At 45.0% G+C, this 72089-nt stretch overlaps 1 protein-coding gene across 1 annotated transcript; it reads right to left on the bottom strand.

The window, feature by feature from the left end:
- Nucleotides 1-30054: 30054 nt before the first annotated feature.
- On the bottom strand, nucleotides 30055-69175 carry LOC132710555 (uncharacterized). The gene is made up of 8 exons (XM_087873476.1): nucleotides 68926-69175; nucleotides 64443-64510; nucleotides 59740-59911; nucleotides 56757-56824; nucleotides 52640-53002; nucleotides 51586-51652; nucleotides 35812-36030; nucleotides 30055-32191 (listed from the first exon to the last, which is right to left on the bottom strand). Exons 1-5 carry the CDS (start codon nucleotides 69173-69175, stop codon nucleotides 52745-52747), a joined length of 816 nt encoding a protein of 271 aa, XP_087729602.1. The 3' UTR covers nucleotides 30055-32191; nucleotides 35812-36030; nucleotides 51586-51652; nucleotides 52640-52744.
- Between the last annotated feature and the right edge of the window lie 2914 nt (nucleotides 69176-72089).

The following is a 72089-nucleotide window of genomic DNA, read 5'->3' as shown; positions in this document are numbered from 1 at the left end:
CTTTGAAATTTTGGGGCAATCTCTTCTATTGTGTTCCCTGGATCCACAATTGTAACATTTGTATGTTTCATTATATTTTTCTTGGAAAGCTACTTTCCTAAAAGGTTTGTGTTCTGTGTGATTGCTAGAACGATTTTTTCTTGAATTGTCTTCTGCTATCAGTTTGTTAGATAGACTTTCTATGGATAAATATCCTAGATTGATAGTGTCTAAATGTGACATAAAACTATCCCATGATGAATCAAGTGAGTTGATAATAACACTTTTCATTGTTTGGTCTGAAATCACCTCCCCCCTCAAGTGCAGCTCAGCTCTTATTTTGTTTAAAGATATTAAATGCTCACTTATGGAAACCCCTGGTTTTACCCTAGATGAAAAGAAATCCTTAGACATTCTTGTGGTGGTAGCTACACTGTCGCTGTGAAACAAATTAAACATGCATTGAATAATTTCTGAAACAGTCTGATTTGGTTTGATGCTATGATACATTGCAGGAGACACACTAGATATTATTAAGAAAAAAGCTCTATGGTGTAAACAATCTATTTTTAAAGTCCAAGGTCTTTTTGGGGGACTAGTGATAAAGAATAGTAAGTTTTCCTTCATAAAGACCACCTGGAGCTGTTGATACCATTCTTGCAAATTAACGCCATCAACCCTTAGTTTTGGGAAGTCACTGGGTAAATTTCCCACATTATTTTGTCCATTACTTACAACCTGAGGTAGTCCGTGGTCTCGCAAGTGTAGAAAATTGCAAAACGGCATGGGGATGCTCGCAACGAGTCTGCGTGGTTCTCTCACCAGTTCATGTCTTCCCGGACCGTCTGTGTAGTTTCGCGCATGCGCGTTGTCCATTTCTTCTTTGGCGTCGTCGTGGAAGGTTCTCTCCATCGCGGCTCGCTCGCTCTGCTCCTCTTCAGACGAGTCGGTCTCTGGATCGGCCTTGGGAGTTCTGGCGACGGCGGCTGCTCTTCTTTTTCTTTTGGGGGCGTAGTCACTTGCTTCAGTCTTTGGTGTAGAGCGGAATCGACAAGGCTCTCTAGGTTCAGGCGTCGTCGCTCTCGAAGTCAGGATGGGAGCGGGCAGGTCTTGAGGTATCGGCTTGCTCGCTCTCTTCTTCGGTGGCTTTTTGGTAATTTTTAGTTTTGGCCCAAATGCAGCAAAAAGCGTTTTCATCGCTGACTTTACTTGGGATTTCGTTGAGTCATCTTCACTTTCTGATTCTGACTCTTCTGAGGAGTTTGAATCCTCTTTTTCATTTTCGTTGTCTGATAGCGTTTTTCGCGCCAGAAATTTTGAACTGAGCATTTTGATTGGCTCTGCTTCGCTCACCTTGGAGGCCTGTTGAAACCAAGATGGCTGCCATTCAAAATTTCGCGCGGGATCACATTTTTTCTTCTTCGTAATGACTTTCTCTGTAGTCATATCACTCACTATTTTTGGTTCTTTAGGCTTCTCATTAGTGATGTTTTTCTCTCTCGCTGCTCCGCTGTTCTTCAGCATTTCTTGGAGGTTCGCGATGAGGCTTTCATCATTCTTCTGGCTTTTTAATAGTTTTAATATCTCTGACCTGAGTTCGTTATTCTCTATTTCGATTTCCTCCTGGTCATCATTTTCATCTATTATTTCTTCGTCTTCAGTGGTGTATTCTTCGGATTCTCTTGAAATTGCGTTTGTGGATTCGTTGATTATTTCTTGTTCTGTTTCCATTTCTTTGCTGTAGGCCCTGGTGTTGGGCCTATCCTTCTTAGACATTTTTAAGTTTTTATTGAGTCAATTAACCATCCTCTGCTACCAGCTTGTTGCAATATTTTCTGGATCAGACTCAATAATAATAGTAAGAATTAAAGGTTTAAATATACTTCCTTTTATTTACAATAGGCATTCTATATTCACTGAATATTCACAGATAGAAGCAAGGAAAAGGGTGAAGGTGGCTCCTTATATATACAATGGGTGGAGCTATAAGTGGGAGTGGTGAATCATGAATACATTAAGGATTGAAGAATAAGTTAACCCCTGATATCCCATTCATATACTATTTACACATTAGAGAATAAGGCATTTACATCTGACATAATCGTTGTGCATTATTCCACATGAGTATTAACTTTTGCATTTAATTTCTAACCACCTATACCACAGATCCCAGATCGCATAGAATTCTGAATCCTCCTTTCCGTTTAACACATACGTTAATCTGCACATTTCTGCGCAGTCAAGTATCTTATTGACTATCTGTTCCTCGGTTGGTCCTTTTTTCTCTTTCCAATATCTGGCATAGGAGAGTCCAGCAGCTGTGACAATATGAATAATCAGATATTTCTTGTCCTTTCCAAATGTTCGTTTTAGCACACCCAGGAGATAAATTTCCGGGAGGAAGTTAATGTCCTCCTTTAATATTTCTTGGATCCATTTTTGTATTTTTTTCCAAAACTTCCTCGCTTCCGGACACGTCCACCACATGTGATAGAAGGTACCTTGGTGGTGACCACATTTCCAACATTTGGGGCTTGCATTTGGGTAGATCTTAGCAATTCTAGATGGTGCTAAGTACCATCTATATAGCATCTTATACTGATTCTCCTTATAGCTTATTGCTCTCGTCAGTTTAAGATTGCTATTCCATATTTCTTCCCAATCATCAAGATTTATCTTTGATTCGATGTTTTTCCCCCAAGTAATCATTTGGTCTTTTAATATTTCTTCTTCTCTGTCATATTCGAGAAGGTAGGAGTATAATTTAGCTAATAGTTTGTTCTCACTACCTAGCCATACCTTATCCAAACTGTTTGTCCCCATCTCTATTCCCTTTTCTTGTTTATCCTTACTAAAGCGGGATTTAATTTGTAAATAGGGCCACCAATCTATGTGGATCCCTTGCTCTTTTAGTATCTCATTAGGTATAAGGTTACCACTATTATCCAGAATATCTTGGTAGGTGACCATTTTCTCCCTGCCTAACGTATTTGGATGGACTAGAGCCTCCATTGTGGATATCCATTTTGGGTATTTCAAATAATGTTTATGCCTGATTTCTTTCCATGTCTTCATTAATGTATCTCTAATTTTATGTTGGTGGAAGTATATCCCTGTCCCTTTTCCTTTGTCCCAGAGGTAGGCATGCCAGCCTCTCAATAGGTCGTGCCCTTCCAGTTGTAAAATTCTCTTATCTCTTAATAAGGCCCACTCACGTAGCCATACTAAATTGGCCGCTCTATGATATAATTCCCAGACTGGGAGACCGAATCCGCCCCTATTCCTTTTTTCATCATCAGTGCTAGAAGGGAGTGAGGTTCGTGGAGAGGAGGAGGAATAAAACCGGTAGTAAAAAATGTAAAAAAAAAAGTTCCAAACATCAGGGGAGCGACGTGCGATCATGAGAACTTTTTTAAAAACGTTTTTTGCATTTTTTACTACCGGTTCTAAAAAGTAAGAAAAAAAGTTCTGAAGATCACGTGTTGCTCACCTCATTGTCGGAACTTTTTTTTTTTTTTTTACATTTTAGGCATTTTTTTACTACCGGTAGTAAAATGCTTTAAAAAGTTTTTAAAAAAGGCTCGGACGATCACAGCTGTGGTGCGTGATCGTCAGAGCCTTTTTTAACTTTTTAAAAGCCTTTTTTACAACCTATTCAGCCAAATAGGTTGTAAAAAAATGCTTTTAAAAGTAAAAAAAAAAAGGCTCCGAAAATTGCGCACCACGGCTGATCACCCACCCCCCGCGCTGTTCTACTTACCCCATGCCTCCTTTGGGCATGCTCACTGCACGCATGCAACACGTATTTGGTGCACAGGTGCAGCCAGCAAACCGCTAGTAAACCGATTCAGAGTTCACCACTGATGTCCTCCCTAGTCCTTCTTTTCCCTAGAGTGGCCATACCCAATTCCTGCAACCGTTCTTTATATGTTTTTATCTCCAGGCCTTTAACCATCTTAGTTGCTCTTCTTTCCAATTTTTCCAAAGTCTCAACATCTTTTTTGCAATGTGGTGCAGTATTCCGGGTGTGGCCTTACTGAGGCTTTATAAAGTGATACTAATACTTCATGTGATTTTGATTCTATGCCTCTGATTATACAACCAAGAATCGTATTGGTTTTGTTGGTGGCTGCTACACGCTGCTAGCTCATATTTAATTGATCGTTCACTAGGACTCCAAGGTCCCTCTCAGAGAAGAGGGCAGACCCAGCTCTCAAACATGTTGGAAGTGGGATTCACAATTTCTGAACTGCACCTGGGATGACAGTAGATTTATATATAGATTTAGTTTTGTGGAGAGTTTGATCCTGTTAGAAGAAAGTTCTGGGGGGAGAGACGTTGGCGATCTCTGAGCCTGCTTGTTTTCTAGCAGATGTTTCATTACCCCAGGGATGGGATTCAGCCAATTCGGACCAGTTCTGGCAAACCGGATATTAATTTTAATCTGGTTCGCTGAACCGGTTGTTCCAAGGATCGTCTGACCCCAACCACCCCTCCCCTCCCCTCCCAGGTGTCTCCATGCGGCCCGTTTTGGATGCATGGCGGCTCTGGGAAGGGCAAAAAACGGGCCTACCAGAAGTACCGGAAGTCTGGAAATGGGCCCATTTCTGGCCTCTGGAGGGCCTCCAGAACCCGGAGGAGGCTGTTTTCACCCTCTTGGAGGCCCAAGAACACACAGGGCAAGTCACTTGGAAAAGAGGCATCATTTATTTGAGAGCATAAGTACAGATTGCAATGAAAGCTACAGTAGTCAAGGGTTTACCTTTCAATTTTTTTTACTACCGGTTCTGTGGACTTGGCTTGGGGGGCGTGGTATGGCTTGGTGGGTGTGGCTTGGTGGGCATGGCAGGGGAAGGATACTGCAAAATCTCCATTTCCACCCCACTCCTGGTGGAAGGATATTGCAAAATCTCCATTCCCACCCCACACTGGGGTCAGCCAGAGGCGGTATTTGCTGGATCTGTGAACTACTCAAAATTTCTGCTACCGGTTCTCCAGAACCTGTCAGAACCTGCTGGATTTCACCCTTGCTTCATGTTTTCATCTTTTGGAAAATTTATAACATTCTAAACATGCCTCAAATATAAATGCTGTCTATGTTTGCATTACTTAGAAGTTCTTGTTTCGTATTATATTTCCTCTACAATTCAGCTCAGGTCTCAGTAGGATAATGTAGCATTTGGGAAAAAAGATACAAGCCAAGAGAGCAGCTCCAGAGGCCAAAATGGAGAAGATCTCCACAGCCACCATGGACTTCCCTTTGGTGCTCAGGTAGGTGGGGAGGAAGGTGATCCAAACACTGCAAAAGACCAGCATGCTAAAAGTAATGAACTTGGCTTCGTTAAAACTATCAGGCAATTTCCTAGCCAGAAAGGCCACTGTGAAACTGATGAGGGCCAAAAATCCCAGATAGGCAAGGACAATGTAAAACATTGAAGTTGAGCCTTCATTACATTCCAAGATGGCCTCTCCAATCAGTGACTGAAAATCCAAGTTAGGAAATGGGGGAGACGTTATCAGCCAGATGGCACAAAGAAGTGCTTGGATCAGGGGACCGGCTATGACAATGAAGTTGGTCAGTGGTTTTCCTAAGAGTTTCCTTGTCTTGTTCCCTGGCTTGGTGGCCATGAAGGCCAGAACCACCATGACAGTTTTTGCCAACACAGAGGAAACTGCAAGAGAAAAGAGAATGGCAAAGGCAGATTGTCGGAAGAGACAGGTGATCTTCCCTGGTCGACCAATGAAGAGGAAGGAGCAGAGGAAGCAAAACAGCAGGGAGACTAGAAGGATGTAAGTGAGATCTCGGTTGTTGGCCTTGACGATCGGTGTGTCATGATGTTTAAGGAAAATAACCAGGACTGCAGAAGTGATCAGAGAGAGAAAAAGAGTGAGAGAAACTAAAGTGTATCCCAGGCTGTCTTGGTAAGCAAGGAAGTGGATCTTCTTGGCAATGCATTGGTCCTTGTCCTTGTTGGGATATTGGTCTTCTGGGCAGGGTTCACAGTGAGCTGCATCTGAAATCAAAAGTCTTTGTCTAAGGATTTCAAGAGTATCTGCATGAACATTATTCCTCCCTCAGGGGTGACATGACTTCCCTTTCTGCTGTGGCCAACCAACAACAGGAGTGATGAAATGACCCACTGTGCAATTTTTGGAACTCAAAAAAGGGCTAATCATCCTTTGTTCATGATGATCCTTGGGATAGGGAGGTGTTGTGGCCTGTCGACCGTTGGCCCCTCCAGCAGCTGAATCAGAGGAGGAGGAGGCATGGGAGTCAGGGTCAGCATCAAGACAACGTGGAGCTCCGAGGGAGAAGAGGGAATGGAGCTGGCAGAGAGAGAGACAGAGGCGGAGTCTGGGCCTTCTGTCAGCTCTCTGAGGGAGAGTCAACAGCCCCCAGGGCTGGAGGTGGCTGATGAGGAAGAGGAGGAACAGCTGGGTCCAGTGCCTGACACGCGGATGAGCAGAAGACAGAGGAGAGGAGAGCAGTGGAAATCTATGGGCCAGTCCTTGGGACAGAAGAACCGCCTCTGCTAGTGAAGCCCCACCCTAGCTCTGGGGATAAAAGGCAGGGGGCAGAGATGAATAGATGGGGCATCTTCTGGCCGGATGGACTTGATAGCCTGTGTTGAGAGAGAAACTTTTAGCCGGGGCTGCTGGCGCTCCTAATAAAGGAATCTTTGAATTAACTTCAGAGGGTTGGTCCTGTTTGGGGAGCTTGGTCAGAATAGTAGGGCTAGAGACAAGGATTCGTTCAGTTCCAGCTTCCTGGTCAGTTTGCTTGGGGGAAAAGTCCCTCTCCAATCATTGGGAACTTCCACGATTGCCGTGGCTTTTAATCTGAGACTACCAATTATTTTCCCCCTTACATTATACTGGAACCAGCAGAAGACTCCTAGATGTATTAATCAGGAATGTTGCAGTTTTGGTTATCACTGCTTTAAGCGCTCTGCTTTGTACAGGTAGTCCTCGACTTACGACCACAATTGAGCCCAAAATTTCTGTTGCTATTTCTGAAGTGAATTTTGCTCCATTTTACAACCTTTCTTACCATGGTCTTTAAATGAATCAGTGCAGTTGTTAAGATAGTAAGATGGTTGCTAATTGAATCTAGCTTCCGCATTGGCTTTGCTTGTCAGAAGTTCGCAAAAGGGAATCGCATGATCCCAGGACAGTGCAACTGTCATAAGTATGAATCAGTTGCTAAGCATCTGTGAATGCATGTCAATCTTACCAAAAATGACAACAATAACAAAAACAATATATTTTGATCTACTGAATGCTTCCTTGATCCTGGAATATCTATGTTTGTTGTCTGCTCTACCTGTCTGATTAGAAATGGTCCCTTCTGGACAAGCGTCACACTGGTAGCAGCAAACCTGCTTTCCCTCTGGAACTCTTCTCCTCTCTCCTGCATGGCACCTCTTCCTTCCACACCTGGCAAAGGGCACCTTCTAAAAAAGAAAAGATAAAGACTTGGGAGGGCCTAAGCGATGGACATCATTCGTTAATTCATTTCATACTGCTATTTCCATTCCTCATTCCTATTTCTGTTTGAGTGGTGCAGTGGCCTAGAGGTGGAGCTCTCGCCTCACAATCAGGAGGCTGTGAGTTTGATCCTCGGTAGAGGCAGATATTTCTCTCTCTGGGCACGATGAGAATATATCTGCTGAATATAACTCGGCATTGGCGACAGGAAGGGCATCCAGCCAGGAATTACTCAGCTCCATTCAGTTGCCCAGAATGCCCGTGAGGGATTATGGGTAGTGGTGAAATGTAAAATTTGTTACTACCAGTTTTGTGGGTGTGGCTTGGTGGGGGCGGGTAATGTGACTGGGTGGGCGTAGCCAATCTATTTTTATTTTATTTTTTTACTTTTCAAAGCATTTTTTCATCCAAAGAGGTTGCAGAAAAAAATGCTTTTAAAAGTGTCTGACGATCAGGAAACTCAGCTGGGATCATCAGAGGTTTTTAAAATCATTTTTTTCTACAGCCTCTTTGGATGAAGAGGTTGCAGAAAAAAATGCTTTTAAAAGCCTCTGACGATCCCAGCTGAGCCGCGCGATCATCAGAAGCTTTTTTTTAATTTTTAAAGGCATTTTTTCGGCCGAAGAGGTTGTAGAAAAAATGCTTTGAAAAGTAAAAAAAACCCCTCTGATGATAGCACGGCTCAGCTGGGCATGGAGGGTGGGCCGCAGGGAGTTTTGCTACTGGTTCTCTGAACCACCCGCTGCCATCGCTAACGGATCGTGCGATCCGGTCCGAACTGGGAGCATTTCACCCCTGATGATGGGGTCATTAAAAGAAGATGATGATTCCTATTTCTATGTTAGGAACACCTTAAAAAATAATGGTTCACCCCTGTCTACCAGAAACGAGGAACAGTTCTTGGGAGATTCAGGCCAGTGGCAGTCCCAACCCATCAGTGGATGATGGAGAATGGAACTGGGATCTTGGCATGCAAAGGAAGGCTTGTGACATTGAGCTACAGCTTGTCTAAAACAAAGGATCCAACTGAACGGGAATGGTCCATGATGATCATTGTTGCCTGCTCTAATTGCATCCTGGGTTTTCAAGCAGAGGTTCTCCTCAATCCACAACCCTTTGTGGATTGACACAAATCAGACCTCACGTGTGTTACATGCGAAGCAATTTTTTTCACCAACTGAGTGCTCTACTTTCGGACTCAAATCAATCATTTTCCAAATTGGAAGGATGCTCTGCATTTCCAGGAGAGAATGATTCTTTCCCTGAACTTACGACATTTCCTTGCGTCTCACCTTTGTGGCCCAGATGATTGCGTCTGAATTAATGGTGAAATCCTGTCCTTGGGAAGCCCCGTGATGTACTTGCCCAACTTTCGTGGAGACAAAAGAGTGATTGGGGAGGAAAATCCAGTTGAGAAGATCAAAGCGAGGAGAACCGAGTCCGTTTTCTGAGAAGGAGATTTCATCTCCAGCGCTGTTGTTAAATTGGACGTTCTTCAAATAGGGAAGAATCTGAAAAAAAAAAAAATACACCTTCAGAAATTGGAGCAATTGGCTGAGAGCCACAGATGAGAAATCATGGCTTCTACCACTCTTCGTTGGCCATTATCTTAGGAGGCATGGAGGTATGTCTGAGAAACTACCATATTTTTTAGAGTATAAAACACACTCACATCCCCAAAAGAGGGTGAAAATTTGGGTGTATTTTATACACCGAATGTAAGCCTTGCCCATCCGCCAGTCCCCCAGAAAATGGGATCCACGGAGGTGGCAATAAACTATGGCAATCCCTGCAGCCTGAAACAGGTGATCTTTGGGAGGCCAATCCAACCGACAATCATCTGCTTGTGCTAATCAGGCTGTGCTGAAGCTGAAGCTGAAACGGGCTGTTTGCTGCAAGGAAGCAAATTGCTGGGAGGCAGAGGCAGATTTTTTTTCTTGTGCTAATCAGACTGTGCTGAAAATGAAATTGAAACAGGCTGTTTGCTGTTTGCTGCAAGGAGGCAAATTGCTGGGAGGCAGAGGCAGATTTTTTTTCTTGTTTTCCTCCCACAAAAAAGGTAGGTGCGTTTTATAATCCGGGCATTTTATACTCCGAAAAATACGGTAGACATGTTCCATTGATGGAGCTTTGGTTAATCAGGAGTGACACCACATATTTCACTTTCTCCAGGACTACAAAAGTTTCTTTTTCATTGGGGATTTACATTTAGTTTTACCACAATCATCCCAGAAAGATTTTACTGCCAAACTCTAAATTTCATTATGTGCTTTTGTTCCTGTGATAAATTGACCCTGTGCACTTTTTTAAATGTTGCCTTTGGCTCCAAGTCTTATAAATGGGAACTGCATTTTAGAATTGATTTAATCATTTCTAACAAAACTACCAGTATATAAAATTCCACCAACATTCTCTAGCTTGTAATCATGTGGTGTTGTGGCTCCGTTACCTGAGCCTGTGTCATCGGCAGGAGAGGACTCCGAGAGTGAAGGAGAGGAGTTGGCAAGGTCTCCCTCTCCAGGACCCTCCTCTTTGGTAATGCCTTCGGTGTCCGCCGAAGGGCAAGAGATAGGGCCGGGGGCAAGCACCTCCACACAGCCACAGGTGGACAGTGATGAGGGTAATGAGTCTTGGCTGGATCCACGCCAGTGTTGCAGAGATAAGCGCGCGCAACAGAAGAAAAGGCGTACCCGAGATTAGGCTGAGTCACTGGACCACACCACACAGGGTGTAAAAGGGAGCTTGGTGGCCAGTCAAGCCTTGTGACGAACAAAGCTGAAAGCTTCCATGCCATTCTGCATTGCCCGACTTTTGCTATAGGCTTTGCTGGATTATACTTGGACTTAAGTTACTCTGTAATTATTGAACATTTTACTTTGATGTACCAGAAGCGGAGAGAAGTTACCTCTTCCCTTCGTGAGTAATAAACTCTTGGCAGGCAGCCACTAGGTTGCTGCCAAGTTTCGTTATCATAAGGAAAAGGATTTTGTCAGCTGGTTTGGTTTTTAACTCTTGGATGTCTGTTGGCGTGTGTGCGTGTGGGACGGGGACAGAACATGTGGAAGGAAGACTGTGTTGTTTCTCTGTGTCATATAATATAAGTGGGTCAGTGGTGGGTTTCTAATGGTTTGCCCCAGTTTGAGCGAACTGGTAGTGTGCGGCGGTGGGAGGGTCTGCCTGCCCACCTGGACGTCATTACAGACACTCTGTGCATGTGCAGAAGCGCCCCACGCGAGCAAAGCAAGCGCGCACACAAGTGCTCACAATTCCGAACCAGTAACAAAGGAAAGTGGATCCCACTACTGATGTGGGTTTATGCATATTGATTGATTGATTGATTGATTGATTCATTCATTCATTCATTTATTTGTATTTTTCTCATATTTATGTAATGTATATTTCAGGTGGTGACCCTCTGAGAGCTGTATGCAACGAAATTTCATTTTAATGAGTGTACATTTAGAGTGACAATGCAATTATTCTAAGTCTATTCTAACCTGTCCTGTGTGGCTCTCAGCCAATTTCTCCAATTTCTGGAAGTGTATTTCCACATCCACTTTCCAAAGAGGTCCAACATTTAGCCTTCGATGCAGAACACTCTGAGGGGCTGCCTCCAATGTCTAAGGGGCTGCCCCAAAGAAGAGGGGATCAACCTATTCTCCAAAGCACCCAAAGGCAGGACAAGAAACAATGGATGGAAAGGAATCAAGGAGAGATCCAATCTAGAATTAAGGAAGAATTTCCTGACAGCGAGGACAATTCAATCAATGGAACGACTTGGTATATGGGAAGAATGTATATGGGAAGGATCTTTGGAGTCAGAGAAATTACCTGCCATGACTGGACATTTGAGATCCTCTTTCCAAGCCTCCTCATGGCTGGTCGCGCTCCTGATCCATACATTGCATGCAATGCGTGTGCCAGAGCATAAATGGCATTGTAGATGTTGTAACTTTCACCTGTCATGCTTGTTTCAAAAACATAAGGTGGCAGATTCTGCAAATTCTCCTTTCCTGTACATTGTTTTTTCCCCCTTGGAAGGATCTTTCCTGATTTATGGATCTTGCAGCCAAAGACAAATTCCCACCATGGAGGGAGAAAGACATCTCCTTGGGGGTTCAAGGGGTCTAAAGACAGGAGGAAGTGGCTGAATTCAGAGACATCCCCGGTGTGGTCCCTAAAATGCAGAGACCCATGGAAGGGATTAATACCTTTCAATATGTCTTCAGATCCCATCATACTAACTTTCCAATGGGAAGTTAAGACCCAGACTTTACAAAATGATGTCTTTGTCAATTGTTTGTGAGCATTCATTATCGCCATTACATTTGTAATACTACTGGAGTCGCCAAAGAGAACAATCACTTCAGCTTCAGACCAGGTTTTGAAAATATGAAGTAATTTCGATGTTGTAGTGACAAGAAAATCAGATTTCATCATTCCAGTGAAGGCCAGGCAGATCTCCTTCTCCTGGAGCATTGGTGTCAGAATTGAGACGAAACGTTCTCCATTGTCATCTTCAAGGGCCAGAAGACCCACCCAGTTCCACCGGAAATGCAGGAGGAGCTGGACTAAACCCACATACTGAGGAGATTCCTTAGAATTAATCCAGAAGAAGGAAGGATAAACGCTTCTCTCTCCTTGAGAGAACTCAAAGCCAACACCGAGCTGGAGAAAGTGAAATTCATCTTTCAAAGTCAAAGCAAATTTTACGGTGACTGTAGGGATCCCAATTGTGTGGTTGACTCCCCCTCCAATCAGGTTAACTCATTGTAAGTGGCAAGTTTAAACATCTTCTCTTCTTTGGAAGAGCCACCGTTTAACATATTCTGCATGTTAAACATGTCAGAAGACAAGACAACAAACCATCAATCTGAGAGAGAGAATAAACTGCACCAGAAAGGTGGAAACATTTTTTGAAGAATAAGTCAGGAAGGAATTCCTTTTAGTGAATAGAGCATGTCAGAATTATCTTACTATATATCTCATTGGGGTTATTTGACACATAAAATATGCTGTCAGCATCCAGCTCGAGCATCCGAATAAAACTCCAGGATCATTTCATTTCCATAAAGCTTACTGTTTATTGAATACATATGCATGGTAATGTCAAGGCAAAACCAACTCTACCAAAACCAAGACACCGTAGTATTAAACAATGATTTTCCCAGCCAAACCCCCAGGCTCTCACGTAAACCATGTAAACAAGTTATCTTTGTTATGGGAACCATCTGCTTCAACATCACACCTGTTAGGATGCCCTTGAAAAGTTTCCAGGCTCTCACAGTCTTCAGTGGAACCGTAGAAGTTCCATTTCTCCAGCTAACCCATTCGAAAGCAAGACCTCCACCTCCCCTTACTCTAATGGCAAGTTGAAACGAAGAGGCATGTAGCTGCCAAAGTTTCACCCTTGACAATCGCATTCGTTCTCTAAATCACCTTCTCCTGGTATGTCCCCCCAAAACACATTTGGTTTCATTGTTGGATTCTATGTGTGTTTGTGTTGTTTGTCTACTCCATAACTGCATCTGAAGGAGCTCCCTTACCTGTGGGACCTTGAAGATGCTGAAGATGGAGGCCATCTGCCTTGAGAATTTGGAGTTGAGATCTCCAACGACAGAGAGCAGGGTGTCCTGCCTGTCACATTGATAACCTGGAACCATTTGGCCTTGTGTGGAGAGCAGGGAGAGGCTGATTGAGGAAATCTCCCTCTCAATCTGGTGATTGTCATAGATGTGGAAGCCAAGGGTGATGTTGGGGAGGAGAACCACATCCTTGTTGACCTCTCTGACTGCAAACACCAAGGCCAAGATCTGTTGGTATTTCTTGGGCATGACTCTATAGTGAGAAAAACATTGGAGAACATTACAGGAAAACTTGTATGTGCTGGTTGAGTTTGCTTTGTCTTTTTTGGTGTTCTTTGGAGCTGTAATTTCCAAATTTCATTGTTTTCTTTTTCAAAGGTTGTTCCTTGATTAAATTTGAATGGCTTTGTGAGAAAGGAGAAAAGCCTCTCCATCTTGTAGACCATTTTATTCCCCTCTATTGTTACTCCAATCTTCACTTTGCTCTTTGCCTCTTTCTCCCTAATCAATCTGGTCCTCTCTTGGAGCATCTTCTTCAGATCTCCTAACCATTACCGAGCACAAGAATGCAGTGTATAATTTTTATTATAAAAATGTACACAAATGATGAAATAGATATAATTATTAATCAAATAAGAAATTGAAATGAGAAATGAGAATAGAGATAATTAGGAAATCGGGGCTGCTCGAATACTATTCTAGATTGAACTGAAAAGGGAAACCACAGAGAGAGGGGAAGGAGTAGAGAGAGAGAGAGGAAGGGAGAAGAGAGGAGAGGGAGAGAGAGAAGAAAGGGAAAAGGAGAGGAAGTAAAGGGAGGGGAAAGAGGAGAAGGAGAGAAGGTTAGAAAGGGGGAAGAAGAGAGGAGTGGGGGAAGGAAAGGGGAAGTAGGAAAGAGAAGAAGAGGAAGAATGAAGAAAGTAGGAGGAGACAGACGAAGGAAGAGAAGGGGAGGAGAAGAAGAAAGCTTGTGGCAAAATAAAGAAGGGTAAATGGTAAAAGAGCAGCCCCGAATAATTAAAAATTAAAAATGAAAGTTAAAAGATAAGATGAATGAAAAATGGTGTACGTGTAAATATATTTATGAGAAATATAAATAAAAACGTTTTTGGAAAAAAAAGAAGAAGAAAAGAATCCAGTGTGGGACACAGCATCGATTTCCTGAAGGACAAACTGTTGTTGAGCACTGCTAATAAACAGTTGCAAGAACTGGGTATGGCCAGTCTAGAGAATAGAAGGACTAGGGCGGACATGAGAGCAATATTCCTGTATTTGAGGGGCTGTCACAAAGAAGAGGAGATCAACTTATTTTTCAAAGCACCTGAAGGCAGAACAAGAAGCAACGGATGGAAACTAATCAAGGAGAGAAGCAACCTGGAATTAACAGGGAGGCCAATTAACCAGTGGAATGATTTGCCTCCAGAAGTTATGGGTGCTCCATCACTGGAAGTTGTCTCAAATTGTATACGGTCTCCTGCTTGAGCAGGGGATTGGACTAGAAGATCTCCAAGATCCCTTCCAGCTCTATTTCGATTGATTGATTGACTGAGTTGTGGTGTTTCTACAGTTCCCCACACTGGAAAAGAGATTGAGCATCTCTTTGAGTGTCCACATTGTACGTCAACATCTTACGGAGGTCCGTGCTATTTCTAACGTGTCGTCCCTCCTCACTTTTTATGCTTCCTTACTTTCCTTACTTTCATCAGGAAGAATAAGAATTCAAGCCTTTTTCTATGAGCTTGGGGTTTTTTTTAAATTGAAAAAGGCACAAAGATTTACACTAGGACAGTGGTTTTCAACATAGATGCCGCGGGAGCTTGGGGGGGTCCATGGCCACAAAATGTATTTAAGGGAATTAAGTGGTAAAGAAAAGAATGAGAAATCTGCACTAGGACATTGCAAACCTCACAAGGACCAGTCTTTCTAAAAGGGTCCCTGAATCCAAAAAACCCCAAGTATTTATCTACATTTTCCCCCTCCAGGTAAAACTTACATAGTTCTCAAAGGAAATTGCAATGGGTCTTCCTGAAAGCGTAGGATGTTGGGAGAAAAAACAGGGGTTGCCAGGGGCAAATTCCCACCAATAATGAGATCTCCAGGCCTGTAATAGTCCTCCGGAATCTGCAGAGACCTTGTCAACACACATACGGTTTGCATCCTCTTGGAAGAAGTTGGAGGCAGGAGCCAAAAGAGCAGCAGCAGCAGCAGGAGAGGCAACCGAGTCATTCTTCTCCCCTTCCCTCCTAGATCAGAAATCTAGGTTTGTGCAGAAGGTAAACTGCAGGTAGCACTTGAAATCTCATCAGAGCTTTAGCACAACAGAGACACATCATTTCACCTGAATGGCTTTGTGGCAAAATTAATATCAACCATCCTTCTCCTTATAAGTGTTTGGGCTGTGACCGAAGACAAAGCTAAGGCCAGCTGAGTCTCATCCAACCCAGGAGTGAGCTCTTTGCAAGACAAGGTGAGGTGACACATGTCTTGCCACCCCACCTGGGGAACTCCAGGCTTATTTTTTTAAAGCAGATTTTATCTGGGAAGATTTTTGTGAATAGAAACCCACAGGGAATAAGAATGGCAGTTCCATGGATAATTGCAAAGAAGAGCAATTGTCCTACCTAATTATTACTAGATTTGTTTAGCATACCAGAAAAGGAAAAACATGTTTGTGTCTCTTGTTCTAATCCACAGAGATGGACTTGAGAACGAAGGTGAAGTTGGATATTTGATTTAGCATGAAACTGAGGGGTGCTTGGGGCTCTCTGAGCTTGGTTGTTTTCTGGCAGACATTTCATTACCATACTAGGTGACATCATCCATGCTAGAAGGGAGTGGGGTTTATGGAGAGGAGGAAGAGGATGATGATGATGAGGAGGAGGAGGAAGGCAATGACAACTGTGGGGTCCTTAGTATTTTTTGAGCTTTGATGTTTACTTGTAGACCTTTCATTACCGTACCAGGTGACATAATCAGTGCTAGAAGGGAGTGGGGTTTGCTCTCAACTTGCCTTGTCAGTGCTGATGGGAGTGGTCTTGGTATTTCCTTAGTCAGGTTGCTTATTGTTAATCTGTTTGAAGTATTGTTCGCTTCTTCTTTTTTTATTTTTTTATTTTTTTATTTTTAATATTTTATTATAACACAATATGACCTCTTTTTAACCAGTGTTTCTTAGTGGTCTTCTTTCCGTTTTGTACCTTTCCCCTGTATCTCTCTTACTGTTTCATTTTCTTCGTTGTCCCTTTTTCTTTGGTTACATTGTATTTTCTAACACCGATAACCTTAATTGTATACATTTCTATATATTTGTTACTAGCTGTACCCGGCCACGCGTTGCTGTGGCTCAGTCTTGTGGGTATACAATATTTTTTGACCGAGTGCCAATAATTTCCCTCTGTAGCTTAGGTAACGCCTACTTTGCCTCCGTCCCACCAGTCTTTTCACTCGGTCGACTGGATTCAGACCTGGGTTGCCTTTCTGTACGTTTCTTTTTGGACTTTAACGTCACTTAATGAATTGCTTTCTTGGACTTTTACCTATTTGGTGTTTGTATTGGGAGAGCTGCGCGTTGTGGGATTGGCGGAGGCCTCCGCCCGGGCTGCCGTCAGTGAGTTTGTGTTCCTGGGGCTCCGGGACGCTGGCTGCCAACAAATAATTTGAATCCAGCAGCCATCCGGAGGTTTGTCTTCGGACGCCTCCAAGGATACTTTGCCGCGGGCATAAGAGCTGGTTTCCTGGCTTGCCGGTATAACCGCCTTCACTTTCACAGCTCTCCGCACCACAGGCAGCATTGGGGTCCCTGCCAAAGGTACGGCATACTCCGTTAGTCGGGAGGACGCTTCACAGCGGTTGACATTTCCCGCCATTTTGCTTGTGGGCTTGGTGGTGGAGGCACTGAGGGGGAAAAGACCAGGCTCGCGCCTGCCATTGTGGTGCTGCGATGTTAAAGTCCAAAAAGAAACGTAGAGAAAGGCAACTCAGTTCTGAATCCAATTGACCGAGTGAAGACTGGTGAGACGGAGGTAAAGTAGGCGTGACCTGAGCTACAGAGGGATACGACACAGCTCAATTCCAACCCAATGTCGCACAAAATAATTAAATTAAATCAAAATGAAAATAAATCGAAATCTATGAAAATTCAATTTAACAATGCAATCGGAAACATTGAAATGGAATCGTAAAATTGGAAATTTGGAAATCGTAAATGGATCATAAATTGGAAACATTGAAATGGAATTATAAAATATTTAGTATATCGTGTGTTGCTTTTACGTCCAACAGATGGCGCTGTTTTTCAAAAAGCATGTTTTTACCATTTTTACCTGTCACAGGTGTGACATCTATATAATATAGGTATATAGAAACACGCGCGTATTCGAATGCAACATTGTGTCAAAATTTCAAAGCAATCGGTGAAGAACTTTCAGAGATTTAAGATTTTGAACAAACGAACATTTACATTTTTATTTATATAGATATACATATTTTACATTCTTAAATTCTCCCCTGTATTTATTGTTCTTTATTTCTAGTCCCAAGCCATTCATACCATTTGTTCCAAATTTTTCTTTAATTTCTTTTGTTAATTTGTCCATCTCTGCACATTCTAAAACTTTTTCTTTCACTTCTTCATCTGTTGGTGTCTTTTCCTGTTTCCAATTTTGTGCATATGTTATTCGTGCAGTTGTTATGATATGCAGAATTAGATTTTTATTTCTTTGGTGTATGTTCTCGTGAATATTCCTAATAAGAATGTTTCTGGCTTACTTTCAATTGGTTGTTCTATTATTTTTTCTAGCCATTTCTTTATATTTGTCCAATTTTTTTTTTGCCGTTGGGCACGTCCACCACAGATGGTAATATGTTCCATGAGTTTTCTTACACTTCCAACACGTTGAGGTATTATTTGGGAATATCTTTGTAAGTCTTGGTGGAAGATGCCATCTATAAAACATCTTCAGCTGATTTTTCTTGTATGCCACGAATAATGTTAGTTTTGAATTTACTTGCTACATTGTTTCCCATCTCTCCAAATCTATTGTATAATTAAAGTTCTGTGCTCATTTAATCATTGTGTCTTTCACTATCTCCTCTTCCATTTTGTATTGCAATAAAAATTTATATATCTTACTAATTAGCTTCTCACCTGTCCCTAGTATAATTTTGTCTAATTCATGTTGTTCTCTTTGTATTACATATGTTTTTGTATCTTCTTTATATTTAGATTGGATTTGTGTGTATGTCCACCAGTCAATAGCTCTGTTACCAAACTAGGTGACTTCATCAGTGCTAGAAGGGAGTGGGGTTTGCTCTCAGTTTATATACTAGTGACTTGCCCTGTCAGTATTGATGAGAGTCTTGGTATTTCCTTGATTGGGCTGTTTATTCTTAGTCTGTTTGAAGTATTGTTTGCTTCTTGATTGCACGTCTAATGTTAATCTTGGTGTTAACTGCTGCTTATTTGGGTGTTGATTGCTGGTGAGGAGGTGTTTGGTCTTTTTGTTCCCTTTTTGGCTTGTTGATTATCTCTTTTGAATGGTGTGTAGATGTTGTTTATGTCTATGTACCTGCTGATGGCCGATTCTTCTGACCGCCAGTTGGTGTCCATGGATGTGCTCTGCTAGTTGTTTGCCTCTTTGTCCACTCTGACAAATCGGCTGTCTACAGGTAGAAATACAAGAGTAGCTAGACTAAACTAGATTTACTCCAATTTTTGAGCTGCACCTGGCATAACAGTAGAGTTTAGATTTAGTTTTATGGAGAGTTTGATCCTGTTAGAAAAAAGTTCTGGATTCAGAACTAAACCAGGTCAGACAAAGAACACACAGGGCAAGTCGCTTGGAAAAGAGGCATCGTTTATTTGAGAGCATAAGTACAGATTGCAATGAAAGCTACAGTTGTCAAGTATTTACCTTTATACCTTTCTTTTGTTCCTCCCAGGAACAGAGCCCACCCTCTGGGAATTATTAGGAGCTGCAATTAGCTGGATGGCCAGAAGGGGGCGTTCATTGGCTAAACTTGTGGGATTTTTTTCTACTTATTTACCCTATCAACTAGCTTCCTGCATAATTAATATTAAGGCTAGAGGTGGCAGTCAGAGAAAGGGATCTTTTGTTAATTAAGAGGTGGAATCCATGAATCCTGAAAGGAATCCTTATCTGAATGACTCTCACCCTTGGCCCGTTTCAACCTCTTTGTGTGTGTAAAGGCTCTTTGTCTGGATCTTAACTCATAAGGGCTTCTGTGTAGCCTCCAATGCAGTGGCACCTTGCATTTGTGGACATCACCCAGGGAGAATTTTCTTTACAACCTTAACATTTAAAAATTTCCATTAAATAACAAATTCATCCTTCATTTTATCATCTTTTAGAAAATTTATCACATTCTAAACATGCCTCAAATATAAATGCTGTCTATCCTTGCATTATTGAGAGGTTCTTGTTTCTGATTATATTTCCTCTACAATTCAGCTCAGGTCTCAGTAGGATAATGTAGCATTTGGGGAAAAAGATACAAGCCAAGAGAGCAGCTCCAGAGGCCAAAATGGAGAAGATCTCCACAGCCACCATGGACTTCCCTTTGGTGCTCAGATAGGTGGGGAGGAAGCTGATCCAAACACTGCAAAAGACCAGCATGCTAAAAGTAATGAACTTGGCTTCATTAAAACTATCAGGCAATTTCCTAGCCAGAAAGGCCACTGTGAAACTGATGAGGGCCAAAAAACCCAGATAGGCAAGGACAGCGTAAAACATTGAAGTTGAGCCTTCATTACATTCCAAGATGGCCTCTCCAATCAGTGACTGAAAATCCAAGTTAGGAAATGGGGGAGAAGTTATCAGCCAGGTGGCACAAAGGACTGCTTGGATCAGGGGACAGGCTATGACAATGGAGTTGGTCAGTGGTTTTCCTAAGAGTTTCCTTGTCCTGTTTCCTGGTTTGGTGGCCATGAAAGCCAGAACCACCATGACAGTTTTTGCCAACACAGAGGAAACTGCAAGGGCAAAAAGAATGGCAAAGGCAGCTTGTCGTATTAGACAGGTGACCTTCCCTGGTTGACCAATGAAGAGGAAGGAGCAGAGGAAGCAGAGCATGAGGGAGACCAGCAGGATGTAGGTGAGATCTCGGTTGTTGGCCTTGATGATCGGTGTATCATGATGTTTAAGGAAAATAACCAGGACTGCAGATGTGCTCACAGAGAGAAAAAGTGTGAGAGAAACTAAAATGTATCCCAGGGTGTCTTGATAGGAAAGGAAGTGGATCTTCTTGGCAATGCATTGGTCCTTGTCCTTGTTGGGAAATTGGTCTTCTGGGCAGGGTTCACAGTGAGCTGAATCTGAAATCAAAAGTCTTTGTCTAAGGATTTCTTGAGCAACTACCATGCATATTATCTGTCCCTGGGGAGTGTCCTCTTTCTCCTGTAGCTAACCAACAAAGAATGATGAAAGGACTCAGCTGTCAACTCACTGGGCCCTTCAATGCCCTCTATGGCTTTCAGTATGAAATTGCCACTTGTTTTCCCCCCTTACTTTATACTGGACCCCATAGAAGACTGATAGATCTGTTAGCCAACAATGCTGCTGTTTTGTTTTTGTGTACATTGGTTATCCCTTCCTTAAGGTCTCTGCCCTGTACTTCAAATCTGATCATTCAGACTTTTTTTGCTCTCTTATGCTCTATTTAACAGACATAGACAGCAATAGCACTTAGACTTATATACCGCTTCATACTGCTTTTACAGCCTTCTCTAAGTAGTTTACAGAGTCAGCCTATTACCCCCAACAATCTGGGTCCTCATTTTACCGACCTCGGAAGGACGGAAAGCTGAGTCAACTTTGAGCCTGGTGAGAATCGAACTGCCAAACTACTGGCAACCGCTGATCAGCAGAAGTAGCCTGCAGTACTGCATTCTGAACACTGCGCCAACACGGCTTGAATAGATAGATGGATCTATTCTTTCTCTGGCAGGTTTATTTTCTCAGAGATTGATAGAGCTGACAGAAGAAGCATATTCTGAATAATAAAAATGAAAGCTTGAATCACATAAGCCCACCTCTTCAGGAAAAGTTTGGATGTTCGTTTTCCCAATTGGATGTTACAGTCGGAGTCAATATGCAAGTTGGGGATTCATAAATTTTACCCTGAAACTATCCTGCTGAGGATTGCTGAGGATCAGGAAAGGTGATCTATGGAGTTTAGATCTGTAAATTGAAGGGTTCTGCTGAAAAGTATGAATGCATCTCTATCTTACCAAAAATGACAAATATAAAAAACCATTGGAATTCATTATTGGAATGTATTTTTATGCAACAACTACTGCCAGTAGATGGCAGTTTTTACAAGTTTGGATCTATGGCTCTTTTGTTTTAAGTAGAGTTTCCTGGTTCCTGTTACAGTTAAAACAGTTGGGCAGTAAAATACATGGTGTCTGTACTCTTTGTTTGGTCTGTGGAGCTACATAAACAGAATTTCTAACACGAACAGATATTTTGATCTACTGAATGGCTTCCTTGATCCTGGAAGGTCTACATTTAAAGTGTGTTCTACCTGTCTGATTAGAAAAGGTCCCTTCTGGACAAGCATCACACTGGTAGCAGCAAACCTGCTTGCCCTCTGGAACTCTTCTCCTTTCTCCTGCATGGCACCTCTTCATGCCACACCTGGCAAAGGGTCTCTTCTGCAAGAGAAAAAAGAAATTCTTGAGATGAAATAAGCAGTGATCATTCTTCATTATTTCATTTCCACATTTCTATTTCTATTTCTATTTCCATTCCATATTTCTATTTCTATGCTCAGTATATCTTCAAAGGAAGTGGTTCTCTACTGTTTATCAAAAACCAGGAATATCCTGGGGGATTCAGGCCAGTGGCACTCCCAACTCACCAGTGGATGCTGGGATGGCAACCTGCAAAAGAAGGCTTGTGACATTGAGCTACAGCATTTCAAAAATAAAGAATCATGAGGATCCAACTGAATGGGATTGGTCCATGGAAGTCATTGCCGCATCTTCATACTTCATCCTGGACTTCAAACAGAAGTTCTTCCCAATCCCAACTATTTATGGATTGACACAAATTGTCAGACCTGGCCTGGAAGCCATCTTTTCACCTTTGAGCCTTCAGGCCTGCCACAAATTCTACTGTGGGAAAATGGGAGGGTGGATTGTATGGAGTGAAGATGATATGTAGTCAAAATAGCATTCTTTCTAGAAAGTCAAGGTCATTGTGCCCTGCAGCTGTGCTGAGAAGAATGAGGAGGTATCTTCTGTTCCGGAGGGTACCTGATTGGTTCGTGTGATGGACATGTTGGTGAAGGGCAAGGACTTGAACTTTCTTTTGGGTGAGGAAAACCCGGAAGCTCTCAGATTTGGTTTTCCCAGATGTGCCAATATGACATGTCTAATTAAAATTAGCTTTGCGGAAACTCAAGCCTCGGAGTTTGATTTCATTGGGGGTGTTACTTGGAACCCTGACACAAATCAGACCTCAAGTGTGTTACATGCAGAGCAGGTTTTTCACCAAATGACTGCCATATGAGAGAATGAATTTTCCCCCTGAACTTACATTTTCTTCCGGCTCACCTTAGTTGCCCAGACAATTGCATCAGCGTTAATGGTGAAATCATGGCCTGGGAGAGCCCTGGTTTCTATTTGCCCAACTTTCACGGGCACAAAAGATTTATTGAGGAGGAAAACCCAGTTGAGAAGATCAAAACAAGAAGATCCTGGTCCATTTCCTGAGAACGACATTTCCTCTCCAGCACTGTTGTTAAATTGGACGTTCCACAAATAGTAAAGAACCTGAAACAAAATGCACCTCCAGTAATTGGGGACATTGGCTGATGATCACATAAAGTTATCATGGTTTCTGTCCGTCTTTGTTGACCATCATTTTAGGTCATGGAGGTATGTTTGAGAAACTAGAGGAATTCCATTTATGGAAATCTGGTCAATCAAGGATATCATCAAATATTTGGGCTCTTTCCCCAGCACTACAAAAGTTTTACTTTACCATTCGCCTCTTCAACTCCAGTTTTTACAGAATACTGCCGGAAAAGAAAAAGAAGAGATCCCAGAAGAAACAAGCATTGTTGCATAAAGGATTCTCTGATAAATCGAAAGATAAAAAGGACAAGTATAAAAAGTGGAAAGAAGGACACATAACTGAAGCAGAATACCAGCATATAGCCCGAATCTGCAAAGATGAAGTCAGAAAAGTTAAGGCTCAGAATGAACTAAGACTTAACAACTTCCCTGTTTATGACCCTGTACAGGGGTACAGTTGGGTTGACTGGATGGAGCTGAGTGTTTACTGGCCGGATGCCCTTCTTGACACCTACGGGGAGTTCACAACAGATATTTTTTTCTTTGCACCCTAGGAGAGAAATATCTGCTGCTACCTAGGATTGAACTCTCAAACTTCCGAATGGAAAGTGAGCGTCTTCACTTCCGGTTCCACTGGAAGTTGGCAAACGGGCCATTTCTGGCCTCTGGAGGGCCTCGGTGGGGAATTTTTGCCCTCCCCAGACTCCTAGAAAGGCTCTGGAGCCAGGTGAGAGAGAAAAATGGGCCTACTAGCCCATCGTGTGCCAGGAGATGGGGGAGCGGGTTTGTGTGTGTGTGTGTGTCATGCATTCATGCACGGGGGCGGGGTGCATAGAATTATGGATGTGGGCACATGCGTGGACAACCCCCCTGCCCCCCTCCTGGCACGTGATGGCAAAACGGTTAGCCATCACTATTCTAGTCCATCCCCCTGCTCAAGAAGACCTTTTACCATTTCAGACACTTTTCTCCCTTCTAACCCTTTCCAACATTATGCTGAATTCATATTATAGTTCCTATGTGTTTGTTGTTTTGATCTGTACTGAGATGTATTACATGGCAGCATGCAGACCTTTAATCAGTAATTGAAGAAATGCATATGGGAAGATTCCTCTCTAAGAATCTGTGGACTGAGTCAAAAGCCACAGAAATTACCTTCCATGACTGGACATTTAAGATGCTCTTTCCAAGCCTCATCAGGGTTGGTCGCACTCCTGATCCATCCATTGCATGTAAAGCGTGTGCCAGAGCATAAACAGCATTGTAGATGTTGTAACTTTCTCCTGTCATGCTTGTTTCAAAAATGTAAATTGGCAGCCTCTGCAAATTCTCCTTTGCTGTACATGTTTTTTTCCAGCCTGGAGCAATTTCACCTGGTTTGTAGATCTTGCATTCAAAGACCGTTTCCCACCATGGAGGGAGAAAGACGTCTCCTTGTGGGTTGAAAGGGTCTAAAGACAGGAGGAAATGACTGAATTCCGAGATATCCCCGGTGTGGTCCCTAAAATGCAAAGCCCCATGGAAGGGATTTAGACCTTTCCATATGTCTTGGGATTCCCCCATACTGACTTTCCAATGGGAAGTTAAGATCCAAACTTTGCAAAATGATGTCTTTGTCCATTCTTCATGAACTTTCATTGTCATCACTACATTTATAATACTACCGGAGTCTCCAAACAGAATAATCACCTCAGCTTTGGACCGGGTTTTGGAACTATGAAATACGTTCCACATTGGAGAAGCAAAAAAATCCGATTTCAACCTTTCAGTGAAGGCCAGGCAGATCTCCTTCTCCTTGAGCATTGGCAACAGAGTTGAGATGAAATGTTCTCCATTGTCACTTTCGGGGGCCAGAAGCCCAACCCAGTTCCACTGGAAATGCAGGAGGAGCTGGACTAAACCCACATACTGAGGAAATTCTTTGGGATTAATCCGGAAGAAGGAAGGATAAATTGTTTTGTCTCCTTGAGAGAACTCAAAGCCAACACCGAGCTGGAGAAAGCGAGAATCTTTGTTTTCAAAGACAAAGTTTTATGGTGACTTTAAGGGTTCTCATTGTGTTGTTTCCTGCCCCACCAGTCATGCTGACTTATTCTGAGTGGCAGGCTTAAACTTCTCTCCTTTTTAGGAAGAGCAACCAGTTGCATATTGTGACATGTTGTGACATGTCAAAAAGCAAGTGAACAAACCATCAACCTCATACACAGAATAAGGTAAAGGTTCCCCTTGCACATATGTGCTAGTCGATCCTGACTCTATGGGGCAATGCTCATCTCTGTTTCAAAGCCGAAGAGCCAGCGCTGTCCGAAGACGTCTCCGTGGTCATGTGGCCGGCATGTCTCAACTCCAAAGGCGCACGGAACGCTGTTACCTTCCCACCAAAGGTGGTCTCTATTTTTCTACTTGCATTTTTTACGTGCTTTCAAACTCCTAGGTTGGCAGAAGCTGGGACAAGTAATGGGAACTCACCCCATTACGCGGCACTAGGGATTTGAATCGCTGAACTGCCGATCTTTCGATCGACAAGCTCAGTGTCTTAGTTACTGAGCCACCGCCTCCCCACAGAAAATAAAGTGCGCCAAAAATCTGGATACATTTGTTTGAAGAATAAATTAGGAAGGAATTTATCTCAGCAAGTGGAACATTTCAGAATTATGTCATTATCTATCTCTTTTGGGTTATTTGACACATAAAATATTGCATGCATTCTCTAAATCACACATTCCTCTTATGTCCCCCCCCCCAAAGCATACTTAGTTTCATCTTGGTTTCTATATGTTGTTTGTCTACTCCATACCTGTATCTGAAGGAACCTCCTTACCTGTGGGACCTTGAAGAAGCTGAAGATGGAGGCCATCTGCCTTGAGGATTTGGAGTTGAGACCTCCAACAACAGAGAGCAGAGGGTCCTGTCTGTCACATTTGTAACCTGGAACCATTTGATCTTGTGTGGAGAGCAGGGAGAGGCTGATGAAGGAAATCTCTCTCTCAATCTGGCGATTGTCATAGATGTGGAAGCCAAGAGTGATGTTTGGGAGGAGAACCAGATCCTCGTTGATCACTCTGACGGCAAACACCAAGGCCAGGACCTGCTGGTAATTCTTGGCTATGGGACTATAGTGAGAAAAAACATTCGGGAATATTATAGGAAAGTGTGAGGGAGGAGTTTGCCTTGCTTCGTGGTGGGGAATTTTGGTACAGGAAGTCCCAAATTTCATTGGGTTGGTGGTTTTTTTTTTAAAAAAGATCTTTGGTTAAACATGGATGGGTTTGTGAGAGAAATGTTTTCCCAGCCCCATTATGGACTGTTTTACACCCTTCTATCATCCCTTCTTCCTTCAATTTCTTCTATTGGCTATAATCCTTCCAGTTGCTCTTGTAGCACCCAAATCAATTTGGATCTCCTCTTTAAGCAGCTTCTTCAGGCCTGGTCACCATTGGCCAACACAGGACACCAGTGGGGGATGTCACAATATCGGTATACCGAGAGTTTGGCAGTTTAATGAGAAAAGCACACAACATTTGAAGTTCAGGAAGCCACCAGACTGGTGTCTGTGTGTGGACAGCTGGACTCCCTCCCCTCTGTGGCAGCCCCTCAAATATTGGAAGACTGCTATCCTATCTCCCCTGGTTCTTCTCTTTACTAGACTAGCCATGCCCTGTTCCTGCAACCGTTCGTCGTATGTTTTAGCCTCCAGTCCCCTCATCATCTTGGTTGCTCTTCTCTGCACTCTTTCTATGGTCTCAATATCTATTTTATAGTGTGGTGATCAAAATTGGATGCAGTACTCTAGGTGTGGTCTTACTAAGGCTTTATAGAGGGGTATTTGTACCTCCCTTGATCTTGATTGTATCCCCCTCTTAATGGAATTTAGGATTACATTGGCTTTTTTGGCTGCCACTGCACACGGCTGGCTCATATTTAGCTGGTTGTCCACTAAGACTCCAAGATCCCTCTCACAGTCACTGCTATTAAACCTGGTTTCACCCAGTCTATATGTGTACTTTGGGTTTGTCTTGCCTAAGTGTAAGACTTTACATTTCTCTACATTGAATTTCAGTTTTGTTAGATAGGGCTCAGGTTTCAAGTCCGTCAAGATCCATCTGGATCTTGAGCCTATCTTCTAGGGTATTCCTGCTAGCTTAGTATCATCCACAAATTTGGTAAGTTTCCCTTCTATTCCCTCATCTAAGTCATTTATTAAAACACTGGAGGATTTCAAAAAAATAGACCAGACAGAAATTTGACTGGGATGATATGAGGCTCCTGCCTTGAGCAGAGGGCTGGACTAGAAGCCTTTTTCCAGCCCTATGATTCAATGGGAAATGATCTACTTATTTCCCATCAAGGTGGAACTTACAAAGTTGGTATAGAAAGCACCAATGGGTCATTTTGAAAGCGTGGAACTTTGGAGAGAAGCAAGGTTTCCAGAGGCAAATTCCCACCAATAATGAGATCACCAGGGCTATAGGAGCTTCTTGGTGATTTTAAATAATTCCTTAACACACATATGGTTTGCAGCCTCTTCGCAGTGGGTGGCGGCAGGAGCCAGAATAGTAGCAGCAGCAACAGGTGAGGCAGCCCAGTCATTTTGGTCACCTTCCTTCCTAGACCAGAAATCAAAGTTTGTGCAGAAGCTGAATGGCAGGCAGCGCTTGAAATCTTATCACAGCTTTAGCACAATAGATGTCACCCATGCTATCTGGAGGTCTCCCAGGACAAATTGATATCAACAGTGCTTTTTTTTTCTTTCCAAAGGCAAGACAAGAAACAATGGATGGAAACTAATCAAGGAGAGAAGCAACCTGGAAGTAAGGAAAAGCTTCCTAACAGTGAGGACAATTAACCAGTGGAACAGCTTGCCACCAGAAGTTGTGGGTGCTTCATCATGGGGCGGGGGGTTGTTTAAGAAGAGGCTGGACAACCACCTATCTGAAATTGTATAGCAACAACACTTAGACATATGCCACTTCTCAGTGCTTTATAACCCTCTCCAAGTGGTTTAAAGAGTCAGCCTCTTGCCCCCAACAATCTGGGTCCTCATTTTACTGAGCTCAGAAGGATGGAAGGCTGAGTCCACCTTGAGCCGGTGAGGACCGAACCCCTGGCAGTCAGCAGAATTAGCCTGCAATACTGCATTCTAACCACTGCACCACCACGGCTCCTGGTGTCTCCTTCTTGCATAGGGTCTCCTGTTTGAGCAGGGGGTTGGATTAGAAGACCTCCAAAGTCCCTTCCAGCTCTATTCAGACGGATTCTTACCTGTCTTTGGGCTAACCCAGGAGTTAACTCTGTGCAAGACCAGCTATGTTGACATGTTCTGCCCGCACTCAGATATTTTTTTAAAGCAGATTTTATCTTGGAAGAATGTTGTGTCTAGAAATCCACAGGGGATAGTTTAAGAATTAATTCTTCTTCTGATAATTGCAAGGAACAGGCATTCTCCTACCCACTTAACAACAGCTTCTCTTCCTACACCAGCATGGGAAACATGTTTGTGTCTCTTCTTGTAATGCACGGAGCAGATGGATTTGAGAGTCACGGTGAAGTTATGTATTTGACCTACATGAAGCTGAGCCCCTGCACAGAAGATGCAATTTGGCTTGTGCCATAGTTTGCTCAGATAGTGTGAGTGTTAGTGGGTGCAGTGGCACACAATAATCTGTTGTACTCTGAGCAATCATGTCAATAATTGGAATGGAATAGCTAGTTTATTTATACCTACATGGCAAGCAGGGGTGAAATGTAAAATTTGTTACTACCGGTTTTGTGGGTTTGGCTTGGTGGGGTGGTGGTGGTGGTAATGTGACTGGGTGGGTGTGGCCAACATTTTTTTTTTTTAATTTTAACTTTTCAAAGCATTTTTTCTGCAAATGCAAAAAAAAAATGCGTTGAAAAGCCTCTGCTGATCAGGAACACAGCTGGGATCGTCAGAGCCTTTTCAAAGCATTTTTTAAACCACCTCTTCTGCTGAAGAGGTTGCAGAAAAAAATGCTTTAAAAGTCTCTCTGATGATCCCAGCTGAGTTGCCTGATCGTTTCAAAAAATGCTTTGAAAAGTCTCTCTGACGATCAGGCAACTCAGCTGGGATCGTCAGAGAGACTTTTAAAGCATTTTTTTCTGCAACCTCTTCCCCGGAAGAGGTTGCAAAAAAAAAAAAAAAAGCTTTGAAAAGCCTCTGAGATCCCAGCTGAGTCGTGCAATCATCAGAGGCTTTTTTTTTTTTTACTTTTAAAAGCATTTTTTCAGCGGAAGAAGTTGTAGGAAAAAATGCTTTTAAAAGTAAAAAAAAAAAAGCCTCCAATGATTGTGCGGCTCCGGTGGGCATGGTTGTGGGGGGCGGGGTGCAGGGATTTTTGCTACCAGTTCTCCGAACCACCCGCCGCCATTGCTACCGGATCGGGCGATCCGGTCCGAACCGGGAGCATTTCACCTCTGACGGCAAGGGATGAGATTAGAAACTGGGGTAATAAGAGTGGGAACATATTGTTATGTGGTTCGTTCCTTTGTCTGAAGCTGGTTGATTGGAGGGGAGAGATTGAGCCCAACCCCCGATTTTCAGGAAGCATCAATGAGGCTTTCTCAGTCTGAAGTGTGTTATCATCTGTACCAGGGGTGGGTTCTACTTACCTTTACTACTGGTTTGCAATGCGATCGCGCACACACTCTCTCTTCGCTCGTGCATGCGCCTTGCTTCTGTGCATGCGCAGATTGCTTCTGATGATGTCAGGGTCATTGGGCAGAGCCTCCCAACAGTTTTACTACTGGTTCTATAGAACCGGTCCGAACCAGGGGCAACCCACCACTGATCTGTACGTTGATGATATTCCATTGTGCAATTATTGACTGACAAGCCATGCTGTCATAGGTTTTTTTTTTTTTTAATTTGATTTATATGCCGCCCTTCTCCGGAGACTCAGGGTGGCTTACAATGCGTTAAGCAATAGCCTTCATACTTTTGTATATTTATACAAAGTCAGCTTATTGCCCCCACAATCTGGGTCCTCATTTAACCTACCTTAGAAAGGATGGAAGGCTGAGTCAACCTTGAGCCTGGGAAGATTCAAACCTGCAGAAATTGCAGGCAGCTGTGTTAATAACAGGGTGCATTAAACCACTGTACTACCAAGGCTCCTGCATGCATAAAGGCTGTTGGATGGGAAAGAATATTCTCAGTTTGAATTTTTTTTAAAACCATAATTGTTTTATTTTATTCAGAAAATTTAAATACAAAACCCAAAGAGGAGGAATTCAACAAGACAAAACAAAACTAGACAAAAATATTAAAAAAAGATGTGAGTTAAAAGGACAAAAAATGAAACTCATATTATTCCCACTGGTTGAGCATTAAAAAAAAATTTGCAACAATAATAGCTTTCCCTCTTGCAAAATAGGTCCAAGATTTATAAAGGTCTACATCTGTTTTGTTGGACTTCATTTTTGGAATGTATTTATGCAACAACTACAGTAGTATTCAGGCAGTAGATGGCAGTGTTTAAAAGTTTGGATCTATGGTATATTCTCTACGCCCGTGATAGTGAACCTATGGCATACGTGCCACAGGTGGCACACAGGCCCTCTCTGTGGGCATGTGAACCGTCACCTAAGTTCAGTTCTGCCATGCATGCATGCGTGTGCCTCCCGCTGGCCAGTTGGTGGTCATGTCTCTGCCACGCATGCATGGGGGGCGTGCAGGTGGCCATATGCATGCAGGGTGGGTGGGGTACATGCGGGGGCACGTGTGCATATGCAGGGGGTGGGGCGCATATGCGGGGCTGTACATGCATTGCGTTTTGGGGGTTCGGGCGCATGCACGCACATTTTGGCACTTGGTCTGGAAAAGGTTAGCCGTCACTGCTGTATGCTCTTTTGTAGAGTTTCCTGTTTTCTGTTACAGGAAAATTTCCTGTTACAGTTAAACAGTTAAGTAGTAAAAGCACATGGTGACTGTTCTCTTTGTTTGCTCTGTGCTATATATGGACATAATTTCTAACATATTTGACCTGTCATACATTATATTTATGAAGAAATAATAGTTAACCAGATAATCAACAGCAAAGTTAAATTTCAAAACCCCCTGTAACCAATCTATTATTGTATTTAATACATAAAAAATCCAAAACAGCTTCTTATGTGTCACCAATAACCACATAATTACCTCTGATATGTCTAAGATGAAATCTCTTGTTTGGCTCTTAATAAAAAACAACAACCTTTCCTTAGGATTTTAATTGGGAACTTTCCCATCAATTGCATCTCATTTTCCAAGTTCATAAGTCTCTATTGTCAATCTCTCTGCAGCATGCATTGTTCCAAAAGCCTCTTTAAAAACACAGCATTAATTTCGCCAAGGAAGTCCAGCTCATCATTCATCTATTCCATTATCTCAGAATTTCTTGCAAATCTCTAATTTTCAGATCAGATTCTTTCTTCTTCACACTTTGCAGCAACAGATCGGATTCCAATTCCACGATGTGCAAAATCAACTGTTATTTTCTGCTTTGGGGTATTATCAGGGGTGAAATCCAGCAGGTTCTGACAGGTTCTGGAGAACCGGTAGCGGAAATTTTGAGCAATTTGGAGAACCCATAGCAGAAATTTTGAGTAGTTCGTAGAACCGGCAAATACCACCTCTGGCTGGTCCCAGAGTGGGGTGGGAATGGAGATTTTGCAATACCCTTCCCATGCCATGCCCACCAAGCCACACCCACCAAGCCACACCCACAGAAAAAAATTTGGATTTCACCACTGGCTATTATCCTGGGTTTGGTTCAAAGCCGTTATTAATGTATCAAATTTTAAATTTATATTTTAAAAAGACCCTGTAAATTGGAGGACATTCTCTCGAGGGCCAGGAAGCAGAGCCCAGGATGACTCAGGACATGGAGGAGCCTTGAGATCTCTTGGGCAGGTGGGCCCAAGGACCGACCCATGCCTTAGGCACCCCATGCTCCATTTATTTATTGTTTATTTATTTATTTAAATTTTTGAACTCCCCATCTTCCTCAAAGATGGAGACTTAAGTACCTGTGAGTCATTTAACAACCACCTCAAGGACAACAGGGGTTATTAACACCTTTAAAGCACTACATATCACAGGACTGGGTGATTTTCAGGTGCCTCCTGACTTTAACTAGGAAGCTGGGTTGACAGTCATACCCTGGGAACATATACTCATAAAAGGAAATTTGATTGTGATGTTGGTTCTGGATTGAATTATACCCACCTGGCCCTTCCCCTGATCCCTCCTTACCTTAGCTCTGCCTCCCAGGTATATAAGGCGTGGTCCAGGGATCCAGATCCACTTCCAGACATTCACCTGTAATAGAAATAACTGATTAATAAAGAACTCTGATTCAAGAACATTTCGTGTTGGAGTTATTGGGTAAGATCCTTGGAAACACGCAACATTGAATTGTGTCCAGAGACCGATAGGGAGCCAGTGCAGCTTACAGAGAATTGGTGTAATGTGGGTGTATCTAGGTGCACCCACAATAGCTCGCGTGGCTGCATTCTGGACCAATTGTAGTCTCAGAACACTTTTCAAGGGTAGCCCCATGTAGAGCGTGTTGCAATAATCCAACCGTGAGGTGACAGTTCTAAGGTTTGGTGCCTGTTTGGTGGCCCTTTGCATTCGGTTCCCATGCCTCTGTCCTTGGATCGTTCAGTCATTGTCTCTGGTTGCCTCTTCTGTTTCCTGTCATTCCCCCCTTCCCTATCCCCCCCCTTCATCCTTTATGGCAGATCTGACCTAGAGCCTCTTACCGTCTACAACCCACATGGCCCCGATCCCTCTCTGCTGAGAGTGATTCTCATGTGGGAGGAGATAAAAAAAAATGGGGAATGGGCCCCAATTTTAGGAGTCAGTAGAGGAGGAGGAGATTGATGCAATGGGAAGGACCTTCTGGGAATGGTTTTAGTCTGTGAACAGTTGAGACACACAGGGCTAATTGTCCTGCATTGCACATCTGCCGGGGCAATTTGTACTGCAGTGAATCACCCAGGGTGAGGCAGTGGGGGAGAGTGGCTAGAGAGAATCAGTTGTGGGGGGGCTGGTAGGGAGGGGATACCAGGGAGGGACTGATGGGGAGGGGTGGCCATGGTGGGTTAGCTGAAATGGGGAGGCTGGGTTGAGGTGGCCGGGGCAAGGCGACTGCAGCCAATTGTCCCATTCTCATCAGTGTGTTGGGTTGCAAAGTTACTATTTCATCATTGTTGCTAAATAAGGACTATCTCTCATGTTTATGCAGCTATTACAACTGCTTAAGCCTTCAGGCTTCAAATGCAGGACCAAAAACTACTAATCAAGTCTCACAGCAGAATTGCTTGTTAAGAGTGTGCCCAGGATAAATTTTCTCCAGAGAGTAGTGGGAGGAACTCTTGAAGACCAAAGGATGGACTCATATTTATACATTTGAGAAAGGAGGAGAAAATAATATATGCATAAGGAATACATGATGTAAGCATACCTATTCATAATTTTGAATATCAGTTATTTCCCCATCCTTCCATCATTATTTTCCCACCCTTCTACTGTTCCTTTCAACAAAGAAGTATTCTTTTAATAAAAAAAAAACAAAACACAAATCAGTTAAGTTGCCATAGAAATGTTGATAAAGCTGATTGAACATGAGAGTATTCAAGTTTGCTATTGTATGGGGCAATTAGCACAAATTCCTTCTGTTTCTTTTTCTCGCACCAGAGGCCATTTGATGGAAAGGGAGATGTTATCAAAAATCACTGAATACTGATAGGGAATTCCATGAAGCCTCAGATATTGAAAGAAACAACCACATATGCTTTTAACATTGATACAAAACTCAATACCTTTAAAACACTATTTTGAAAGAATAATTAAATGAAAAAGAATAAAATGAGAAAAAAAACCCAACTCCTTGAAATAATGAATACTTCTTTAAAAAGTAGGTTTCCATCCACATAGGATACTTTGATAACACGATAAAGAGAAGACATGATAAACAAAATGCAGGGTGTTTGTTGTTGAAAACAGGTATATTGTAACAGTTGCAGCACTTGATAAGGAATTCTTTTATGGGCAAATTTCTCCTTTATGCCATCATTTCTTAGAACTTTTATCACATTCAAAGACAAATATAAATGAGGCCAATCTTTGCATTAGTTATAATTTTTTGTTTCTTACTATATTTTCTCTACAATTAAGATGGGGCCTCAGCAGAATAATGTAGCATTTGGGGAAAAAGATACAAGCCAAGAGAGCAGCTCCAGAGGCTAAAATGGAGAAGATCTCCACAGCCACCATGGACTTCCCTTTGGTGCTCAGGTAGGTGGGGAGGAAGGAGATCCAAACACTGCAAAAGACCAGCAGGCTAAAAGTAATGAACTTCGTTCATTAAAGCTGTCAGGCAATTTCCTAGCTAGAAATGCCACTGTGAAACTGACTAGGGCCAAAAGTCCTAGGTAAGAGAGGACACCGTAAAACATTACAATTGAGCCTTCCTTGCATTCCAAGATGGTCTCTCCAAACAAGGAGTGAAAGTCCCAGCTAGGAAACGCAGTTGAGATTCCCAGCCAGGTGGCACAAAGAAGTACTTGGAGCAGGGGACAGGTTATGACAATGGAGTTGGTCAGTGGTTTTCCTAAGAGTTTCCTTGACCTGTTTCCAGGCTTGGTGGCCATGAAGGCCAGAACCACCATGACAGTTTTTGCCAATACAGAGGAAACTGCAAGAGAAAAGAGAATGGCAAAGGCAGATTGTTGGAAGAGACAGGTGAGCTTGGTTGACCAATGAAACGGAAAGAGCAGAGGAAGCAGAGAAGGAGGGAGACCAGGAGAATGTAAGTGAGATCTCGTTTGTTGGCCTTGACAATTGGTGTGTCATGATGTTTAAGGAAAATTACCAGGACTGCAGAAGTGATCAGAGAGAAAAAGAGAGCAAGAAAAACTAAAGTGTATCCCAGGGTCTCTTGATAGGCAAGGAAGTGGATCTTCTTGACAATGCATTGGTCCTTGTCCTTGTTGGGATATTGGTCTTCTGGGCAGGGCTCACAGTGAGCTGCATCTGAAATCAAGAGTGTTTGGCTAAGAATTTCAGGGGTATCTGCCATATGCATTATCCCTCCTACAGAGGTGATATGACTTCCGCTTTCTGCTGTTGGCCTGTCCACAAAGGGAATGATGAAAGGACTCCTTGTACAATTTATGGGGCATCAAAAAGGGCAAATCATCCTCCATTTATGATGATCCTGAGTAGAGATTAGCCAGAGACAAGGATTTGTTCAGTTCCAGCTATTCATTCACTGTGCGCTTCCATGAGTAATGAGGCTTCCAGTTTGATGTTGCTGCCTGTTTTTTCTCCTATTTTATAATGGAACCCCCAGAAGAATGACATATCTGTTATCCAGGAATGCTGCTCTTTTGTTTTTGAGTACATTATCCCTGCCTCGACCTCTCTGCTTTGAATCTCAAATCTGTTCATTCAGACGTTTTTTGCTCTTTCCTGCTCTATCAAAGAGACGTAGATAGATGAATGTCTTCTTTCCCTGGCAGATCTATTTCATCAGAGGTTGATAGTGCTGAAGGAAGGAGCATATTCTGAATAATAAAAAATAAAGCTTGAACTGCACACCACACTTCTTCAGGAAAGATTGGAAGGCAGTTTTTGCATTTGGGGATTAGAATAGGAGTGGAAATCCTAGTTGGAGATTCATAAATTCTGTCCAAAAGCTATCCTGCATGGAACTGCTGAGGATCAGGAAAGATGCCTCTGTGGCCGGGGCAGTTTATATCTGTGAACCGAAAGGTTTTGTTGAAAGATGTGATTTTATATCAATCTTATGAAAAATGACACAATAACAAAAAATGACTTAATGAATGTCTTCTTTGACCCTGAAAGATTAACATTTGAAGTCTTGTCTACGTGTCTGATTAGAAAAGGTCCCTTCTGGACAAGCAGCTCACCTTTGTGGCCCAGACGATTCCATCAGATTTAATGGTGAAATCTTGGCCTGGGGGAGCCTCAGGATTTACTTGCCCCACCTTCACGGGGACAAAATATTTATTGGGGAGGAAAACCCAGTTGAGAAGATCGTAACGAGCAGATCCCAGTCCATCTTCTGAGAAGGAGACTTCATCTCCAGCACTGTTGTTGAACTGCATATTCCCCAAATAGGGAAGAATCTGAAAAAAGGAGAGCTTCAGAAATTGGAGTATTTGGACTAGAGCTACCAATGAGACCTCGTGGCTTCTATCATCACATAATGGCCATGTCAGATGTAAATGCCTTATTCTCCAATGTGTAAATAATGTATATATGGAACATCAGAGGTTAACTTATTCTTTGGACTTTAATGTATTCATAACTTACCACTCCCATTCCTAGCTCCACCCCTTGTATATATAAGGAGCCACCCTCACCATTCTCGTCGCTTCTACCTTGAATATTCAGTGAATATAGAATGCCTATCATAATTAAAAAGAAATATATTTAAAGCTTTAACTTCTATTATCTTTATTGAGTCTGATCCTGAAAATATTGCAACAAGCTGGTAGCAGAGGATGGTTAATTGACTCAATAAGTAATTAAAAATGTCCAAGAAAGATAGGCCCAACACCAGGGCCTACAGCAAAGAAATAGAAACTGATCAAGAGATGATCAACGAATCCACCAATGCGATTTCGAGAGAATCCGAAGAATACACCACTGAAGAAGAAGAACTAATGAGTGAAAATAATGACCAGAAAGAAATCGAAATAGAAAATAACGAACTCAGGTCAGAGATATTAAAGATACTAAAAAGCCAAAAGAATGATGAAAGTCTCATCGCGGACCTCCAGGAGATGCTGAAGAACAGCGGAGCAGCGAGAGAGAAAAACGTCATTAAAGAAAAACCCAAAGATCAAAAAATCGTAAGTGAGATGACTACTGAGAAAATAGTTGTTAAAAAGAAAAGATGTGATCCCGCGCGAAATTTTGAATGGCAGCCATCTTGGTTTCAACGAACTTCAAAAGAGAATGGAGCAGAGCCAATCAAAACGCTCAGTTCAAAATTTCTGGCGCGAAAAACACTATCAGACGAAGAAAGTGAGAAAGAAGTCTCAAACTCTTCAGATGATCCAAAATCAGAAAGTGAAGACGATTTAACAAAATCTCAAGTAAAATCAGCAATGAAAACGCTTTTTGCTGCTTTTGGGCCAAGACTGAAAATTACCAAGACATCTACGAAGAAGCAAGAAATCAAACCGGCGACTCAAGACCTGCACGCTCCCATCCTGACTTCGAAAGCGACGACGCCCGAGCCCAGAGAGCCATGCCGATTTCGCCCTACACCACAGACAAAATCGAATACCAACGCACACAAAAAGAAGAAAAGAACCGTCACCACCACCAGAACCCCAAAAACCGAGCCAGAGACCGACTCATCTGAGGAGGAGCGGATCGAGAGAGCTGAAAGGGAGAGAACCTTCCACGACGCCACCAAAGAAGAAATGAGCAACGCGCATGTGCGAAACTACGTAGACGACCCAGAAGGACTTGAACTGGCCAGAGAACCGCGCAGACTCATTGCAAGCATCCCAATGCCGTTCTGTAATTTCCTGCACTTGAGAGATCACGGACTGCCCCAGGTTGTAAGTAATGGACAGAATAATGTAGGTAACTTACCCAGTGACTTCCCAAAACTTAGAATTGATGGCATTAATTTACAAGAGTGGTATCAACAGCTTCAGGTTATTTTCATGAAAGAAAATTTACTATTCTTTATAACTAGCCCTCCAAGAAGACCTTGGACTTTAAAAATAGATTGTTTACATCATAGAGCATTTTTCATAATAATATCTAGCGTGTCTCCTGCAATGTATCATAGCATCAAACCAAACCTAACTGTATCAGAAATAATTCAATGCATGTTTAATCTATTTCACAGCGATAGCGTAGCTACAACCACAAGAATGTCTAAGGATTTCTTTTCCTCTAGAGTAAAACCAGGAGTTTCTATAAGTGAGCATTTGATAAATCTAAACAAAATAAGAGCTGAGCTACAATTGAGGGGGGAAGTGATTTCAGATCAAACAATGAAAAGTGTTATTATCAATTCACTTGATCCATCATGGGATAGCTTTATGTCACACTTAGATACCATTAATTTGGGATATTTATCCATAGAAAGTCTATCTAACAAATTGATAGCAGAAGACAATTCAAGAAAAAATCGATCCAGTAACCAAACAGACCACAAACCTTTTAGGAAAGTAGTCTTTCAAGATAAACATAATGAGGCCTTTAGATGCTACAATTGTGGATCCAGGGAACATAGTAGAAGAGACTGCCCCAAAGTCTCAAGAGAGAGACATAGACCAGAATATAGGAGCAAATATAATTACAGACAATCTTCCACAGATAGACACAAATATAGAAGCCCACCAAATTACAAAGAAGGTAGAGGGGGTAGAGAAAATTCAAAAGAGAGGAAATCTGGGTCACTGAATGGGCTAAATAAACAAGACAGCACCAGAACACAGCAGGATGAGAATAACAATTGGCTTATTGATTCTGGTGCAACAAATCACACCACCAACAACAAAAGTATATTATCTTCATTTATAGAAGATAAGTTTGTGATAAAGGTAGCTAATCAAGAAAAGGTTCAAGTACTAGGCAAAGGAAATGTGACCTTGCCTGGTCTAGGGAAAATAGAGGGGGTATTATTAATCCCAGAAATACCTCACAACATACTAAGTGCCATAAAATTAAGCAGAGAATCTGATATCAATATAGTTTTCTCAAAGGGGAAAGCAACTATAGAAAAGAACAAAACAAATGTAGGTACTGTAATGATAAAAGGAGGTCTACCCTATCTGATAACTAAAGAAAGATGTTTACATAACATTGATTCAAATATGGAAGATTGTATTGAAGCAGATGATGAAAATGTCAGTAACAGTGACAATGATGAGTGTAGAATAACTCATGATCACAAAAATACATACAAGGAAAAGAAACCAAAAATAGGTAAACCAATTCATGATGAGTGTGCTCACATCTTACACAGGAAGTTAGGACATGCAAGCTTTCCTGTAGTACAAAAAATGACTGAACACGCAGAAGGTGTCAAAATAAAAAATTGTGAAAATTATTTGGAATGCTCAGTATGTAAGTCCACCAAACTAAAAACCAGTCCCAGACCAAAAAAATCTAACAGATCAACTAACAATATTTTTGATTTGGTACATATGGACTTAGTTGGTCCATTAAGTCCCTCAATTACCTATAGAAAACGTTACTTCCTAACTATAGTGGATGACTACAGCCGATATGGTTTTGTTTACACATTAAAGCACAAGGATGAAACATTTCAGAAATTTAAGGAATTCTACAAACGTATAGAAACACAACATAATATCAGAATAAAGCAAATTATGACAGATAGGGGATGTGAGTTCATGTCTAAAGAATTCTCCCAATGGTTAAAGGATAGAGGAATGTTACATTTCACGTCCAATCCTTTTTCTGCATTTCAAAATGGAGTTGCAGAGAGGAAAAATTCCACACTACAAACCACGATTAGGTGCACATTAGAGGATGCTGGTTTAGGCAAACAATTTTGGTCAGAGGCATTACATTATTCGAATTACACTCAAAATAGAACCTGGTCCAGTATTGTGAATAAGACACCATATGAGGTGATGTACAATAGAAAACCCAAATTATCACACATGCACATATTTGGAGTCACTGCAGACGTACACATACCTAAACAATTGAGGAGAAAGGGAGAAAACGTATCCAGGAGATTAAGATTCATGGGATACGAAACTGGAACCAAAGGGTACAGATTTATTGATAGTAATAACAAATTTATAGTATCCAGAACAGCTGTGTTCCATGAACAGGCCAATTGGTCAAAATTGCACCTTAATGAAATATTTCCTAATAAATGTAAAGATACGATATCTTGCGAGGAAGGAACAACAGAAAATCAAAATATTAACAAAAGTAAGAACAAAACCAAAACTTGGACTAATAGTCAGCATAAAATAAAGACAGACACATTAACAAAAAAGGAAGCTAGATATTTGCATGATAACCATAGCAAGCCTGAAAGAACTATTAGAAACAATAGAAACCAAATACCAAATAAATACAAAGATTACATAATGCATATGAATGGAGAACAAATAACACCTAATACATATGAAGAAGTATTGAAACTTCCACATGAAGAAAGAGAAAAATGGGAACTAGCTATGGAAAAAGAGATGGAAAGTTTACAAGGATTAAATGTATTCACACCTGCGATCGCACCTAAGGATAAAACAATTATAGGTACCAGGTGGATTTATAAAATTAAGAACTTAGAAGGAGGCAATACCTTATACAAGGCTAGACTAGTTGCACAAGGCTATGCACAAAAATATCCAGAAGACTATACTGATACATATTCACCCACAGTGAGAACTGAGAGTGTCAAAACAGCCCTTGTAGTAGCATCTGCACTCAATCTGGACGTATTCCAATATGACATACAGACCGCATACTTACATGCAAAATTAGATAAGGAAATATATGTAAGAGCACCACACAGTCAATACACTAATAAGAACGAAATTTGGTTATTAAATAAGAGTCTGTACGGATTAAAGCAATCCGGCAAAAGATGGTACGATTGCTTGGTAAAAGTACTTAAGACCATGGATTTCAACGCCACCACTGCTGATAACTGTTTCTTTGTAAAAAAGAGTAATGATCATATTGAATTTGTATTAATTTACGTGGACGATATTTTATACATTGGAAAGCATAAAGAGAGCAGGGAAATCTTTGTAAATAAGTTAAATGAACACTTCTCACTGAAATCTCTGGGTAAAGTGAATAAATACCTTGGTGTGCAAATTAACAAAACTAAAAGGGGATTCAAACTTACACAGAAAGATAAAATCATCGAACTCCTAAACAAATGTAACTTAAATAATGCTAAAACCTGTGACACCCCTATGCAAACTGATTTTCTTAGAAACACTGATGAATCTTCCCCTGAGTTTAAAGACAACACATTTTACAGATCAGTTATAGGTTCACTCCTTTATATATCTAATTGGACTAGGCCAGATATTGCATTACCTCTCAATCTATTGTCAAGATATGTTAGTAAACCAACCTTGTATCATTGGGAAGCTGTCAAAAGAATTCTAAGATATCTGAAGGGTACATTAGATTTTTGTTTAATGTTGGAACCCAATAATGACAGAGAACCAAAAATTACTTGTTATGCTGATGCAGATTGGGCTGGTGATACATCATGCAGAAAGAGTACTTCTGGTTATGTTTTTCTATTGAATGATTGTCCAGTTTACTGGTATACTGGTAAACAAGAACTAGTAGCCACTTCTACTACAGAAGCGGAATATGTTTGTTTGTCCAAAGCTGCAAATAACCTTGTATGGTTCAATGATCTAATCACTGATGTTTGGAAGAAACCCACCTTACCATTTATTATGCATGAAGACAATAAAGCGGCCATTGAAATATCCAGATCCGATGCAATTGGACAAAGGTCCAGGCATATTGATATAAAGTTTAAGCATGTGAGACAACTGTCTCAAGACGGATTCATTAAAGCAATACATTGCGATACTTCTGAACAATTAGCTGACATATTAACAAAACCCTTACCTTCTAAACAACACAAATATTTAACTTCTAAATTATATGTATTATATTGTCCTGAATCAGAATGTAATTGGTGTTGTGTAACGAACCGGCATTTAGAGGGGGATTTGTCAGATGTAAATGCCTTATTCTCCAATGTGTAAATAATGTATATATGGAACATCAGAGGTTAACTTATTCTTTGGACTTTAATGTATTCATAACTTACCACTCCCATTCCTAGCTCCACCCCTTGTATATATAAGGAGCCACCCTCACCATTCTCGTCGCTTCTACCTTGAATATTCAGTGAATATAGAATGCCTATCATAATTAAAAAGAAATATATTTAAAGCTTTAACTTCTATTATCTTTATTGAGTCTGATCCTGAAAATATTGCAACAGGCCATCCTGACAAGATGGGTTTATATTTGAGAAGCTAGTTCTGTATCTTGGTGGCCATCTGAGGAATCGGGTGTATTTAACACTGAAACGAAAAGTTCTCCCTTTATCCCCGGGCGCGCTTTCCACCTCCGATTGGATCAAAACCCAAGAATTTTCGTTCCAGAGTCTAAATTTAATTTTAGGATTTTCTCTGGTGATCCTTGGCTACATGCACTTTCAAACAGTTCCTTTGTCTTACGGCCTTTTTAGCTGATGGATGAATGTTTGAAATAAAGAAAGGATTGCTATCGGAACCATGGGAAATTCCACTGGTTTTCTCTGGCTCATTGTCAAAGGCAGCAGAATGCAAGAACCAGGTTTGATTTGCTGGGCCATGTGGAAGGAAGCATCTGACCTGGTTGGTCGTTTGAGATACCCTAGAATAGGGCAGGAGTTGAAACAGGTGATGTCCAGGATGCGAGGGGCCTGTTCATATTTTCACAGCCAGCCCTCCTTCTTTTTGACTTGTGCAGTATACAGGGCCTCAAGGGAAAGCAGGTTGGTAGCCCTTCATTGTTTTTTCTGCCCTTCTAATGATCCTCTGAAGTCTGGGTCTGTCTTGGAGGGTTGCAGAACCCAACCAGACAGTTCTGCAGCTGCAGATGGGACAGACTCCATCATTCCTCTGTAGAACTGGATCAGCAGCTCCTTGGGCAGTTGGAGCTTTCTGAGTTGGCGCAGAAAGAACATTCTTTGTCGTGCTTCTTTGATGACGTTTTTTGATGTTAGCTGTCCATCTTGCGATCTTGCGATATGGTAGAGCCTAGACATTTGAAGGTCTCTTCTGTTGATCCTGAGTTTAGCCTTTGATGCAGAAAATGCGGATGAATTTCAGACCAGGAATCCATTAGGACCACTTTGAATCTTGCTCTGTGCTGTGGTTGTCATAGAAACAGGACCCCAGTATTGGATGGGACATTGGAGGTTAGGCATGGCATACAGGTTAGGTTGTGAGTGGGATACAGCCCAGGACCAGAGACTAATTCCCCACGAAAATGACAACATTGCCCTTGGTGTTGGTGTTGGTGTTGGTGTTAGTTCTAGAGCTAGGGTTAGGGTTAGGGTTGCTTGGTGTTGGCGTTGGCGTTACAATTACATCTACAGCTACAGTTACGTTTATGTTTACATTTATATTTACATTTCCAGTTAGAGGTAGAGTTAGAGCTAGGATTAGGACGGCCTTGAATCTCCAGGGGAGCCTCATTCCCTCCTCTTGCGCTGCAGGTCTGCCTGCCAACGCACCGTTTTGCATTTCTTCTTCTTCTTCTTCTTCTTCTTCTTCTTCTTCTTCTTCTTCTTCTTCTTCTTCTTCTTCTTCTTCTTCTTCTTCTTCTTCTTCTTCTTCTTCTTCTTCTTCTCCTCCTTCTTCTTCTCCTCCTTCTCCTTCTCCTTCTCCTTCTCCTTCTCCTTCTGGAAATTAGTTTTCCAAACAGCTCTGATACAATCTGCCTCGTGATAATCTGGAGTCCCTTCCTTCTCCCATATTGTAACATGTTTCCTACCGTAATAAAGAAGCAAATACAGATTTATTTATTTCTTTATTGGTTGGTTTGGTTGGTTTTATTAATTCAACGTCGGAGAGGCTTCCTTCAAATGGAGAGGGTTTCCTTTGCGGGTCCTAGGTGTCCTATGCTCTCTTTGCACACATGTTAGGTTGCGAGTGGGGTGCAGCCCTGGACCAGAGACTAATCCCCCATGGAAATGTCAACATCGCCGTTGGTGTTGGCACTGGTGTTGTTGTTGGCGGTAGATTTAGATTTAGATTTAGAGTAGGTCGAGCTAGATTTAGAATTCCAATTAGGGTTAGAATTAGGGTTAGGATGGCCCTGAGTCTTGAGGGGGGCCTCCTTCCCTCCTCTGGCGCTGCATGTCCGCCTGCCGACGCACCGTTTGGCATGTCTTCTTCTACTTCTTCTTCTTATTATTGTTAAGTGTTCCTGCCTAAGTGTTTGGCAGCCACGATAGGCGTCGGCTCTAATAGGCGCCTGGACGAGGATACGCCGAGCCTGCAATTCCCTCGGGTTCAAATGGCAGCCGCTCACGGGAGCTGTGAAGCAGTGTGAGGAGAGAAGCAGCGTCTGGCAGCAAGTGACTGCCAGCCACGACGGGCACCGGCTCTAATAGGTGCCCGGAAGAGGCTTCGCCTTGCCTGTGATTCCGAAATCCCCTTTGCCTCTTCTACTACCGATACTCCGCCCCCAACTCCGCCCCGGCCCTTTCTCGCTTTCGTTTTCCTGACATCTCATCTGCAGGGAGCCGCTGGCTTCACTGCACCGCAAGTCAGCCGGACAATGTTAGTTGTATTCGAGGATCGTGCCCAATAAATCCATAGACAAACTCTTAGTGTAACAATTATTGTTTATTGATTAAGCATCTTATCGTTACAGGTACAAGTCTGGAACTGAGGCAGGACCGCATGGCTGATCCTTAAGTACCCCCGGGGCGTGGCTAAGGTAAGGAGGGGTCATTGGGTTAGGGTGGACCTTGGGGGTTGGCTTGCCCAGCCCCCCTGCTTCTAGCTCTGAATCAGAGGCAAGGCATTTATTCATGACAAAACCCCCTCTAAATGCCTGGCCGAGATATTTTTGTGTGTTAAGTACTTGGGTTGTCTTTTTCACGAGGACTCCTAATTTTGATGTGAGGTACGTGTGCTGTTTATTTTGTAACGGCTTTGTTAGGATGTCTGCCGTTTATTCTTCCGTGTCACAGTGTATAACCTTCACAAAACCTATGTTCACGAACTGCCTGACATGCTTGTACTTTATGTCGATATGCCTCGACCTTTGACCCACTGCTTCAGCCTTAGATATTTCCATGGCGGCTTTATTGTCCTCGTGCATGATGAGGGGGTAGCTCGGCTCGGCCCATATGTCAGCGAGCAGGTCATCAAACCAGACCAGGTTGTTGGCGGCTTTGGACAAACAGATATATTCAGCCTCCGTGGTGGATGTGGCTACCAAGTCTTGCTTGCCTGTATACCAATGAACCGGGCTGTTGTTTAGGAAAAATATGTAACCCGAAGTGCTCTTCCTGCACTTCACGTCCCCAGCCCAGTCAGCGTCAGCATAGCACGTGAGTGTGGGTGCTTTGGTGTTCTCGGGTTCTAATGACAAGCAGGCCTCGGAAGTTTGCTTTAGATACCTTAATACCCTTTTGATGGCCTCCCAATGGTACACGGTGGGCTTTCCCACGTGTCTTGACAGCAAATTGACTGGCAATGCGATGTCTGGCCTGGTCCAATTCGCAATGTATAGGAGGGAGCCTATGGTGGATCTGTATAAAGTGTTGTCCTTGAACGCCTCAGCCTCATTATACATGTCCTTCAAGAAATCTGGCTGCATTGGCGTTTCACACCCCTTGGCGTTTGTCATGCTGCATTTATGTATTAGTTCTAAAATTTTATCCTTCTGTGACAGCTGAAAACCCTTGCCTGTTTTTGTGATCTGCACCCCCAAGTATTTGTCTACCTTGCCCAATATTTTTAGTGTGAAATGTTTTCCCAGCTCATTGGCGAAGTTATTACATTTGCTGGCTTGATCACCGATATACAATATATCGTCTACGTATATCAAAACATATTCGAGGGAGCTGTCTGACTTCTTGGTGAAGAAGCAGTTGTCGGCTGAAGTGGCTGAGAATCCCATGGATTTCAATGTCTTGGATAGGCACTCATACCAACGTTTCCCTGATTGTTTGAGTCCATACAAGCTCCGGTTTAAAATCCAGGTTTCCCCCTTTTTGGTGCTTTGGCTGGGTGGCGCTCTCACGTATATTTCTTTGTCGAGCTCAGCGTGCAGGTAAGCGGTTTGCACGTCGAATTGATGCACCTCCAGCCCCAGTAGTGATGCGACCACTAGTGCGCATTTCACGCTTTCGGCCCTGACTGTGGGGGAGTACGTTTCCGTGTAGTCATCAGGGTATTTCTGGGCGAATCCCTGAGCCACCAGTCTTGCTTTGTAGAGCACTTTATTTCCCTCTAGAGTCTTAACCTTGTAGACCCACCTAGTGCCTATGGTTGTCTTTCCTGTTGGGACTTTAGAGGGAGTGTATACGTTTAGTTCCCTCAGGCTGTCCATTTCCCTTTCCATGGCTTGTTCCCATTTCTTCTCTCCTCATTTGGTAACCCTAGTACGTCCTCATATGTGTTGGGGGTTAGTTGGTTATTGTGTAAGGATAGTATGTAGTCCCCTAACCTTTCTGGCCTTTTGCCCCTGTTTGTCCTGACTGGTCTGTCAGGAGGTGTCTCTGTGTCATGCATGTACCTAGCTTCTCTCTCGGTGAGTGAGTCTACTTTAATGAGCGGGTGGTTTTCCTTCCACCCCTTCACTGGTATTTCCTGTCCCCTGGGTTTGTTCTTTCTCTTTTCAGTGTCCCTCCCTGCTTGGTGTTTCATTTCTTTTTGATCATCCCCTGGTCCGTCCTTGTTAAGGGACACCTCGTTGAGGTGTATTTTGGACCAGTTAGCGTTTTCGTGAAAAACAGCTGTTCGTGATATCACGAAATTGTTGCTGTTGTCTATGAACCTGTATCCCTTCGTCCCCGGTTCATAGCCCATGAACCTCAGCTTCCTGGATACCCTGTCCCCCTTACGCCTGAGTTGCTTGGGTATGTGCACATCTGCTGTGACCCCGAATATGTGTAAGTGTGACACCTGTGGTTTCCTTTGGTACATTAATTCATATGGGGTTTTATTTAGTACGCTGGACCACAGTCTATTTAGGGTATAGTTCGAATAAATGAGTGCTTCGGACCAGAAATGCTGCCCTAGGCCGGCATCATCTAGCGCGCACCTCATCATGGTCTGTAGCGTTCCGTTTTTTCGTTCCGCCACGCCATTTTGAAAAGCGGAAAAAGGAGAAGTCGTGTAATGGATCATCCCGCGTGCTTTTAACCATCGCGAGAAGTCGTTTGATAAGAATTCAGACCCCCGGTCTGTCATTATTTGCCTGATTTTGGTGTTGTGTTGTGTCTCCACCCTCGCATAGAATTCCTTAAATTTTTGAAATACTTCATTTTTGTGTTTTAGGGTGTACACGAAGCCATAGCGGCTGAAGTCATCCACTATGGTCAGGAAGTACCTCTTCCTGTACTTGATGGAGGGTCTTAGTGGCCCCACTAGGTCCATATGTACAAGTTGGAAAATCGAATTAGTTGTGCGTACTGACTTCTTGGGCCTTGGTTTGGTTTTCAATTTGGAGCCCTTACAAATAGAACACTCGAGATAGTTCTCACAATCCTTTATTTTTACACCTTCAGAGCATTCCAACATTTTCTGCACTACGGGGAAACTAATGTGCCCTAGTTTCCTGTGTAATAGGTGGGCACAGTTGTCATGCATTGGTTTCCCTATCATTGGTTTCTCCTTCCTAGGTGTCCCCTGTTCACTGGGTTCATCGGTGGTGTGTGTGTGCTTAACCCCCTCTACTTCCTTACTTGTGTTGCCTGTGCTATTGGAGCTAAACCCTCGGTGGTTGTTTACTTCTGGCTGTGTGCCCTTGGCTGGGTGGAAGAATGGTAGTTCCCCACTGACTACTACTTTCCCTATCCCTTTACCCCCTCTAGTTACCTGTGCCTTTCCTTCTCTGAAAGTCACCTCGACATTGTTATCCTTGCTTAGTTTTAGGGTGGCAAGGATATTATATGGTATATTTGGTACCAGAAGTACTCCCCGTACCATACCTATTCCTGGTACGTATGCATTACCTTTGCCTGTTACTTGTACGTTATTCTGGTTAGCCACTTTCACTACAAAACTTTCTCCTGTGAAAGATGTTAGTAGGTTGCGATCATGTGTGGTGTGGTTTGTGGCCCCTGAGTCCAGCAGCCATGTGCCTTCCTCCCTGTCTTGGCCTAAGTGTTGTGCTTGATCCCCTATGCCGTACAGTGATCCAGTGTGGCTCTCCCTGGAACTGTCCCTGTGGTCTCTCCTGTCTCTAGGGCTAGGTGAATCCCTACGCCTGTGCCTGACCTCTGGTGAGCGTCCACTAGTGTGTCTTGTCCTTTGCTCTGGTCTATCTCTCCTATGCATCCTGTCACCTGTATTTTTAGGGCAGTCCCTCTTGTAATGGTTTCTTGACCCACATATATAGCATTCTGTGTTGCTCTGGCTCCTGCCCTGTGGCTCAACCTTTCTGCTGGGTCTTTGCTCCCTGCGGCTTAGGGAGCGTTCCTTTCTGATGCAATCCTCTGATATTAGTTTACTTGTTAGTAAGTCAAGTGAGAGCCTCCCTGTCCCTAGATTGTCTATCTGTGTAATAAAGGTGTCCCAACTGGGGTCTAGGGAATTTACTATGATACTTATCATGGTCCTCTCGCTTATGACCTCCCCCCTTTGTGTCAGCTGGGCCCTAGTATTATTTAGTGATAGTAAATGCTCGCTCATGGGTGTCCCTGCCTTGAGTTTAGTGGCATAAAACTCCCTAGACAGCCTGGTGGTGCTGGCAACGCTTTGGCAGTAAAACAGTTTGTGCATTCTCTGTATTATCTCTAATGCAGTCAGGTGGTGGCCAATACTGGGGTAAATGCTGGGGGTGATGCTGGCAATGACAATACAGTAAGCTTTGTGATGGATGCAATCCAATTCAAAAGTCCAGGGTTTTTCTGGGGGGTCTGTAACCATAGATAGCAGGTCTTCCTTAAGCAGGGTGGCCTGGAGCTGCTGATTCCAGTCCAGGAAATTCTCCCCATCTAGCCTCAGTTTAGGAAAATCACTGGGTAAAGTCCCTGAATTGTAAGTTAAATTACTCACATTATGTCGCTGTCCATGGTTCCTCACATAAGGATACTCGCAATATGGCAGAGGAACGACTGTGGCAAGTCTGAACTGACTTGTATCTATGTGTCTGCGTCGGTGTAGCTCTATGTCCTGTTCCGTTTTTCTTACAGGGGCGTGCTGCGCATGCGTGAGGTTCATTTCTCCCCAGTCGTCGTGGAGTGAGGAGCTCGTCCATGCTGCTCCCGGATGAAGGCCCCAATCTTCCGGATGGGCCTTCAGCTCCTCTCCGGTTGGCCTTGCCTGCTCGGGATCGTCGCGGATCGTCGCCTGGAGCCTCGGAAAGCGGTGAGGATCGCCGGTGGACGTTGGGAGTCCCGTTGGGGCCGCGAATGGTCCCGGTTGGCCCGGTCTCGCACGGATGTCGCCTGTGGGTGTCGGGCCGATCCCCCTGCCCGCCGATGGACGTCCTCTGCCTGCGGGTGGCCTCGCGGTCCACGGATCTGGTCCCGGTCGTCGGTCTGGTGAGTAGTCCCATCGCCCTTGGCGTCCCGCTTTAGTGGGTGGACCTCTTAGGGGCTCTGGGTGGTCCTGGGTCCACGCGATGGTGGCATCCTTCCCAGGGTGGGTGCCGGTGCCGGCCCTCGTCGCGTTGGGGTCCCTTTTATTTTTCGGCCTGGCGCCGGGATGTACGGCCGGTATTTTTACCTTGTCCCCTAGGGCCGCGGCGATTAGTTCGATGGCCTTGTTGACTTCGGGCTCGGTAGGCGAGCTTGTAGGTTTTGTTTTTGGGCCTTTGTGTTTTTTGTAGTATTTTTGGTCGGTAGTTTTTGAGTAGGCCCCGATTCCCGCCATAGGATTTAAATCCCGGGAGTCTATTGGTGGATGGTCGGCCATCTTTGATGATGCCGTCTCCCAAGATGGCCGCCGTGAAAAGGGCGCGAAGTCTCCTTCGGCCTTTGCGGTGGGTTTTTGGTGGGGGAAATCTTCCCTTACCGGGTCTCCTTCGCTGTAGTCGGATTCGTCTTCATCTTCCTCACTCGCTGCTTCGGAGCCTTTGATCAGGCTTCGGAGTTCCGCGATGAGGCCGCTGTTGCTTTGCGACGAATCTATCAGTTCGAGGAGTTTTCCTTTTAGGTCGTGCATCTCTTCCTTTGAGTTTTCGTGTTTCGTCCACTCCTCGTTGCTCCTGGCCGGGGTGGATGGGTGGTGGAGTAGGTCGCTCGTCTCGGGTGCCTCTCCTTGCGTGGTTTCGGGTTGGGCAGATCGTCCTGCCATCTTCTTGGTGAATGCTCTGGTATTCACCCTGTCTGTTGTGGTTCCTTGCATGTCGTGGAGTATCAGGATTGGACTACACAACCATCCTCTGCTACCATTTTGTTAGTTGTATTCGAGGATCGTGCCCAATAAATCCATAGACAAACTCTTAGTGTAACAATTATTGTTTATTGATTAAGCATCTTATCGTTACAGGTACAAGTCTGGAACTGAGGCAGGACCGCATGGCTGATCCTTAAGTACCCCCGGGGCGTGGCTAAGGTAAGGAGGGGTCATTGGGTTAGGGTGGACCTTGGGGGTTGGCTTGCCCAGCCCCCCTGCTTCTAGCTCTGAATCAGAGGCAAGGCATTTATTCATGACAGACAAAGGCCACGGAGAGGCGCCCGGGGGCCGCCCACAGCCCTGCTGGACCCAGCGCTTGACTTCTCTGCGCCTGCCGATGGCTGGAAGTGGAGAAGAGGATCTGGCCGAAGAACCGCTGCGCCCTTCCCTCCTTTGGACCTAGCGGGAGGAGCTGAGCCCTTGCCGCCTGCCAGCTGGAGCTGCCCAAGGCTGGAAGGAGCCTTTCTTCCGATGGCCTTGGAGGAAATCTAGAAATCCTTGACGGGGCAGTCCCGGGGGGGAAGGGAGGGGGGAGCAGGGGATGGAGGGAGGGGGGTCTTCCTGGGAGCTCAGGAGTGGGGGCGGGGGCAGGAGCCAATGGGAGATCTGGCCACAGTTAAGAAAGCTCCGGGATGAAGAACCTGCCTGGCTCGGCTTCAAAGGCTGGCGTTGCCCTTGGGAGAGAATGGGTCGACCGCCCGCAGTTACTGTTCAGATTCATATTATAATTTGTGTCTAAATTTAATTGTAGGATTTTCTCTGGCGATCCTTGGCTACGTGCTCTTTCAAACAGTTCCTTTGTCCCCTGGTCCTTTTAACTGATGGATGAACGTTTGAAATACAGGAAATTCTGCTGGTTTTCTCTGGCTCATTGTCAAAGGCAGCAGAATGCAAGAACCAGGTCTGATCTGCTGGGCCATGTGGAAGGAAGCATCTGACCTGGTTGGTCGTTTGAGATACCCTAGAATAGGGCAGGAGTTGAAACAGGTGATGTCCAGGATGCGAGGGGCCTGTTCATATTTTCACAGCCAGCCCTCCCTCTTTTTGACTCGGGCAGTATACAGGGCCTCAAGGGAAAGCAGGTTGGTAGCCCTTCATTGTTTTTTCTGCCCTTCTAATGATCCTCTGAAGTCTGGGTCTGTCTTGGAGGGTTGCAGAACCAAACCAGACAGTTCTGCAGCTGCAGATGGGACAGACTCCATCATTCCTCTGTAGAACTGGATCAGCTCCTTGGGCAGTTTGAGCTTTCTGAGCACATTCTTCCTTGCGCTTTTTTGATGTTAGCTGTCCATCTTGCGATCTTGCGATACGGTAGAGCCTAGTCATTTGAAGGTCTCTCCAGTTGATCCTGCGTTTAGCCTTTGATGCGGAAAATGCTGATGAAGTTCAGACCAGGAACCCATTAGGACCACTTTGAATCTTGCTCTGTGCTGTGGTTGTCATAGAAACAGGATCCCAGTATGTTATGTATAAATGCCCACCATTCACCATCCCAGGTATGATAAGGGTTAACTCTACATCCACCTAGATCCTCCCCTGACCCCTTCTTACCTTAGCTCCGCCTCCCAGGTACTTAAGACACGGTCCAGGAGTCCAGGAGCCACTTCCAGCTAAATACCTGTAATAGAAACATTGATCAATAAAGAGCATTGGTTCACTGCATCCTGTGTTTGGAGTTATTGGGTAAGATCCTAGAAATCAGTAACAGGTTGGTAGCAGAGGACGGTTTACCCACAACTCACAGAGATGGCAGAATCAAGAACCCAGACAGAAGCAGAGAAAAGAATGGCCACCAGAGCCTACATCAAGCAGATGAAAGAACTGCAGGCTCTCGAAGGTGCCACAGCAAGGACCACCACAACTGAAGGTGATGGAGACTACAACCCGAGTCCACAACCCAGGGACGAAGGGCCAAGAGAAGGAATCCACTACTGAGAAAGGGCAGAGCCACCAAGCAACGAAGAATTCCGATCCACCATCCTGGGGATGATGGAAGCGACTGCCAGCAAAGAGGAGCTCATCGCGAAACTCCAAAGCCTACTCGAAAGCAATGGAGCAGCGATGAGCACCCAGCAACAGAGAGAAGAAATCCTCAGCCCGGCAAGAGGAAGGTATCCCCAAACTGAAGCTCCGGACGTAGAGGATTTCATTTCCGCGCCATGCTCTCGGCGGCCATCTTGGAATGGCCAACAGCCAATGGGAGGCCGAGATTTAAATCAAATGGCGGGAAACAGCGAGAACCCCAACTTCGCTGGGGAAGACCCCCAAAATACCACCCAAGCAAGATCACAAGCCTGTGGGGGCTCACCCATCGAGTCCGAAGCAGACGAAACGATAGAAAACCTGGCTGCAGCACTCGGCTCAGCACTCAAGCCCCCAGGAGCCAGGAAGAAACAAACCGACGCTCAGCACCCCCAAAAGAGCAGCAGGGTAGCTACCAGAACCCTTGCAGCGCACCAGCAGACACCACGCGGGACAACGCACCCCAAAAACTACACCCAAGACCTGGCCGCCTGCAGGACTGAATACCTGCAGGATTTGCACTCGCCACCCACCGCACCAACTTCCCTAGGCCGCGGAATGAGGAGAAGAATCAACGACTCACCAACCATGCGGCCTCCACCAGGCTTCCTGGCCTATCCAGAGGTCCTCCAGTGTTGCCCAGGACCCACCGCCGCTGCCGTGCCGCCGAATCCGGGAGATCCTCGACTTACGACTGCCGCTGCTGCCGCCATCTCCAGGGATCCTCGACCTGCGACTGCCTCACCTCCTCGCCTTCTTCCAGCCTTTGCCCAAGATGCAGGGGCCCAGCCATGGCATCCGACGGCCAGGGAGGGCTACGGGCCCGCCAGGAGCGAGCCCAGCCCCCCACCAGCAGGCCTAGGCCTAGGCCTGAGAGCAGCAACAAGGAGCTCCTCACCAGACGACCTCCGGCGCGAAATGAGCCTCGCACATGCCCAGTCGCCACCTACAGGAAGAGAGAGGAACATAGAGATAAGTACAAGGAACATAGAGATAAGTCAGTTCAGACTGGCAACAAGCATTCCCCCAGCATATTGCGAGTTCACTCACATAAAGAACCATGGACAGCACCAGACTGTAAGTAACATAACTTTTACTGCTGACAATTACAAATTGAAATTAGATGGGGCCAATCTTTTGGAGTAGTACCATCAACTACAGATTGCTTTTCTGAAAGAAAATATGTTGTACCTATTTGATGACCCACCCAAGAAGCCATGGACTTTTGAGATTGACTGTTTGCACCACAGGGCTTACTATCTGCTAATGTCTAGCTTGTCCCCCAGCATTTACCCCAGTCTTGGCCACCACTTAACCGTGGCAGAGATACTACAAAAAATACTTAATTTATTTTACAGTAAGAGTGCAGCCACTACAACCAAAATATCCAGGGAATTTTACTCAGCCAGGCATAAGGCAGGGACACCCATGGGGGAGCATATACTCAAGCTAAACACCACCAGGGCAGAACTCATACAAAGGGGGGAAACCATTTCTGATAATATCATGGAAAGCATCATCATAAACATCCTGGCCAGCCCACACTGGGAAACATACCATGGCCAGTTCACCCTGGCCAGCCCACACTGGGAAACATACCATGGCCAGTTCACCCTGGCAAGCCCACACTGGGAAACATGCCATGGCCAGCTCATCCTGGTCAGCCCACACTGGGCAACATACCATGGCCAGATCACCCTGGCAAGCCCACACTGGGAAACATGCCATGGCCAGCTCATCCTGGCCAGCCCACACTGGGCAACATACCATGGCCAGCTCATCCTGGCCAGCCCACACTGGGCAACATACCATGGCCAGATCACCCTGGCCAGCCCACACTGGGCAACATACCATGGCCAGATCACCCTGGCCAGCCCACACTGTGAAACATGTCATGGCCAGCTCATCCTGGCCAGCCCACACTGTGAAACATGCCATGGCCAGCTCATCCTGGCCAGCCCACACTGGGAAACATGTAATGGCCAGTTCACCCTGGCAAGCCCAGACTGGGAAACATACCATGGCCAGATCACCCTGGCCAGCCCACACTGTGAAACATGTCATGGCCAGCTCATCCTGGCCAGCCCACACTGTGAAACATGCCATGGCCAGCTCATCCTGGCCAGCCCACACTGGGAAACATACCATGGCCAGTTCACCCTGGCAAGCCCAGACTGGGAAACATACCATGGCCAGTTCACCCTGGCCAGCCCACACTGTGAAACATACCATGGCCAGCTCATCCTGGCCAGCCCACACTGGGCAACATACCATGGCCAGCTCATCCTGGCCAGCCCACACTGGGAAACATGCCATGGCCAGCTCATCCTGGCCAGCCCACACTGGGAAACATACCATGGCCAGTTCACCCTGGCAAGCCCACACTGGGAAACATGCCATGGCCAGCTCATCCTGGCCAGCCCACACTGGGCAACATACCATGGCCAGCTCATCCTGGCCAGCCCACACTGGGCAACATACCATGGACAGATCACCCTGGCCAGCCCACACTGGGCAACATACCATGGCCAGATCACCCTGGCCAGCCCACACTGGGCAACATACCATGGCCAGATCACCCTGGCCAGCCCACACTGTGAAACATGTCATGGCCAGCTCATCCTGGCCAGCCCACACTGTGAAACATACCATGGCCAGCTCATCCTGGCCAGCCCACACTGGGCAACATGCCATGGCCAGCTCATCCTGGCCAGCCCACACTGGGCAACATACCATGGCCAGCTCATCCTGGCCAGCCCACACTGGGCAACATACCATGGACAGATCACCCTGGCCAGCCCACACTGGGCAACATACCATGGCCAGATCACCCTGGCCAGCCCACACTGTGAAACATGTCATGGCCAGCTCATCCTGGCCAGCCCACACTGTGAAACATGCCATGGCCAGCTCATCCTGGCCAGCCCACACTGGGAAACATGTAATGGCCAGTTCACCCTGGCAAGCCCAGACTGGGAAACATACCATGGCCAGATCACCCTGGCCAGCCCACACTGTGAAACATGTCATGGCCAGCTCATCCTGGCCAGCCCACACTGTGAAACATGCCATGGCCAGCTCATCCTGGCCAGCCCACACTGGGAAACATACCATGGCCAGTTCACCCTGGCAAGCCCAGACTGGGAAACATACCATGGCCAGTTCACCCTGGCCAGCCCACACTGTGAAACATACCATGGCCAGCTCATCCTGGCCAGCCCACACTGGGCAACATACCATGGCCAGCTCATCCTGGCCAGCCCACACTGGGAAACATACCATGGCCAGTTCACCCTGGCAAGCCCAGACTGTGAAACATACCATGGCCAGCTCATCCTGGCCAGCCCACACTGGGAAACCTACCATGGCCAGCTCATCCTGGCCAGCCCACACTGGGAAACATACCATGGCCAGTTCACCCTGGCAAGCCCAGACTGTGAAACATACTATGGCCAGCTTATCCTGGCCAGCCCACACTGGGAAACATACCATGGCCAGCTCATCCTGGCCAGCCCACACTGGGCAACATACCATGGCCAGCTCATTCTGGCCAGCGCACACTGGGCAACATACCATGGCCAGTTCACCCTGGCAAGCCCAGACTGTGAAACATACCATGGCCAGCTCATCCTGGCCAGCCCACACTGGGCAACATACCATGGGCAGCTCATCCTGGCCAGCCCACACTGGGCAACATACCATGGCCAGCTCATCCTGGCCAGCCCACACTGGGCAACATACCATGGACAGATCACCCTGGCCAGCCCACACTGGGCAACATACCATGGCCAGATCACCCTGGCCAGCCCACACTGTGAAACATGTCATGGCCAGCTCATCCTGGCAAGCCCAGACTGTGAAACATACCATGGCCAGCTCATCCTGGCCAGCCCACACTGGGAAACCTACCATGGCCAGCTCATCCTGGCCAGCCCACACTGGGAAACATACCATGGCCAGCTCATCCTGGCCAGCCCACACTGGGAAACATACCATGGCCAGCTCATCCTGGCCAGCCCACACTGGGAAACATGCCATGACCAGCTCATCCTGGCAAGCCCAGACTGTGAAACATACCATGGCCAGCTCATCCTGGCCAGCCCACACTGGGAAAATACCATGGCCAGCTCATCCTGGCCAGCCCACACTGGGAAACATGCCATGACCAGCTCATCCTGGCCAGCCCACACTGGGAAACATGCCATGGCCAGCTCATCCTGGCCAGCCCACACTGGGAAACATGCCATGGCCAGCTCATCCTGGCCAGCCCACACTGGGCAACATACCATGGCCAGCTCATCCTGGCCAGCCCACACTGGGCAACATACCATGGCCAGCTCATCCTGGCCAGCCCACACTGGGCAACATACCATGGCCAGCTCATCCTAGCCAGCCCACACTGGGAAACATACCATGGCCAGTTCACCCTGGCCAGCCTAGACTGGGAAACATGCCATGGCCAGCTCATCCTGGCCAGCCCACACTGGGAAACATGCCATGACCAGCTCATCCTGGCCAGCCCAGACTGGGAAACATGCCATGGCCAGCTCATCCTGGCCAGCCCACACTGGGCAACATACCATGGCGAGCTCATCCTTGTTACAATTGAAAATACCTAACTTGTTCTCTGTAAATATGTGTATTTGTATATATGTCATTATGTGATGTCATTATGTCCCTTGCCATTGGTTCCTACTTACCTTTTGCCCCGCCTCCTCTGTATATAAGTCTTTGCTCCTGTCAGAACTCTGGCTCTCCAAAAGTGTTCCTGAAGAAGAGAAGAAATAAATACCTTTGATATAAGAAAGTCTTCAGTCTATTATATTGGGCCTGACCAGAATAATCAAACTAGCAACAAATTGGTAGCAAGAGGATGGTTTGGTAGGCCCAACCAAACATAAAGATGCAAGAATCACAAAAAGACAAAAGAAGACCTGCCACCAGATATATAACAAAAAGAATGGCAGCTCAGCTGACTCCTGACAAACATACACCAATTGAAAACATGAAGAAACAAACGCAATTACAAGAAAATGAACTGCTAACACAATACAAACAACCACTAGCTGGAGCAGAAGAAACCTTTTTTTTTTTTTAATACAATTTTTATTGATTTTTTTTTTTTACACAGATAAAATATAGTAACAATTCTGTTTAACATTGGATTCGCAGTGTTTATACATATGTACATGAATAAGTATCTGGTGTCATTTATACTATACATTTCTAATTAATTTCTACACCTTTTACTCCTTCCTTAATTCTATCATTTATCCATTCGTACCATCTTCCCCACACAGTATCATAATCAGAATTTTCATCATCATTTATCTCGTGTGCTAATTTACTTATCTCTGCACACTCTAATATTTTGTTAATTATAAGGTCATCTGGTGGTAGGTCTTTCTTTTTCCAGTATTGAGCATATGCCAGTCTGGCAGCTGTAGTTATGTGTATTAGGAGGTGGACCTTTTCCTTTCCATATCCTTTCTTTACCATTCCCAGGAGAAATACTTCTGGATTCAAATCAATTTCTTCTTTAAGTATGTCTTTCAACCATCTCCGAATTTTGCTCCAGTATCTTTTTGCTTTGGGGCATGTCCACCACATATGAAAGAAGGTGCCATGACCATGGCCACATTTCCAACAATTTGGATGCGCGTTGGGGAACATCTTTGCTAGTCTTGCAGGTGCTAAATGCCACCTATGAAGCATTTTGTAATGGTTTTCCTTATACGTGGCTGCTCTAGTTAATTTATAATTTTTATTCCACGCTTCTTCCCATTCATTAAAGTTCAAACTATGTCCAATATTTCTCTCCCATGCTCTCAGTTGGTTTCTGATTGTGTCCTCATCTCTGTCTTCGTCTAGTAAATAATTATACAGCTTGGCCAACGCTTTTTTCCCTGGTCCCATCAAAATTTTATCTAATCCATTATATCCTAATTCTAAGCCATACTCATCTTTATCTTTCTGGTATCTTGATTTTATTTGCAGATAAGTCCACCAATCTAGAGTTATACCTTGGTCTCTCAGAGCTTCATTTGATTTAATGTTTCCCCCTCCATCGACGATGTCTTTGTATCTGCACAATTTCTCCATTCCCCACCTGTTGGGGTAAATCATTGCCTCTACCATGGAGAGCCAGTTTGGGACTTTTGAATAGTATCTCTGCCTAATCCCCACCCATGTTTGTATTAGGGAGTCCCTGATTTTATGCCTGTGGAAATAGGTTTTCTTTTTGTTGTCTTTGTCCCATAGATATGCATGCCACCCTTTCTGTAGGTCGTGGCCTTCTAACACTAAGATTCTCTTATTTTCCAAGGTGATCCAATCCCTTATCCATATCAACTTTGCTGCTCTGTAATCCATTTCCCAATTTGGGAGTCCAAATCCTCCCACATTCCTTTTTTCCTGTAGAATTTTGAGTGAGATCCTTGATTTTTTCCCCTCCCAGACAAATTCCCTAACGGTCTTGTTTAATTCTGAAAAAAAAAATTTCTCTAAAATCACTGGTAGATTTTGATATAAAAATAAGATCTTGGGGAGGATGTTCATCTTAATTGCCGCAATTTTGCCTATAAGTGATAATTTAATCTTTTTCCATCTATCCAAATCTTGTTTTAATTTATTAATTAATGGAGTATAATTATCTTCTTTTAGGGATGAGCACCTTTTGGTTAGCCAAATTCCTAAGTATTTTATTTTTGGGACAACTTGTAGGCCCAAAGCTTCTTCTATCTCTTTCTTCTGCGTCTCAGTTACATTCTTAGTAAGTATTTTGGTTTTAGATTTGTTCAATTTAAAGCCAGCCACCTCTCCATATTTACCCAATTCCTCTAATACTTTTTGTCCAGATATTAATGGATCTTCTAATATTAGCGCCACATCATCCGCAAAGGCTTGCGTTTTATAAGTCTCTTTTCTAATTCTTAGGCCTTTGATTTCCTCGTTGTTTCTAATGTTACGTAGCAAAACTTCCAGAGCCAAAATGAATAATAGTGGTGACAGGGGGCAGCCTTGCCTTATTCCTTTTTTGATTTGAAAAATTCTTGTCCTATCTCCATTTACTAGAATGGAAATGCATTCTAGAAGAAACCTTTTCAACCTCAAACAAAGAAGGTGAAGTAAAAAGAAAAATACTAGAACTAATAGAAACAACTACAGTTGAATCAAATCTGCTTGTGAAAATCCGCAGCATGATAAACGACCACGGAACAGCAGCAGATAACAAAAATAACAAACAAGAAAATTCCAAGGTAAGAAACTCAACCCCTGACTTTAAAAACGACACTGAAGATGGCGATAGCTTCCCGCCTTTTTCATGGCGGCCATCTTACCTACCTAATACTCCCAAAATGGCCGACCAATCACTAAAAGAATCCCAAACCTCAAACTACAAAGCGGGAAACAAAACCTACCAAGAAGATGCCTACCCGAGTTCAGAAATAAATAAAAAACAACTACTTAAACAATACAACTCCCAACCTACTGAACTTGAAATAGATAATGCTATACAGGTGTTAACTGCAGCATTCGGGACTAAACTAATAATACCAAATAAACAATCAGAAAATGAAAAAGAAAATTCTAAACTAACACCTACCAAAAGTCAAAAAGAAACAAACTGCCTAAAAGAAGAACTAATCACCCGAGAAAAGACGCACTGGCAATCATACTTACCTACCGAAGAACACCTTGCTGAGCGACCCGGCTTCACCGCCAATGGCGGCCCGCTTCGAGCTCCGCTTCCCGACCTCTTTGAAGAAAATGGCCGACAAGCCTCCGGTGGCTTCTTCTTTGATCGCCACGACTTCGGAGACTCCCCGACGAATAGGACAGCATCCCGGGCATTCTTCAGTCACCAGAGGCCCTCCGGAATCAAAGCCGAAGAACAGAAGGCCGACTGGGACTTCATCCCGGGAGCTGCAAGCACAGGATCCTCCCTTGTCGACTGCTGGAGAAGAATGAGGACTGAGCATGCGCAGAACGAACCTGCAAAGAAAAAAGAAGAAAACGTAAATACAAGTCAGCACAGATCCAGCCAGAACATAGAGATAAGTAAATACAGACATGCTTCCACCATACCTAAGCCTTATTGCGAGTATACTAAGGTCTTAAACTATGGACAGCTCCTAAACACAAATAACTTCTCACAACACTCAGGGACACTATCTTCAGACTTTATAAAATTAAAATTAGATGGAAGCAACTTAATGGAATGGAGCCAGTGTTTACAAATTACATATTTGAAAGAAAATGTTTTATTTTTTATTGATAATCCACCAGACAAACCTTGGACTTATGAAATAGACTGCCTCCATCATAAAGCATATTATATATTAATTGCTTCTATTTCCCCAAGTATACTTCCTAGTATTGAGCATAATCTAACTGTATCTGAAACGTACCAAAAATTATTCAATTTGTTCTATAGCAAAAGTGTAGCCACAACCACTAAAATTTCAAGAGATTTTTATTCTGCCAGACTAAAACATGATACCTCTATGAGTGAACATATCCTGAATCTGAACGCAATCAGGGCAGATCTTATCCAAAGGGGGAAAATTATTTCTGATAACATTATGAAAAGCATTATAATCAATTCATTAGACCACAGCTGGGATAACTATATTACCTTAATCGATAACTTAAGTCTAGAACAAATTACCTTAGAAAACCTTACCAATAAACTTATTACTGAAGATAGACTTAGAAAGGAACGATATGCACAACAAAGGGAAGGTAGAAATCAAAGAAGGACAGATTTTAGAGTCAGAGACAGATACCCACAGGAATGTTCAATATGTGGATCTGAAAGGCATCAAAAAAGAGACTGCCCCAAGAACACAGGATACAGTGACACATATCACCACAAAGATAGGAGAATACATTTCTTAGACAGAACTTCCCCTGACTACAGATATAAACGCAGGGAGTCACCACATTCTAGAGAAAGACAAATGTACAGAAATAACCCTAGGGAAAACAAGAAAGGATCACTATATGGAATAAGAAACAGTGATACATTAACACCAGATTCACTCAACACTTGGCTCATCGATTCTGGGGCCACATGTCACACAACTCACAATAGAAAAATATTAAACAACTTCACTGAAAAGGAATATTACATAAAAGTAGCAAACCAAAATGAAGTCCTAGTAAGAGGAATAGGTGACACGCATATAAAAGGTATAGGAAAAATAGAGGGGGTGATATTTGTACCCGAAATTCCAAGTAATATATTGGCAACTCTAAAATTAAGCATAGAAAATGAAGTAGAGACCACATTCAAAGGTGGAAAAGTATTTATGACTAAAAACAACAGAAACATTGGCAAACTATTCACAAATGACGGACTAACATATCTACTACCACAAAGTAACGAATTAATCTACGCAAACTATCAATTAAAAAACAAAGAGGCAAAGCCAGATAGTCATAAAGAGGGTAATAATAATATACCAACTGCTAATATTAATATATCTGAAAATTTACACAATGGAAAACCTATACACGACAACTGTAGCCATTTACTCCACAGAAAGCTAGGACACGCAAGTTTTCCTGTCATACGAAAGATGTTAGAATGTTCCGAAGATTTAAAAATAAAAAATTGTAAAAATTATTTGGAATGCTCCGTGTGCAATTCATCCAAACTCAAAAATAAACCTAAGCCCAAGAAAGCCACTCGCACCACACACTCAATTTTCCAGCTAGTTCATATGGATGTAGTAGGCCCAATGAAACCTTCCATTAAATATAGAAAAAGATACTTTCTAACCATAGTCGATGACTATAGTAGATTTGGTTTTGTATACACCCTTAATCATAAAAGTGAAGTTTTCAAAAAATTTAAGGAGTTCTTTAAAATGGTAGAAACCCAACACAATGTTAAAATTAAACAAATAATGACCGACAGGGGGTCGGAATTTCTATCCAACGAATTTTCAAATTGGCTAAAATTACAAGGAATATTGCACTTTAAATCTTGTCCCTTCTCCCCTTTTCAAAATGGAGTATCTGAAAGGAAAAACGGTTTGCTACAAACCATGGTTAAATGTGTGTTAGACGATGCTGGTTTAAGCCAATCATTCTGGGCTGAGGCCCTTACTTATTCCAATTATACTCTAAACCGCTTATGGTCAAGTACACTCAACAAAACTCCATATGAGCTCATGTATGGAAGAAAACCAAAAATTGGACATTTACACGTATTTGGTGTAACTGCTGATGTATATGTCCCCACACAATTGAGGCGCAAAGGAGAGAAAGTATCCAAGAGACTAATATTTATGGGGTACGAATCAGGAACCAAGGGATATCGCTTCATTGATAAAAATAACCATTTCGTTGTATCCAGATCTGCCGTGTTTCATGAACACGCGAACTGGTCAAAAATACATCTCAACGAGATATATCCAGAATCAAAAAACACTACACACACACACACAGAACATTATCCAACAGATACCAACCCCAAAATTATAACAACAAACAAAATCAAATACCCAAAAATAATTAATGATGAATGGAAGAAAGGACATCCCACATTGAAAGTAGACCAATTAACTGAAAAAGAAACTAAATATATGCACAGCAATGAACAACCCCAGAATAGGCCCATTAGATCTAATAGAGGCACGATTCCTAAAAGATTAGATGATTACGTACTGTCTATCCAAGCTAAATACCTGACTCCCAATACATATGATGACATACTCAAGTTACCTCTAGAAGAAAAAAATAAGTGGGAGGAAGCAATGAAAAAAGAGATGGACAGTTTGAAAGAACTAAATGTATACTCACCAACAGATCTACCCACAGAAAAGTCCCCCATTGGCACTAAATGGATCTATAAAATCAAAGAGCTAGAGGATGGTAAATTCCTATATAAAGCTAGGTTAGTGGCTCAAGGTTTTGCCCAAAGATTTCCAGATGACTATGAGGACACATACTCTCCAACCGTTAGATCAGAAAGTGTGAAGACAGCATTGGTATTAGCTTCCGTCTTAAGTTTAGACGTATATCAGTTTGATGAACAGACTGCTTATCTCCATGCTGATCTTGATAAAGAAATTTATGTAAAAGCGCCCCCAGGAAAGGATACAAAAAAGGGAGAGATTTGGCTATTGAATAAGAGTCTTTATGGATTAAAACAGTCTGGCAAACGGTGGTATGAATGTTTATCAAAAATTCTTAATGATATGGGTTTTATTGCCACTTCATCTGATTTATGTTTTTTCACAAAAAGAAATAATAATTCTATTGAATATGTTTTGATTTATGTTGATGACATATTATATTTTGGACGTGACAAGATTAAATGTGATGATTTTGCTGAACAATTGGGCAAACATTTCAACTTAAAAATATTAGGAAAGGTAAACAAATATTTAGGAGTCCAAATTGATAAAACGGATAAGGGTTTCAAATTGTCCCAGAAAGATAAAATTATAGAACTCATACAAAAGTGCAATATGATTAACTCAAAAATTTGTGAAACTCCCATGTCAACCGATTTTCATAGAAATGTGCACAATGAGCACGAGCCTTTCAAAGATAATACTTTATATCGATCAATTATTGGGTCCTTATTATACATATCTAATTGGACTGGACCTGATATCACCCTTGCCGTTAATTTGTTGTCAAGACATGTAAGCAATCCTAACTTATACCATTGGGAAGGAATCAAGAGAATTTTGAGATATCTGAAATCTAGCATTGATGTATGTCTATACTTAGAACCATTCATTTCTGAAAAGCCAACGTTGACCTGCTACGCTGATGCAGACTGGGCTGGTGATCCAAAAAGCCGAAAAAGCACCTCTGGATATGTTTTTCTTATAAATGGTTGTACGGTGCATGGTACACTGGCAAACAAAATTTAATTGCCACCTCTACAGCAGAAGCTGAGTACGTTTGCCTATCCAAAGCAGTCAATAATCTAACCTGGTTCGATGATTTGTTATCTAATATATGGGATGAACCTATTTATCCAATTATCATCAATGAAGACAATAAGGCAGCAATAGATATATCAGCTTCCGAAGCAATAGGCCAAAGATCTCGACATATCGATATCAAATACAAACATGTGAGGCAATTATCAAGTATAGGATTTATTAAAGCTGTTCATTGCGATACTAATGAACAAATTGCTGACATTCTCACTAAGCCATTAGCAACCAAACAACATGTATATTTGACTTCTAAACTTAATGTACATATATAATATTAATAATTCACTATTGGTTAGGTATTTTAGAGGGGGATTTGTTACAACTGAAAATACCTAACTTGTTCTCTGTAAATATGTGTATTTGTATATATGTCATTATGTGATGTCATTATGTCCCTTGCCATTGGTTCCTACTTACCTTTTGCCCCGCCTCCTCTGTATATAAGTCTTTGCTCCTGTCAGAACTCTGGCTCTCCAAAAGTGTTCCTGAAGAAGACAAGAAATAAATACCTTTGATATAAGAAAGTCTTCAATCTATTATATTGGGCCTGACCAGAATAATCAAACTAGCAACAATCCTGGCCAGCCCACACTGGGAAACATACCATGGCCAGCTCATCCTGGCCAGCCCACACTGGGAAACATAACATGACCAGTTCACCCTGGCAAGCCCAGACTGGGAAACATACCATGGCCAGCTCATCCTGGCCAGCCCACACTGGGAAACATACCATGGCAATCTCACTTTGGCCAGCCCACACTCGGAAACATACCATGGCCAGCTCATCCTGGAGAGCCCACACTGGGAAACATACCATGGCCAGATCACCCTGGCCAGCCCACACTGGGAAACATGCCATGGCCAGCTCATCCTGGCCAGCCCACACTGGGCAACATACCATGGCCAGCTCATCCTGGCCAGCCCACACTGGGCAACATACCATGGCCAGCAAACACTGGGAAACATGTCATGGCCAGCTCATCCTGCCCAGCCCACACTGGGCAACATACCATGGCCAGCCCACACTGGGAAACATACCATGGACAGCTCACCCTAGCCAACACACCATGGCCATCTCACCGTGGCCAACTCACCATGGCCAACTCACCATGGCTAATTCACCATGGCCATCTCACCATGGCCATCTCAGCATAGCCAACTCACCATGGCAATCTCCCCATGGCCATCTCACCATGGCCAACTCACCATGGCCGTCTCACCATGGCCAATTCACCATCGCCATCTCACCATAGCCAACTCACCATGGCCGTCTCACCATGGCCATCTCACCATGGCCATCTCACCATGGTCAACTCACCATAACCATGTCACCATGCCCAACTCTCCATGGCCAGTTCACCACGGCCATCTCACCATGGCCATCTCACTATGTCCAATTCACCATGGCCATCTGACCATGGCCAACACACCATGGCTATCTCACCATGGCCATCTCACCATGGCCAACACACCATGGCCAAGTCACCATGGCCATCTCACCATGGCCAAGTCACCATGGCCATCTCACCATGGCCAACACACCATGGCCATCTCACCATGGCCATCTCACCATGGGCAACTCACCATGGCCATCTCACCTTGGCCAATTCACCATAGCCATCTCACCATGGCCATTTCACCATGGCGAACACACCATGGCCAAATCACCGTGGCCATCTCACCATGGCCAACTCACTGTGGCCATCTCACCATGGCCATCTCACCATGGCCATCTCACCATGGCCAACTCACCATGGCCATCTCACCATGGCCAACTCACCATTTCCAAACTCACTATGGCCAGCTCATCCTGGCCAGCCCACACTGGGAAACATACCATGGCCAGCTCACCTTGGCCAGCCCAAACTGAGAAACATACCATGGCCAGCTCATCCTGGCCAGCCCACACTGGGAAACATACCATGGCAATCTCACTTTGGCCAGCCCACACTCGGAAACATACCATGGCCAGCTCATCCTGGAGAGCCCACACTGGGAAACATACCATGGCCAGATCACCCTGGTCAGCCCACACTGGGAAACATGCCATGGCCAGCTCATCCTGGCCAGCCCACACTGGGAAACATAACATGACCAGTTCACCCTGGCAAGCCCAGACTGGGAAACATACCATGGCCAGCTCATCCTGGCCAGCCCACACTGGGAAACATACCATGGCAATCTCACTTTGGCCAGCCCACACTCGGAAACATACCATGGCCAGCTCATCCTGGAGAGCCCACACTGGGAAACATACCATGGCCAGATCACCCTGGCCAGCCCACACTGGGAAACATGCCATGGCCAGCTCATCCTGGCCAGCCCACACTGGGCAACATACCATGGCCAGCTCATCCTGGCCAGCCCACACTGGGCAACATACCATGGCCAGCCCACACTGGGAAACATACCATGGACAGCTCACCCTAGCCAACACACCATGGCCATCTCACCGTGGCCAACTCACCATGGCCAACTCACCATGGCTAATTCACCATGGCCATCTCACCATGGCCATCTCAGCATAGCCAACTCACCATGGCAATCTCCCCATGGCCATCTCACCATGGCCAACTCACCATGGCCGTCTCACCATGGCCAATTCACCATCGCCATCTCACCATAGCCAACTCACCATGGCCGTCTCACCATGGCCATCTCACCATGGCCATCTCACCATGGTCAACTCACCATAACCATGTCACCATGCCCAACTCTCCATGGCCAGTTCACCACGGCCATCTCACCATGGCCATCTCACTATGTCCAATTCACCATGGCCATCTGACCATGGCCAACACACCATGGCTATCTCACCATGGCCATCTCACCATGGCCAACACACCATGGCCAAGTCACCATGGCCATCTCACCATGGCCAAGTCACCATGGCCATCTCACCATGGCCAACACACCATGGCCATCTCACCATGGGCAACTCACCATGGCCATCTCACCTTGGCCAATTCACCATAGCCATCTCACCATGGCCATTTCACCATGGCGAACACACCATGGCCAAATCACCGTGGCCATCTCACCATGGCCAACTCACTGTGGCCATCTCACCATGGCCATCTCACCATGGCCATCTCACCATGGCCAACTCACCATGGCCATCTCACCATGGCCAACTCACCATTTCCAAACTCACTATGGCCAGCTCATCCTGGCCAGCCCACACTGGGAAACATACCATGGCCAGCTCACCTTGGCCAGCCCAAACTGAGAAACATACCATGGCCAGCTCACCTTGGCCAGCCCACCCCGGGCAACATACCATTTCCAACTGACCAGGCCAGCCCACACTGGGCAACATACCATGGCCAGATCAACCTGGCCAGCCCATACACAGCAACATACCATGGCCAGATCACCCTGGCCAGCCCACACTGTGAAACATGCCATTGTGAGATCACCCTGGCCAGACCACACTGAGAAACGTACCATGGCCAGATCATCCTGGCCAGCCCACAATTGGAAACATATCATGGCCAGTTCATCCTGGCCAGCCCACACTGGGCAACATACCATGGCCAGCTCAACCTTGCCAGCCCACACTGGGCAACATACCATGGCCAGCTCAACCTGGCCAGCCCACACTGGGCAACATACCATGGCCAGCTCAACCTGGCCAGCCCACACTGGGCAACATACTATGGCCAGCACACACTGGGAAAAATGTCATGGCCAGCTCATCCTGCCCAGCCCACACTGGGCAACATACCATGGCCAGCTCATCCTGGCCAGCCCACACTGGGCAACATACCATGGCCAGCCCACACTGGGAAACACACCATGGCCAGCTCACCCTAGCCAACACACCATGGCCATCTCACCATGGCCAACACACCATGGCCATCTCACCGTGGCCAACTCACCATGGACAACTCACCATGGCTAATTCACCATGGCCATCTCACCATGGCCAACTCACCATGGCCATCTCACCATGGCCAACTCACCATGGCCATCTCACTATAGCCAACTCACCATGGCCATCTCACCGTGGCCAACTCACCATGGCCAACTCACCATGGCCATCTCACCATGGCCAACTCACCATGGCCATCTCACCATGGCCAACTCACCATGGCCAACTCACTATAGCCAACTCACCATGGCCATCTCACCGTGGCCAACTCACCATGGACAACTCACCCTAGCCAACACACCATGGCCATCTCACCATGGCCAACACACCATGGCCATCTCACCGTGGCCAACTCACCATGGACAACTCACCATGGCTAATTCACCATGGCCATCTCACCATGGCCAACTCACCATGGCCATCTCACTATAGCCAACTCACCATGGCCAACTCACCATGGCCATCTCACCATGGCCTACTCACCATGGCCAACTCACCATGGCCCACTCACCATGGCCATCTCACCATGGCCAACTCACCATGGCCAATTCTTTTAGTTTTTCAATATTTCATGGAACAACAAGTGCTGGAAATTAGTTTTCGAAAAAGCTCTGATACAATCTGCCTTGGGATAATCTGGAGTCCCTTCCTTCTTCCATATTGTAACATGTTTCCTACCGTAATAAAGAAGTAAATACATATTTATTTATTCGTTCATTGGTTGGTTGGTTGGTTTGATTAATTCAATGTCGGAGAGGCTTCCTTAAAATGGAGAGGGTTTCCTTTGCCGGTCGTAGGTGTCGTATGCTCTCTTTGGCACACATGTTAGGTAGTGAGTGGGGTACAGCCCTGGACCAGAGATTCATCCCCCATGGAAATGACAACATCGCCGTTGGTGTAGGTATTGGTGTTGTCGTTGGCGGTAGGCGGTTGGTATTGGTGTAGTCATTAAGTGTTACTGCCTAAGTGTCTGGCAGCCACGACAGGCGTCGGCTCTAATAGGTGCCCGGACGAGGCCACGCCGACCCTGCGATTCCCTCGGGTTCAAATGGCAGCCGCTCACGGGAGCTGTGAAGCGGTATGAGGAGCGAAGCAGCGTCTGGAAGCAAGTGAGATTCCCAGCCACCCAGGTCAGGGTCGTCCCAACGGTGCTTTTTTCTTTTCCTAGTGAGAGTCCTTCAACTGGGCTTTCCTGCTTTTTCTGGAAGACGTTGGGCTTCTCATCCCAGAACTCACCCCAGGAACATGGGGGGTTCAGTGAATCTGGCTTCCGCATTGACTCGGCTCCTGGGAAGGTCACAAAAGGGCATTCCGTAAGCCCAGGGCCCTGCAACCGTCAAGAAGAACCGTAGTTAGCCACCAGTCGGCTCTGGGCATGGAGACGTGTGGGATTCCCGGAATTCAACATGGGAGAGGCTTCCTTAAAATGGAGAAGGTTTCCTTTGCGGGTCCCAGGTGTCCTATGCTCCCTTTGGCATATAGGTTAGGTTATGAGTGGGGTATAGTCCAACACCAGAGACTAATTCCCCATGAAAATTACAAAATCGCCATTGGTGTTGGCATTGGTGTTGGCGTTGGGGGTTGGGGTTGGGGTTGGGGTTGAGGCTAGTTTTAGTTTTAGTTTTAGTTTTAGGGTTAGGGGTAGGGGTATGGTTAGGGTTAGAGTTAGGGTTGGCGTTGGCATTGGCGTTAGAGTGAGATTTAGAGTTAGGGGCAGGGGCAGGGACAGGGGTATGGTTAGGGTTAGGGTTGGCGTTGGCGTTAGAGTGAGATTTAGAGTTAGGGGTAGGGGCAGGGGCAGGGGCAGGGGTATGGTTAGGGTTGGCGTTGGCATTAGAGTTAAAGTTAGATTTAGAATTCGGGTTAGGATGGCCCTGAGTCTTGAGGGGGGCCTCCTTCCCTCCTCTGGCGCTGCATGTCCGCCTGCCGACGCAGCGTTTGGCATGTCTTCTTCTCCTTCTCCTTCTCCTTCTTCTTCTTAAGTGTTCCTGCCTAAGTGACGGCCAGGCAGGAAAGGCACCGGCTCTAATAGGCGCCCAGAAGAGGCTCCGCCGACCCTGCGATTCCTCGGGTCCAATGACAGCCGCCCACGGGAGCTCAGAAGCGGTGTGTGGAGAGAAGCGGAGTCTGGCAGCAAATGACAGCCAGGCAGGAGAGGCACCGGCTCTAAGAGGCGCCCAGAAGAGGCTCCGACGACCCTGCGATTCCTCGCGTTCAATGACAGCCGCCCACGGGAGCTGAGAAGCGGTGTCAGGAGCGTAGCAGCGTCTGGCAGCAAGTGACTCCCACCCAAGACGGGCACCGGTCTAATCGGCGCCGGGAAGGGGCTTGGCCAACCCTCCGATTCCTTCGGGTGGAAATGACAGCCGCCCACGGGAGCTGAGAAGCGGTGGGAGGAGCGTAGAAGCGTCTGGCAGCAAGTGACTCCCACCCAAGACGGGCACCGGTCTAATCGGCGCCGGGAAGGGGCTTCGCCGACCCTCCGATTCCTTCGGGTGGAAATGGCAGCCGCCCACCGGAGCTGAGAAGCGGTGTCAGGAGCGCAGCAGCGTCTGGCAGCAAGTGACTCCCACCCAAGACGGGCACCGGTCTAATCGGCGCCGGGAAGGGGCTTCGCCGACCCTCCGATTCCTTCGGGTGGAAATGGCAGCCGCCCACCGGAGTTGAGAAGCGGTGTCAGGAGCGCAGCAGCGTCTGGCAGCAAGTGACTCCCACCCAAGACGGGCACCGGTCTAATCGGCGCCGGGAAGGGGCTTCGCCGACCCTCCGATTCCTTCGGGTGGAAATGGCAGCCGCCCACCGGAGCTGAGAAGCGGTGTCAGGAGCGCAGCAGCGTCTGGCAGCAAGTGACTCCCACCCAAGACGGGCACCGGTCTAATCGGCGCCGGGAAGGGGCTTCGCCGACCCTCCGATTCCTTCGGGTGGAAATGGCAGCCGCCCACCGGAGCTGAGAAGCGGTGTCAGGAGCGCAGCAGCGTCTGGCAGCAAGTGACTCCCACCCAAGACGGGCACCGGTCTAATCGGCGCCGGGAAGGGGCTTCGCCGACCCTCCGATTCCTTCGGGTGGAAATGGCAGCCGCCCACCGGAGCTGAGAAGCGGTGGGAGGAGCGTAGAAGCGTCTGGCAGCAAGTGACTCCCACCCAAGACGGGCACCGGTCTAATCGGCGCCGGGAAGGGGCTTGGCCAACCCTCCGATTCCTTCGGGTGGAAATGGCAGCCGCCCACCGGAGCTGAGAAGCGGTGGGAGGAGCGTAGAAGCGTCTGGCAGCAAGTGACTCCCACCCAAGACGGGCACCGGTCTAATCGGCGCCGGGAAGGGGCTTCGCCGACCCTCCGATTCCTTCGGGTGGAAATGGCAGCCGCCCACCAGAGCTGAGAAGCGGTGTGAGACCCTCCGATTCCTTCGGGTGGAAATGGCAGCCGCCCACGGGAGCTGAGAAGCGGTGGGAGGAGCGTAGAAGCGTCTGGCAGCAAGTGACTCCCACCCAAGACGGGCACCGGTCTAATCGGCGCCGGGAAGGGGCTTGGCCAACCCTCCGATTCCTTCGGGTGGAAATGACAGCCGCCCACGGGAGCTGAGAAGCGGTGGGAGGAGCGTAGAAGCGTCTGGCAGCAAGTGACTCCCACCCAAGACGGGCACCGGTCTAATCGGCGCCGGGAAGGGGCTTGGCCAACCCTCCGATTCCTTCGGGTGGAAATGACAGCCGCCCACGGGAGCTGAGAAGCGGTGGGAGGAGCGCAGCAGCGTCTGGCAGCAAGTGACTCCCACCCAAGACGGGCACCGGTCTAATCGGCGCCGGGAAGGGGCTTGGCCAACCCTCCGATTCCTTCGGGTGGAAATGGCAGCCGCCCACGGGAGCTGAGAAGCGGTGTGAGACCCTCCGATTCCTTCGGGTGGAAATGACAGCCGCCCACGGGAGCTGAGAAGCGGTGGGAGGAGCGTAGAAGCGTCTGGCAGCAAGTGACTCCCACCCAAGACGGGCACCGGTCTAATCGGCGCCGGGAAGGGGCTTCGCCGACCCTCCGATTCCTTCGGGTGGAAATGGCAGCCGCCCACCGGAGCTGAGAAGCGGTGTGAGACCCTCCGATTCCTTCGGGTGGAAATGGCAGCCGCCCACGGGAGCTGAGAAGCGGTGGGAGGAGCGTAGAAGCGTCTGGCAGCAAGTGACTCCCACCCAAGACGGGCACC

This window comes from Pantherophis guttatus, chromosome 1 (genome assembly GCF_059756535.1).
Source record: "Pantherophis guttatus breed Tessera chromosome 1, ASM5975653v1, whole genome shotgun sequence".
Taxonomy (NCBI): domain Eukaryota; kingdom Metazoa; phylum Chordata; class Lepidosauria; order Squamata; family Colubridae; genus Pantherophis; species Pantherophis guttatus.
This window is presented reverse-complemented; position numbering and strand designations above follow the sequence as displayed.

What these genes read in the sequence shown, in the direction of transcription:
- LOC132710555 (XM_087873476.1), bottom strand. Translation starts at nt 69,175, where the DNA reads ATGCGGAAGCCAGATTCACTGAACCCCCCATGTTCCTGGGGTGAGTTC. An exon ending in CAGAGGAGGCGGGGCAAAAG is followed by an intron (nt 59,912 to 64,442) that starts GTAAGTAGGAAC and finishes TGGTGACTGAAG; the next exon opens with AATGCCCGGGATGCTGTCCT. An exon ending in AGCAAGGTGTTCTTCGGTAG is followed by an intron (nt 56,825 to 59,739) that starts GTAAGTATGATT and finishes TCTCTTCTTCAG; the next exon opens with GAACACTTTTGGAGAGCCAG.